At 39.3% G+C, this 65,920-nt stretch overlaps 1 protein-coding gene across 1 annotated transcript; it reads right to left on the reverse strand.

The window, feature by feature from the left end:
• Positions 1–9,155: 9,155 nt before the first annotated feature.
• Positions 9,156–45,404, reverse strand: LOC120539372 (4F2 cell-surface antigen heavy chain-like). Its single transcript, XM_039769373.1, has 9 exons — positions 45,304–45,404; positions 29,106–29,485; positions 28,251–28,394; positions 19,063–19,154; positions 15,492–15,631; positions 12,156–12,342; positions 11,788–11,931; positions 11,340–11,396; positions 9,156–11,115 (listed from the first exon to the last, which is right to left on the reverse strand). Exons 2-9 carry the CDS (start codon positions 29,479–29,481, stop codon positions 10,774–10,776), a joined length of 1,482 nt encoding a protein of 493 aa, XP_039625307.1. The 5' UTR covers positions 29,482–29,485; positions 45,304–45,404; the 3' UTR covers positions 9,156–10,773.
• Positions 45,405–65,920: the final 20,516 nt, after the last annotated feature.

The following is a 65,920-nucleotide window of genomic DNA, read 5'->3' on the forward strand; positions in this document are numbered from 1 at the left end:
ATCACTAGGACAGCATTTTTTCACTTAAGAAACATAGCTAAAGTTAGACCTCTTATATCATTGAAAGATGCTGAGAAATTAGTTCACGCTTTTGTTTTCAGTAGACTAGATTACTGTAACGCACTCCTCTCAGGACTACCCAAAAAAGACATAAATCACTTGCAACAAGTGCAGAATGCAGCTGCTAGAATCCTAACTAGGAAAAGAAAATCCGAACACATTTCTCCAGTTTTGATGTCACTACACTGGTTACCTGTGTCATTCAGGATTGACTTTAAAATACTGCTTATGGTTTATAAAGCCTTAAATAATCTCACTCCATCTTATATATCGGAATGTCTGACACCTTATATTCCAAATCGTAACCTTAGATCTTCAAATGAGTGTCTCCTTATAATTCCAAAAGCTAAACTTAAAAGAAGTGGTGAGGCGGCCTTCTGCTGTTATGCACCTAAAATCTGGAATAGCCTGCCAATAGGAATTCGCCAGGCTGATACAGTAGAGCACTTTAAAACACTGCTGAAAACACATTACTTTAACATGGCCTTTCTATAACTTCACCTTCATTTAATCCTGATACTCTGTATGTTCAATTCATTATAATAACTATTCATAGTGGCTCTAAAATCTGTACTGACCCCCTACTCTCTCTTCTGTTTCTTTTCCCAGTTTTCTGTGGTTGCAATCTGCGGCATCACCACCTAATCAAAGCACCATGATGTTCCTACATTGATGGATTAAAAGCCAGAAGTCTGCATGACCATCATCATCAAGTCCTTCCAAGAGAACCCTAAATCCAAAGAGGACTGTTTCATTTATGTTAGGTAGAATGCCCAGAGGGGACTGGGCGGTCTCTTGGTCTGGAACCCCTGCAGATTTTATTTTTTCTCCAGCCGTCTGAGTTTTTTTTTGTTTTTTCTGTCCTCCCTGGCCATTGGATCTTACTCTTATTCTATGTTAATTAGTGTTGTCTTATTCTAATTCTTACTTTTATTTCTCTTTTTCTTCATCAGGTTAAGCACTTTGAGCTACATTATTTGTATGAAAATGTGCTATATAAATAAATGTTGTTGTTGTCGTTGTTGAATCCCCTACCAGTAATAATGTACCCGATAGATGAGCAAGTATATGAAGACACAACACATAAACATAACAAAGGGTAGGTACAAAAGCGCAGTGGTCTCTTCAATAAATAATCCTTAAAAACAGGTAACAATCCATGACATTAAAAATCAGAATAAAAAATGAAAGTAAACCAACAGTCATTAGGTCCCTTTTGCTTTTTTGGAGGAGCCCAGCCCATTGCTCACTCAACTGGTGTAGACACTAGCAGCTGTGGCCCGCACTTTCTGACCCCTGTCTTAGCTGCTTTGAGCAGCGTCCTCCAATTTTTCTTTTCTCACCCTGGCATACCTCAGATCCTTGGGGTAGATCTCCACCACAATCGCTCCCACTTCTCACTAATATTCGATTGGGACGATCCAGCCCTAGAGTGCTGATCCTTCGCTACGCCACAGGGCTTACACCAATGCTTCACTTCACTGCACTGGAAGGCTGGCTCATCCTGCTCTCTCACCCCCAGTGCTTTTCTCATGGCTCTGTACGTTGTTTTTTCTTCCCCCTTCTCCAGCCCTAGTGTGCCGATTCTTTACTGCTTCGCAGGGCTTGCACTTGCGTTACCCTTCACTGCACTGGCTGGCAGGCTCACCCTGCCTCTTCCCCCAGATGCTGTTCTCACAGCTCTGTTAAAACACAGACCCACTATACCAAAAATATGCCCATAACCTTAGAGTGGTCCACAGTGGACCATAAGAACTGAATATAATGGTGATTTGTGGAATAGGAAAACTTTCCAAGACAAGTTTTCCAAAACTTTCTAGGTTCTTGACCCTGTACAGGGTTATCTAGAACAGGTACAACTGAGAGCAAGTTACGGAGATGACCCAAACCTCAACATGAAGTTTACATTTTTTTTACCTACCAAAGCCAAACTAGTGTGCAGCAGGGCGATAGACTGGCCAGTGAATTGGAGAGCACAAAAGAGGAGTGAGAAAGCCATTTGCCCAAGTCAATTAGGGCCTAAGTAGGGCAGGTATTCATTTTTATTTATTTCATAACTAGGGGGCTTTGCCCCCTGCTCGCTAGCCAATTTGCATTTCTGCTGCTCACGTATGAGGATGCGGATGTGCAATTTAAACAGATTGTTATTTTCATGGGATTTGTTACATATGCAATTCCCATGAAAATAACAAACTATTTTACATTACAGCGAGTAATTAACCATATTAAAAATAGTAAAATGTAATAATTTGAAGGTAAATTATGTTTCATATTGCGTTAGAGTTATTCATTGCGTTACATGATTCTATTTGGCTTTGAAATTAACATGCAAATATTTTTTAAACTTACATGTTTACTGTAAAACCTTAGTAAAAACAATTTTTTGAATTAAATTTTCATCAATATTGCATTGAATTTTGATTCTGCGTTTGGACTTGCATTGTGACAATGCAACGTATAACTGCCCGTGAGTGAAGACCGGATGGTGTTAACGGTTGTAGATATTCTTCGGGATATTGTAAGTTGATGTTTTTATCTTCCACATGATCACCACCAACTGTTTCAGCATAGTCTATTGATATGCATTAACCAATTTGCCATGTAACCGATCCACAATTTTCATGTTGATTCGTTTGTCTTCATCATTTCTCTTTGCTAGGATTGCCGTGTACTCATTTCTTCTGTTGATAACCCTTCGGGATGAAATTCTTCAATACGATTTGGACATAATCAGTTTTCTTTAATTGGGAACTTAAAGTGAGGAAAACGTAAAAATTTGTAAGAGCTGAGAGAGCAGGAACTGTGTCTGTCAAAAGCATTAACACGAATGAGAGGTGAGAGGACAGTGTGCATGGTTGAATATGGTTGAGAGAAGGGCTGGACTTGAAAAAATCTCATAGCAAAAGTCTCATCTCGCAGAACTGGAAAGAATCTCTTGGAAACAGTTGTCTCGTCTCGTCTCAGGATTTTATTTTATAATAAAGAGATTTGTTTCTGGGCAGCACGGTGGTGCAGTGGTAGCGCTGCTGCCTCGCAGTTAGGAGTTTGCATGTTCTCCCCGTGTCTGCATGGGTTTCCTCCGGGCGCTCCGGTTTCCTCCCACAATCCAAAGACATGCAGGTTAGGTGGATTGGCGTTTCTAAATTGGCCCTGGTGTGTGGGTGTGTTTGTGTGTGTCCTGCAGTGGGTTGGCACCCTGCCCAGGATTGGTTCCTGCCTTGTGCCCTGTGTTGGCTGGGATTGGCTCCAGCAGACCCCCGTGACCCTGTGTTCGGATTCAGCGGGTTAGAAAATGGATGGATGGATGGAGATTTGTTTCTTCCTGTTATCATTTCCATCATTTTATAAAACCTTTCTTTTTCATAATACTTTCCCACAAATACTTAATGTCTAAGTTGTTTGTTCACTAGACAGCATTCTGTTACAACATGAGAATTGAATTTGGTATTATAAAGATGTCCTCAGATGTGCATTTTATAGTTTTGGTCTAAGATTTGTATACATTTATCAGAACTGAAGAGACCTTGGAACTTGAAAACAGATACTTAAAAGGACTACGAGAACTATGCATCTTTTGGAACTCCTGTAATCTAAAATTGTAAGATTAAAATTTTGAAAAGAAGGGACTTAAGGGTGAAAAGCAAATTCACTGGGACATTAAGTGGAATAACCTACTGAAAAACAGATGAAGTGTACTCACCAGTAGTACTGGTTTAGTCTAATAATTCCTGGGTGTTGTCTTGCGAAATGGTGAAACAGAAAACTTTTAATTAGCACATAAAAGAGTTCCTATTGAACTGTAGAACTTTTAATTAGCACATGAAAGAGTTCTTATTGTGGGTACAATTATTAATTGAAACATATGCCAGTCTTATTCTGGACTTTTTAAATGTCTGTATAGCTTTAATGCTTCTTTTTCTTATATAAATTGAAAACATACACACTATATCTTATATTCCTACCAATAAGGTATAAATTCTACTGTATTTCTGTTGGTAGGGCACAGAATTAAGTCACCAAGGTATATTGATCTCCTTTTGTAATACATTGAGAGTTTAAAGTAAAGGTAAAGGCTCAACTCTCTCCCTAAAAGCAAAGAACAGCTATGTTGTCCTGGAAAGCCCGTGATGCCAAAAGACTATGACCTCAGGTAGGCCTCCCAAGAAAAATGAATGAGGACATTCAGCAAGCTGTTCTTATCAATTCTTTATCAGATCTTTTCAATATTCTAAATTTCCCCTTGTCCCGGCGTGACACCAGGATTCTTTATACTCTTTAGAAGTATACAGATTTCCAAATCTTTCCTGGCATTTATACGGCTTTTTTGTATGTAAACCACTGTATCTCATGAATCAAATTGTTTTTTTTATTGTTTTTAGAGACATTAGTGTCTTTCCTATAGCATGGTGATGTGGACAACACACAATATTTCATGTGAGACCTTAGTAGTGTGGTCTATCACCTGGACATCATCTCCTCAAATTAATAACACACATATCGTGTGATTGTATATTCTGTTACCTTTTCCAATGACCTCTCTATGTGCTCATCATGGCCGGCCTGGTCCTTCACTAATATGGCCTGTTTATTAAACAAGTAGTGGTGCTAAGGGAAATGCAGCTGCATCACATTGCATACTTCTGAGTTGTCATCACAATAACACTATTGAACACTCATTAGAAAGAGATTGTGAATGTCTTTTATGGAGAACAAGTAGAGGTATTGTCACTAGTCACTATTCCTTCCTTAGTCTGCTTATACAATGCTGCAGAAATGCCTCTCAATACAAGCAACTACTGCTAGGACTTTTATATGGGTGGAGATAAGTACAGTTAAGATACACAAGCACAGTTTCATGCAAAATACATAGGAGTTATCGAAGCAAGAGCTGTATACTTCATTGTTAAAAACAGATGGTTGGCCTCACCTGCTTGTCAGACATGCATGTCTTAGACAACCTCTCCTACAACAGCAGTGTTTTAATTATATTATTTTTAAAACATCTGAGATATCCTCTATTTTAGTACTCCCAGGTGAGCGCCATACATTTGTCTGAAACTACAATTCTCTATAGAAACTAAAGTAAAAGTAAAACAGTTGTTGCAATATGGGTTGGTATCGGCTGCTGCAGATGATGAAGAGACAAAACACAGGCCAGGATCTGCCAGGCCCTGTCTTTGCGGAGACAGCTCAACTAGCCCCTTTCAAAGCAGGAAGTGGACAAGCATAGTCTGTCAGCTGCTGAAGCATAGTCTGAAAGTGTGACTGACATCGAAGAGTCTTCACATAGGTCCATAAAACTAAACCAAGGGGTTACACTTTACCTCAGTCTGCAACTCCTATATAAACACCATCTGGCTACAAAATGCCACCAGAGCACTGCATGAAAGAATATACAGAAAATGCTCCCAATTTAAGGGAGATAATAATGAAGTTTGGAATGGATATGTGAGAAACTATAAAAAAGGAATGACAGAGTTTGAATGATACCAAGCAGGGAATAGAGGATGATGTAGAATGCTAAGTTAAATTCTACAAGCATATGTTTGAAAAAACAGTAAAACTGAGACTGAGCTGAATATGCTTAGTGTCCAACTGCACAACGTGAAACATGTTAGCATCCTGCACTGAACAACTGAAACAAATGGTGAATACAACTGTGACTTTCTTAAAAAACAAATTTATTAGAGAACAGAATAAATTCGAATGTATTTGGAATAGACAGTAAGAAGAAACCCAGATGATTTGTAATTTGGAAATTTGGAATTCATCTTGGAATTCTTCACTTAAAATTATTAGCGATGTCATAACAGAAAACACAAAGTTTAAGAGAACATAGCACTTACCTGTTAAATGTTCACCAAGGGGCTTATTTGTTAAATTTAATAAACATCAAGAAAAACAAAATGTGTTATTCAACACCAAAGAGAAGGGAGATTTTTCGTTTTAAGAACAATCAGAAGTATATCCTTCCAGACCTTTTTACAGCAACTGTGGAAATGAAGGCTGTGTATAATGCTATTAAAGCAGCAGTTGTGTGTGCCAGGTATACAGTATGGTCTTCATTTCTTGGCCATTCTGAGGTTTGTGCTTAGTGGCTACATTCACACATTCAACTTGTTTGTGAGACCTGAGAAAATTTTAAAAAGCTCCTTTTTAGAATTTTTTAAACCTGAGCACAGTTCAAGCAATCACTGAAATAATACAAATGAATATACTGAAGCAAGCCTTGGCTAATAATCTGTCACAGGGAAAATATTTAGAAACAATTATGCAAAGCCTTTTAAATACTATAGAGATTAATATGTAGCATGCTTTCATATTCTATACAAGAGCCCTTAAAACTCATCTTTACCTCACTTTTACACTGCTTTGTTACTAACCTATTTTACATTATTACATTCATCAATAATCCTTGATAATCTTTCTATTTGTGATCTCTTGTAAAAAGTAAGAGAAGATACTGTAACTTGATTGTTTATGAGTGGGGGGTATTATTTAGTTTAAATCCAGGTAATAAGCAAGTGTCATTTCTTTATTGTTATTTTCTTCTTTTCTTTTGTCCTTTGTTACATATGCCTGTCTGGGAACCATCTTTCTGGCTCTGATGAGATAAAAAATTCCACCCTGGAACGAGTGGGGGCACTGATACTAACCTTTTCTTCTTCTTCCTCCTCTGCACCCAAGCAAAAACACCCAACAGGGATGACTGACTCTGCTCATAGACTTTTCCAGTCCCCAGAATATAAACAGGCTCATTCCCAGAAGAAGGTGGCATCAGCTGCCAAACTGACTATTCCAGAGGACAGAGTTCCTATGGCTAACCACTGCCAGAAAGATTAACCTTAATGTTTTTTGTTTGAGCTGTTTTAGTTGTTATTTAATCCGATTACCAAGGTCGTACCTAGTCCTTTCTTCGCTGCTCTTTGTCTGCTCAGTCACATCTCACAACTTTATACTAGGAGTGTATTGACAATTAGTATTTATTGTTATTTTAGCCACTTAGTTGCTGCCATTTGTGGGAAACTCTTTGTTTTAGATGACAAACTGAAAAGCAAAACCCAATGACTATAAATGACTAATCACAGTGACAGAATATTCCATATATTTATAAATACACACACTCCATAGCACAGAGACTGACCAGTTCAAAAATGTACTTACCTAAGGCATAATAACAATAAAATGCCAGTACAGCATAGCTCACACGATTGTAGAAATATTATTTCCCTTACCTTAAATACTTCCTGGTTTTGTTAAACAGCAATGCTTGCTTCTTTTTTGGGAAATTTATAATCTTTCTGTCACCTTGAATTACTTTTGATGGAGCAATTCAAGCTTTATCTAAACATAACATAAAACAGCTTAAATAGTGGTTTGCTTTTGGTAACTTGAGTAAAAACAATCTGCCAAGACATACACACTAAAGGATAAATGGCAATAAGCTAACAATGCATTATCCGAGGGCCATAATGAATTTAACATTTCACTATCTTAATAAAACTTCAATGCCCTATTTAAGGTTAAAAAAAGCAGTTGAAGCCCCAGAGATACACTTAAGAGCCACAGTAATTTTTGTAATAAGATTTTGTGTCACAAACACCCACCAGACAAGTTCAACATTTTAACATAGATACCACAAGTACATGGGACTCTATTGAATGTCACACCATTGCATTCGTGAAGGTTCCATGATTGGGTGTTTTGATGATTTGATTTTGGGAAAAATACAAGCATCTTTGGCACCAAATCTAAATCGTTCTTAAGTGCTAATCTGATGATGAGACTGTCATGTTATATGGCTTGCATGCTTGCTATGATCTTTCATTTATGCCACTTGTGCTCTGTTAATAGGGACAATGCTATCCTGGAAGATTTCACTACCAGCTTGATGTACTGTACATCTTGTGACCATTGATCATTGGTTTTAAATATATTGCCGTTTAGTTTTTCCACTAATTAAAACAGCAGACCCAAATTATTCCAGGTAAATGCACAACAAACCCTAACACAGCAAAACAAAACCCTTTACATAAATATGTTTCTGGGCCTATAGTGTGCGACACACATACTTGTCCAATTTGTTATGGAAAGAAAAAGGACAACTCGGCTCACCAGATACCTTTTTACACTGCTGTGTGGACTATTGCTTTGTTAAACCTCTTGCTCCTGCCATAACTTAACATCTGCCATCAAACTAACCTGAGCTGATTGTTTGTTTTTCACTGCATCCATATCCATGTACAAACTTCAAGGAATTTGTGATTTTGTCCATAGTTGTTCTGAGGTGATGATGTCTTTCCCACCAGCTTTCAGGCCAATATCACCTTTAAGCTAAACAACACCAGCTCTTCATGACTAAAACTCCTGCCATATACATGTCCCAGAAATTAGGCACTGAGACTACTTCTTTGGGCTATGATAGCCTACATAATTAGTAGTTCAGTCTTCCAACACTTGACATTAAAGGTCGATGGGCTTCTTTTATGTTCTGAAACTGACACATTTATGTAGAAGCACCTACTTAAAATATAATTTGTATTCCTTAATTTTAGGGTTTCCTTCTAACTGTAAGTAATAAACATAGGAAATGTAAGGCACCTGCGGTGGGCTGGCACCCTGCCCGGGGTTTGTTTCCTGCCTTGCACCCTGTGTCGGCTGGGATTGGCTCCAGCAGACCTCCGTGACCCTGTAGATAGGATATAGTGGATTGGATAATGGATGGATGAATGTAAGGCACACATATTTTTAAAATGATTTGAAATACCAATAACATGCAATGCACCAGCTTGGCAAGGTCTCCTACAAAGCTTATGTATAATAGTAAAAGAGAAATGTCTTTTCATCCGAGTTGTTCATTTAGACTGGGAAAAAGCAGCAGATAAATTACTAAGGAAAACAACGTAATACCAAAACAGTGCAAACAAGGAAAAAAAAAAAAAGAAACGCTTAACCAGTCTGTTTAAAACGTACCGAACTGGATATCACCTTTTCACCTACTGTACAAACTCCTTTATAAATCAACATTAAATACACTCCAAAACACACTCTGTCCAGTTCCATTCATTCACTCTTAACATCACTGATATAAACAATCCGTTTTAATCTGCAGTTTATTGCTCCTCATTGAAAAACAAATAATGAGATTTCAATAATGAAGCCCGACTTTTGCAAAGCAAAATACAGTAGAACAGACCATAGCTCACGTTAATGCGAGGTGAGAGACTTCACTATCAAGTGTCTGGCCGCCACAGCAAACATACAAAGGAGTATACACATTTAAAGAGCCATTCCTCCCTCTCAGCCTCAGTTTGCCATTTGTATTAGGACATTCCTCAGGTGAACCCTCAGCTTGAAATAATCTTCATAAAAATGCTTTGGCTTAAGTAACAGGCATGGCATTTTTTTTGTTCACAGCATGATCCATAAACCATTTGTAGACTGGCATGCAGGGCAGATTAAAGGTAACCATTTCATATGGAACTTTTTTTTTTACTACAAAGTTTACATTTTCAGGGACTTTTTTCTTTCTTTAAATGCTAATAGTGGGGCACAAGCCATAATGTTTTATGTCTTTGCAAAGAGATCTGTTGAGGTGTTTGGTTTTATTTTACTTTTGAAAACTCTATACATAACTGTAAATACCAACACTTGAGACTACCTGGCATCACTAATTTCATTGTATCAACCTATCAGACATTTTTTGATTTCAAAGCCTTTAGATTTATGCCTCTTCTTTTTTCACTTGGTTTGTCCAAAAGGCTACTGTAGTGTTGATTTTACATTTTAAATTGATCATTTTTTTGCAGTCTTCAGCAGAAACCATGATAACATCAACCCAACAGTGCTATTCCTCAACACAAACTATACATGATTGCTTATGTTTGATATATAATGTATTTCAATTATCTTATTGTGAATTTTGCTGTCTTATTACTTGGATTTGTATTCTTGTGTGATGTAATGGGGTGTTCTGTGTATAGCACTAAAAGAAGCAAACACTGAATGACAGCATTTGCTGTAAATGATGATAAAAAAAAGATGTTGTTTCCATTGTTATAGTACCTGGTTTGAATCCAATACCCCATAATGCAAGGACAGTTATCTTATGAAGTAGCCTCATTGTTTGTTAAAAAAAAATACACTTATCGGCTGAAGGAAGCATCATGTTTCGAAGAAAAAAGGTTAAAAGCCAAGCTTTTAAAAATGTAATGTCTTCTTAGCTGCAGTTTTGACTGGGCATTTATTTTTGTGTTTCATTTTAATGCTTTTTTTTTCTAAAAGGAAACCTACAGAATGAAAAACATGATACCACAACAGCATAACAAATACAGATGTTTAACCGAATATTTTACAAACTGTTGAGGGTAATGTAGTAGCTGAAACTAAAAAAAAAATAATTCTAGAGCAGATAACACAGGAAAGTCAAAATTGTTAAAGACCCAAGACTTTTTAAGCAGCATTACAACCAAAATAACATATCCATGTAGTGTTTAGCTACAATTTTAGATAATGTTTGATCATTTCAAAGTCTAGAGCTGGTTAATCGGCATATAAGTGCCAGGTTACTGAACTACCCGACTACGCCACATTTTACACATTTGTGACTATATGATAACAGTCTGCTCTATAATGCCACAAAGTCCTGTTTAGACAGAAGGCTGCTGCCGTTGCTGCTTAAAGAGTTCAGAGTCTCATGTATGACAGTACTACTTAGTATACATATGGGAATCGCAGCAAGAGCCCTTCATTTGGCTCCAGTGTGAAATCTGCAAGGTTTACACTGGACTCATTACGCTGTGAGTAAGTGCTGATGGCCACTGAGGCCTCTGCTGGCAATTTGTTGTGTATGAGTGAGACCTTAGTTTTCAGATCACCAAAATTTAGCACTGTCAGAAAACGTTCACTCTGGTCCCATTCACGCAAGTAAGCATAGATACTGGCATTATGAACAATAGGATAAAAATCCCCATATTGTAAGGAGCGATCTTTCAGTTTTAAGTCGCTCAGCTGCTTGTACAGGTTCAGCATGGAATTTGTGTCTTGTGTTTGGGCCTAGAATTAGAAAAAGAAAAGTCATATTAATTATGGTAAAACAAAAAACTAAGTTATACTACAAACTGAATGCTTTCAATGTTTTGGTCATTTCACTTTTAGGTCTGAAAAAGGACTGACAGCTTTCTAATGGAAGTCTTTTAAGACAATGTATGATAAAAACAACTGCTAGGGGGGTAACAGGAAAGACATGTACATAGAAAATGAATGTTAAAAATACTCACCATGACAGAGGAATTCGAATTGTCCCACAACATCATAGGGAGTTTAGAGTTTTGATCCTAAAAAGAGCAGTTGGAAAGACTTTTAATATAAAAACATGCAGAATGTCCTCTTTACTTTATCAGTTTCCTACTCTCTCAGCAGCAGACAGTACTTTACTACAGAGTTTATTTAAGATATAAATGCAGATCCTAACTAAGAATGTAGCTAATACACAGATACGGATTACATTCTTTCTTGTTCAATATGGGGTGACAAACATGAGAGTGCTATGCTTACAGAAGCACCTAATTAGATTACAATGATGAGTAAATCTAAAAGCATTATTTTTATTTCAATGAAGCTGTTTTCTGTTTTATAGAAGAAGACATTCCTCCTTCATATTGCTTCCAAAATACAGTCCATTTTAATATTAGAAACATACTTGCGTTATTAAATCAATAGCCCTACCTTTTCCACTAGGTCTTGAAGACCAATCTCATCTCCATAATTGGTGAATGGAGTACCCGGAAGTGTGAACAGCATCATTTGATAAATCTTTACAAGCCTTTCTTCTACCAGAGATGCTAAATGGCCCACAGTGCGGCTTCCCACCTATGAGAGGAGAAAACCTGTCAGAAATGCACAATTCAGATACTTTTCTGAGAAACTGACTGCCTTTATTATTCACATAGTTGCTATGCATTTTATGAATAATGAGCAACAAAAAGTTATTATAAAGATAATCATACTGTCAGTAGATAAAATATTGATTACTAGATACATTGAAATGTGTGTCACACAGTTGGCGTCTCAACATTGTTCTCTAGAAAACTCACCGACCACAAAGGCCAGGCCGTGCCAAGTCCAGTAATATATCTCTCCACATTTAAAGCAACTTCTGAACCAGTTGGTGCTTTCCCTAAGATGTGTAGAACCCCAGACAACAAAAGGTCTACTCCTGACTGGTTCCCAGCTTTCACAATTTCCTCAAGATCTTTAGAGGATGTCACACCAATGAGGATTCTGATAATTGAGGGAGAAAGAAAATACAAAATTAACTGTGATATGTGCCAATTGTTTTGGTGGAATCTTTTTGTTTTAAATTTCAAAGCATACAGGTTACTAGCCATCACTCATTCTTCTAACTCTGAGTAGTTCAAACACTTCTCTTCCAAAAATCGTGGATCACATCAAAGCACTTAGCATACCACTCCAAAATCTGAGCCATTTCACAGAACAATGGAGAGTTAGCTACTTGTTAACAGTGTATCACCTCAGTATGTGTGTCTCAGGAACTGCATGTCTGACATTGTGGTTAGCAACACAGGAGTGCCGCAGGGGACTGTACTTTCTCCGGTCCTGTTCATCCTATATACATTGGACTTCCAATACAACTCGGAGTCCAGCCACGTGCAAAAGTTCGCTGACGACACTGCTATCGTGGGCTGCATCAGGAGTGGGCAGGAGGAGAAGAATAGGAACCTAATCAAGGATTTTGTTACATGGTGTGACTCAAACCACCTACAACTGAACACCAGCAAAACCAAGGAGCTGGTGGTAGATTTTAGGAGGACCAGGCCCCTCATGGACCCCGTGATCATCAGAGGTTACTGTGTGCAGAGGGTGCAGACCTATAAATACCTGGGAGTTCAGCTGGATGATAAATTGGACTGATAAATACTGATGACAGAGCCGACTATACAGTACTTCCTTAGAAGGCTGGCGTCTTTCAACATCTGCAATTAGATGCTGCAGAAGTTCTATCAGACAATTGTGGCGCCCTCTTCTACAAGGTGGTGTGCTGGGGAGGCAGCATAAAGAAGAGGGACGCCGCATGCCTGGACAAACTGGTGAGGAAGGCAGGCTCTATTGTAGGCACAAGGCTGGACAGTTTGACATCTGTGGCAGAGCTATGGGCGCTGAGCAGGTGCCTGTCAATCATGGAGAATCCACTGCATCCACTAAACAGTATCATCTCCAGACAGAGGAGCAGCTTCAGTGTCAGACTGCTGTCATTGTCCTGCTCCATTGACAGACTGAGGAGATCGTACCTCTCCCACACTATACAACTTTTCAGTTCCACCTGTGGGGGTAAACGTTAACATTATACAAAGTTATTGTCTGTTATACCTGCATTTTTGTCACTCCTTAATATTCTTCTTTATGTATGCTGCTGCAGGAGTGTGTGAATTTCCCCTTGTGATTAATAAAGTATCTATCTATCTATCTATCTATCTATCTATCTATCTATCTATCTATCTATCTATCTATCTATCTATCTATCTATCTATCATTGAAACTACAGTCAGGTCCATAAGTATTTGGACAAGGACATCATTTTCATACTTTTGGCTCTGTACGCCACCATAATAGTTTTGAAATAAAGTAATCATTATGTGATTGAAGTGTAGATTTTCAGCTTTAATTCAAATGGGTTAAGTGGTACCATGTATAAAGATGTCTGTCATTCTTAAATGGCTTATACAATATTTTTGGTAAACCCCTTAAATTGAAGCTGAAAGTCTACACTTCAGTCACATAATGATTGCTTTATTTCAAATTATGTCACTGTCCAAATGCTTATGGACCTGACTGTATATGTGGGTTAAAGTTGAGCAAGTGATACAAAAGTTAACAATTCTAATGACTGTGTCCATAACACCGGTCAAATCAGACTTCAATATTTATGCACCTATATTTTTCTGGTGAATAATGCAGTGAAACGTCATGACTGAGAGATCAATCGATTAAACCCACAAACAGGGGCACTGTCTGTTGTACCTGGTTTTCTACCTCTTATTTCAAAATGGTAAAATCTCTTGCCAGCTGTTCTCCTTTAGTAGTGCTGTACATTGGTCTAAGGCAGCAAAGTTACTTGATTATACAGATTCCATCACAATAACAGCTAGATGTGATATGTTATCAATATATACACCTTCATCCGTGGCCACAATGGACACTGGTGCATTTGTCAGCACAATTGATGGCTGAAAATTGATATTTTCAACTGTTTCGGAGATCCGCCTTTCTACAGTTGTTGTAGAAATGGGACAATCTTTATTTCTGAACATGATTGTTTCTTTGTTTGGCAGTCCATCAAACAAAACTGCTGCACTGCTTAGGAAGGCATCTGTAAATGGTTTTCTGCATTTGACAATACATTCTGAGAATTTATAGCTGCCTTCTGTAGTCTGTGTTTTAGTGTTACACAGGGTTTTGAGCACACTTCTTTCCTTTTCATATTTTACTACTGCTATCCAGCTTTGTCGGCCTCATTCTTGAATTTTTCTCATGATATGTTCTGAAATGATGTTGTATGCTTGATGTTCGACATACAACATTTTCATTTACTGAGTTTAACTGGTTTTTTTTTTGTTATTGCTATAATAACTTTTGATGATGCTACATACTTGATAATATTTAACAAACTTTACTACAATTCTGCTTTAATGAGAAACATCAAATAATTTCATAGACATATGTAAATCAATCTGTCATTGAAAATGGCATTACATGTCCACTGTGGCGAGAACGTCATGGATTGGGGGCTCATTTTCTGCCTACGAATCTGGATAATGCTTCAACAAAGAGGGAGCTAAAAATTCAGTATACCATCTGGTCTATATCCGCAAGTTGAAAATTAGCAAAAAATGGGTCCTTTAGAATGAACATTAAACTATCTAACAAATCAACTAAAAATTAATTAAGAGAAGAAAAAAAAATCATTTGATTGGCAATTCCCAAACACCATGTTTAGATCTCAATTTGATACGATTGCATTCATTTTTATATATTGAGAGTTTAGATATAATCTAAAAATATTTTATCTAAGATATGAAAAAGATGGATTTCCGCATTTTTTCTACCACAATACAGTATGTTTCTTTGTTTATGTTTTCAGAGAGATTCCTGAGCAAAAACAAAGACGCTAATCTGTGCAGGGAAATATATGCATTCACACATTGTCATGCACTCATTTTACAGTGAGTTTACTTTTTCTTTTGTAACAGTTACCAACATATCATCAGAAGCATTGGTAGGAAATTTTAGATTCCACAAAATGGAGGACTAATCTGTGAGCTGCGTTAGGACCACTAGGTGGCAGTAAAGGTTAGCGTCATACTATTTGGATGAGCACAGAGTATTAAGAAGAAGAAAGAGAGGAGGCTGACCTGGGCTTGGCTTCAGTACTGTATTGACTAGTCAAATTCTTCAGTTCTTCCCAAAGTAAAGATGCATTATTTTGTATTGTTTCCACTTCACTAACCATAATTCCATCTATTCCATCCTTCAGCCAGTTCTCAAAATTGCTCTATAAAGAGATTGAAAAAATATTCATTAGTGGGCTGTAATACTTCACACCCCTACCATGCATTTAATATAATGCAAGACACAGGCAAACCTTTTTAAAATGCTACTTTTTGTACACAAAGGCAAAAAATGCCATTTGTTTTTATTAAGAGCAAAAACGGCTTTAGGCATCATCCATCATACTCCAGCTTCTAAAATCAAGCAGGCTTTTGAGTTGACCACATTAGCAAGAAAGATGTACCTTGTCAGATTGGTTATTTGAGGTCGTGGTAATATCTTCAGATCACATCAAAGTCTATGAAAGTCCCCTTAAAGAAATATTTTAGATTTGGATTTACTGTTGTTAATCTGAAGTAGGTTCCTTGAGTTTTAAGTCTGGATTTGAAGAATCCACTGTATCAGTGTCCCCTCACAGACCCTTGCCTTCAAGTTCCAAAATTAATTAATATACCATGTTTTGATCCTAAGCATTTTATGAGTCGGATGGTGTTAAATTACTAAGTACAGAGACTCTTGAAAAACTGTAGTCCAATGGTTTGAAAGTTAGTTTTGCAAAAGTATTGTTCAGGTACAGACAGCCACATTGGCAATGACAAACAGGAATTTAGAGAATGAAGTGACACCACAGCCCTGTGGGGAGCCAGTTTGGTGGCAAGAAAGATGGAAACTTGAAATAAGGAGGGATGCAGAAAACAATGCAAGGATTACAGTTTAGAATGATGGGAATGAGACATATGGAATGGAGTGAAGTGACAGAGATGAGAAAGATGAGGAAAGTGCTATGTACAGGAAACATGACTCAGGCTACAAAATGAAAGCAGAAAGTATATATTTGACAGGGTAACAGGGATGGAGTTGGCTTACTTGTGGCTAAATAATATAAAGTGATGGAGTTAAAGAGAATGAGTGAGTGTGTTGGACTTAAGAGGTGTGCCATATGCCAGCCACTGAGATAGCTTACAGATCCTCACAAACACTTTAACAAGAGTGTTCAGATAATAGATGAATTATTTAAATGAGTGGAAACTTACAACCAGCGCCCACAAAATATCTGCAACCATCTGTGGAATATCATTAAGACTCAAGAACAGAAATGTACTGTACATTCTTACTTTGACACAATATTAAAAAGACAGGTTAACCTCAGGTTTAAAGCATTTAATATAAATCTAGGTTCATTTTCAGTTTTATTACAACAGATTAACATATTTTAATCCAATGTCTAGAAATGTTTAACTGTTATACAGACTAAGCTCCACTGAAAATCACAGTCTGAACTTCATTCACAACTTTTAATCCACATTTTAAAGGAATGCATTCCACAACACAAACACTGAAAATCGCAGATTGTTAACACATTGAATGCACAGATAACTTTGCCAAAATGGAGTTCATCTCTTTATAACAGAACAGGAACATAAAAACATTTACAAGTCAAAGTATAAGTTCTATTAAAAATGGGTGTTGAATGGAAAGAAAAAACATAGAACATCAGCAGTAAACAGCATCATGGTGGTAAAAATTTGAATCTGTATATTGTGTCAATAGGCCCATTAATATGAAGAGGTTCCATACCCAAATCCATTATAAAAAGTATTTTTGTGTTCTCTCCAAGGCAAAAACCAACCCAAGGCAGAATTTGAAGGGTATCCCAGGACAAAGTCGTATAGGCATCAGACACGTACATATTAGGTTAATTTATAGCCAGTAATCAACCTAACATGCACCTCTGTAGGATATGGGAGCAAACCACAATATGTTTAGAAAATTGACATAGTAGGGACAGATTGTGACTGGGCTGTGATCCAAATACGGAAATTACCCGTGCCACCATGCAACCTTCAAGTGGTTAATTAATTTCCTGCATCGAAGAAAAATGGAAATTATCTCTTTCAAGGACAATTATATCCTGTCTTATACTGTATCTTGTCTTGTGTATGTATATATATATTGTGGGATAAGAATGGGCATCCTAGAAAGGGGGGAGCATGGATTATTACCTGGATGGGAGGCCCAAGAGGAACAACAGATGGATTAGCCAGCTGGACAAAAAGATAGCTTTGTGCCCAGCCGGTATAAAATAGATTGGCCAGTGGAAGCTGGAACTTAGGAGTCATTCCATCCCCCATGTGCTAGGTGGCAGTGGTCCTTGGTTCACCCAGTAGGAACAGGGGTGCTAGGGAGACGGAGTCCAGTAGTGTAGACCCTGTAGGGGTCCCTTGGGATTGATAGAGGACACTGTCAGGGGAGAACAACCCTACTTTGTCTGTTGCCTAGAAGTGCTTCCTCGAGGAGACAGAATGGCACTGGAAGTATTCCCGCGGCCAGCTTAAAAAGGAGCCTGCTAGCACAGATAGACGAATCAAAGTCAGGAGTCATTGGGAAAATCTCAGCAGAGGGGAAAAGGACAAAGATTTTAATTGCTTAATTTTGTAAATTCATTGTGCATGTGCAACTGGTCTTTGAAGAGGTGATTTTGAAAAAGTGCCTTGTGTGAGTAAAATCCTTTATTTTACTCTACTAATGTGTGCTGTATTAGTGTGTCTGTGGTTTGGGGTTCTCTGGCACCCCCTTGTGGCTCATCATTTACGTAATCTTAGTGAACTGGAGGCAGTCAGAGTCAGGCATCTGTTGAAGCCTGTGGCATAAAGTGACAGGACCAATGACTCACTTCAAATAGTCCACAACTCGCTCCAAACATTTTGTCTTTCAGCAAAGGGGCAGGTTCTGTGCGCATGACAGCCGACAACCAATAACTGCTCATCTGGAAGTGTAACTTATATAATAACGAGGAATAACGAATGCAGGTGTTTTGAACCTCACAAACATTAAAGAGGCTTGTCTGTCTAAAATCTTGTGTTTTAAAGATAAGCTGAACTTGCTGTATCTATTAACCTTTCCTACAGCACTGGATCATTCAGGCAGAATGCTGTTGGCTATCAGAAAAAGGGGCCAGCATGACTGTAATGGACGACTGGCACATGGTCGGCAAATGTGACACGCCTAGTAATTTTCAGTCCTTTAAAATGACATGGTCTGGCTTAAAGATCAGCAACTGTAGTTAGCAAATTTGACATACCCCGTGAGATGAAGTCAGCCCCCAAATGCCTCTCTGGCATTGAAGAGAAACTTTGGTTGGAGTTGGTGTATGAGAGCAAGCCACAGACAATAAAGGTGGAAGACATAGCAAAAAAGATCAGGTGCTGTGGTATTTTCCTTAAGGAAATGGAAGAAGGAAGTGTGATACTGAAGAACATTTTCTGGGCATGTGCAAGAAAAAAGCACAGAGTAACTGACAGAAGAAGTGCAGACAAAAAATGTGGATGAACGTAAATATGGAAGATATGGGAAAACTGCAGCTCATGAAGTGGGGAAACTGACAAAACCTTCCATTGCATTATCAAAAAACTGGCAAAAAATGATAATCCTTACCTTAAATTTGTTTTGCTTATATATGCTAGAAATGTTAATCCAGGGATCATCAACATCATTGTTTGGAGTTATATCCAAAACAACTTTTAAGCCTGAAGCAGACAAAGTGAAAACTTCTCTTTAATGAGGAATACTTGGCATGGATAACTGGCAAGCCATTTTACATAAAACAGAACTGCAGATAACATACACATCTATATTCTACTAAACTGGCTGAATTAAAACATTAATTCTTCAGTGCCATAACATGTTTCAACTGTTGCCATCGGGCAAAAGATATGGGGGCATCAAAATAAAGACTAATGGACTGAAAACCAGTGTCTACCCTGTTGCTATTAGGGCACTGAATGCCACCTAATCACCTCCAATGCAGCAGTACAATAGATTAAATCTTGTGCAATAGTGTTCATGTGCAAATAAGGTCTTATGTTGAATGTTTGTGTTCTACCTTATTTCTTCTTACCCTTTAGTAATTATATTTATTTATATTTTGACACCGCAGGGACTGCACCTAATTTTGTTGTATTTGTTACAATGACAATATAGATATTCCGATTCTAATTCTAAAGTAGACTTTTCAAAATATAACCCAAATCTGTCTACATTGACTTTGCAGAAACCAATCTTTCAAATTTTGCAACTTTGCAGCATGCAGTTAATACATGAAGGCATCATTATTCTAAAATGAAAAATACACAAGTACATTTCAAAAAGTGATATAATAAATCTGCTTGTTTCAAAAATTTTGTGCAACTTTTCTGGATCAGAATAACTTCTGCCAGTACTTAATATACAGAAATTTAACTTGGTTGTTTTGGAGCTGCTTATAATAGAACACAATATCATATACAAATAATATGAATGACATTAAGATAAACAACATACATTATAAAGAGTTGAAGAATAGTAAAATTATAAAGGAGATGTGGAAATGAAGCATCTGTGTGTTGCAGGAGAGGGACGGGCATCCCAGTCGGGAAAAGGGATGGTTTATTACATGGACGGGAGGCAAGGATGGAACAAATGTTGAATTAGCTGGCAGGACAGAAGGAAACCTCTGTGACCAGCCTGTATAAAATAATGGCAGACCCATCAGAAGCTGTAGTTGGTTTGCAGTCCATACCTGGACAGGACGCCAATAATGTGAAAGGACAGGGGAGAGCAGTAATTCCTGCCTATTTTCTCAACCCCATATGCTAGATGGCAGCAACCCTGTATATCGGTACCCATTTGGACACCTGCAGGGAATACTGGGAATTGCAGTCCGGTAGTGCAGCCGTATTGGTGTCTGGAGGTGCCACCGGGGGGGGCTGCACAGAGTTACACTCCCTACTCTTTGGAACTTTGGTATGACACGAAAGTGCTTCCAACAGGCAAAGCCCTGGCACCAGAAGTAGTCCTGGGTCTTCTATAAAAGGAACAACAGTGCCTTGTCCAGGCGAGTCGGAGCTGGGAGCAGAGAAAGGCAACACTCAACTGGAGGAATAGCAGTGCGGTGGAGAGGGGGAGAGAGAAGGAAGAAAAAACACTGTTTAATTGTTTGCAGGAGGTACTTTGTAATAAACACCCCTTTGGTATGAACCCAGGACTTGTTTGTGTGTATTAGTTTGCAAGGGCTATAGCTCTGGGAAGTAAACTGTTTAGGTGTCTGCAACAGATGGAAGAACACAGACTGTTATTTTCTCAGCATACCTTATAACACGTTGAACCAAACCAGACAACAATGGAGAATGTGATCACACTTTCCAATTATGGCTTTGTAGCACTGTACTAAGATGGGCTGGGAAATATTTTTTTTCTTTAGTTGGCACAAAAAATACATCTGCTGTGGAGCCTTCTTTTCTGATGGAAGTGATGTTAATGTCCCAGCTGAGAGAGTCTGTGATAGTTATGCCCAAATATTTTACTTATTATAGTTGCTAATATGGCTATATTGCAGGCTATAAGGGTGTCTACTACAGTGTACATCAATTTCAAGATGGCAGGACACCTTGAAACAAAAGCAGACGTGCTATTGCCAGATGTTAGTGCATTGGTGGCAGACCATTCAAAACAAACAAGCTAGAATGCTCTGTGGAGGAGTCATCTTGCTGCATGATAATCCCAGACCACATACTGTAAACATTTCTATATTTGTTACGACTCTTTAAAAGAGGGTGCTGGACAGTTAATTTCATAGTCCAGACCTTGCACCAAGTAACTGCCAACGTTTTGGTCCTTTGAAAAGCCATTTGGATAGTAAGCAATTTGTAAGTAATGTTGATGTACAGAATACTTAAATTTAATGACTCCAGCTCCTCAAAATCAATTTCTTTTGAATGTATTTAGATGCATTATTGTCATGGTTGAACAAATGCCTAGACAATATTTGACATTATGTGGAAAAGTAACACAAAATTCATTTTTGAAATGTACAAGCCTTTGAATTAACATACAAGTGTTTACAAGGTAGGTCACTTTACATCTTAAAATACACCCTTGTAATTCCAAAGGCATAGTTATAGTTAGGCTTGAGACACAATTGTGATATAAAATACTACCAGTATGAAATGTGGTCTTATATCATGCATTGTGTGACAATACCTAGTGACTTAAATTAAATACATTGATAAACTAAAACATTTTGTTGAAAGCATGAACCAGAGCTCAACATGACAAACTGACTTCACTTTGGCAGATCCATTATAAAAGTGTGAGGCTGAAGTTTTTCACATACTTTATCCCAGTCCTCAGCAGTCCGACCCCTGTACCTTTTGCAAAATATCAGTCTGGCCCTAACATTTTTCTTCGAGAGAAGTGGCCTCTTTTGCTGCCCTCCTTGTCGCTAGACCATCCTCCAAAAATCCCTGCCTCACTGTCTGTGCAGATGTACTCACACCTGCATGCTGCCATTCCTGAGCAAGCTCTGCACTGGTGGTGCCCTGATCCCAAGCCATGAATAAAGAATAGTACCAAAACATCCTCCAAGAGCAACTTCTCCCAACCATCCAAGAACAGTTTGGTGATGAACAATGCCTTTTCCAGCATGATGGTGCATTGTGCCATAAGGCAAAAGTGATAACTAAGTGGCTTGGGGAAGAAAATATCGAAATTTTGGGTCCCTGGCCAGGAACCTCCCCAGACCTTAATCCCATTGAGAATTTATGGACAATCCTCAAGAGGCGGGTGGACAAATAAAAACCCACATATTCTGACAAACTCCAAGCATTGATTATGCAAGAATGGGCTGCCATTAGTCTGGATTTGGCCCAGCAGTTGATTGATAGCATGTCATTGTGAATTGCTGAGGTCTTGAAAAAGAAGGGTCAACACTGCAAATATTGACACTTTGCATAAACTTAACGTAATTGTCAATAAAAGTCTTTGAAACTTATGAAATTCTTGTAATTATACTTCAGTATACCATAGAAACATCTGACAAAATAGATCTCAAAACACTGAAGCAGCAAACTTTCGGAAAACTAACACTTGTGTCATTTTGAAAAGTTTTGGCCACGACTGTACTTGGTGCTCTGCTTCAAGAAGTTAAGCAAATGTTTATGACTCCTACTATAGAAGTTGAAGACTTGACATCCACCACTGACAAAAACACCACTGTGCTGGAATCCAAATGCAAAGTGCTCAGTGATAAACTAGATGCACTGGAACACAGATATGGAAGGAACAACATCAGAATCGAAGGTCTCTCTGAAAACTGTAATAGTCCAAGCCCAGTGAAACTCATAGCTAAACTATTTTCTAAAATAATTGGAGAGGACTTTGAATCGGACACTGAGATCTCAGCAGCTTACTGCATACGTGGATTGAATGCCTCAAAACTGAGAAGGCTGATTGTCCATGTCGACAAACTACGGGTTAAAAGAAAATTTGATGTTGATTCTCAGACAGAAAAAGGAGATCCTATTTGAAAATAACCATTTGCATTTTCCCAGATTTCTCCTCTTCAACAGCTGCTAAACGAGCTGCCTTCTACAGCATTAAATAGCGCTTTCGCAAATCAGATAAAGCCTGGTGTTTCCTGCCAAACTGAAAGTGATTTTTGATGAACAATTCTATATCTTCAATTCTCCTAAAGAAACAGAAAAAGAGCTAAAAAGACTGATCTCGACATCATTTAAAACATGATCACGAATCATTTTGTGTCCTGGTAAGGCAAAGAAGATTCTGCTTGCAACTTGATCTATTTCTTTTTCTTTTGCCTTTAAAATCTTAATACTGAAATGCCTTCTTTTAGACATGCATATTTTGGTAACCATTAAGGAGGAGGAGGAGGTTGGGAGCGTCCGCTGATGGCATGTGGTGGATGTGGCAATGCGCGAAACCTGGGTAACTACTTATTTATAGTATTACTATACTTTTTATTTTTTGCCTAAGGGGTCTGTTTAACATTATACCCTAGGTTTATTGTAGCTTAAAGTACTATCATGAGTTATCTCAATTTCCAAGGAGACTACTTAACAGTATACCCCAGGTTTATTGCATCATGACTGTACTACCATAAAGTATCTCTAATTTATTCTTTATTGTACTGGTGCTGGGGGTTTGTTTTGTTCTGGACGTGCTCTATCTCTTGGCATGTCAGAGAACTGGGACTTTGTGAAGTGTGGTCTAGCTTCACTTGGTTAGGCAAAATGGGTGAGGGCTGGGGGGAGAATGGCTGTTGGGGGGAGAAAAAAAAGCAATTTACTTCTTATTTATCTTTTTTACCCCAACAACTATAAATGCCAACATTATAATACACTCTGTAGCCACATAACTCAGCAACAATATGAAATCAAGGTTAAAGATATTGTATGAAACAACATACTACTTTTAATTAGATTTACAAATTGTCCTCAAAGGTTCAGAAGCAGTACCTCTCTGTCTAAACAGTGAACTTTGTGAGCTGGAATGTCAAAGTTCTCAAACATGATCTAAAAAGAAAAAAAGTATTTTCTCACCTAACAGGTCTAAATGCTAAGATTGTACTTTTAGAAGAGACTCACTTAATAAGTAAGGACCAGCTTCTGTAGCAAAGAGATTGGATTGGGCAAATCTTTCACTCAAGCTACACAAAGAAAACTAGACATGTGGGAATTTTAATCTCATTTGCATTATCAGATGTTGAATCTTATCCTGAAGGGCGATTTGTCATGGTGATGCATAATTTATTACAATCTAAAGTAATTTTGATAAATATCTACGCACCTAATGTGGGTGACAGAGATTTCATGCAAAATGCATTTGCATAAACTCCTAGTGTGAACACTCATAGAATTATAATGGCCGGAGACTTTAATTGTGTTTTAAATCCAAACATGGATAGGTCTACATCTACAGTGGCGATAACATCTAACACTACAAACACAATCATACAGTTTGTAATGGGTCATAATTTATCAGACCCTTGGAGACTTTCAAATCCAAACTCAGGAGCATATTCCTTCTTCTCACCAGTACATCACAGTTACACAAGAATTGCTTATTTCTTTATTGATAATAATTTATTGCCCTGTATCAAATCTTGCAAGTACGATGCTTTTCTTATCTCGAACCACATCCCTCTGATCTTGGAGCGTAAATCATTGTGCCCTACACACTCATCTTAACCCCCGTAATTAGCTGATGAGAATTGTACAGAATTCATCTTCGAGCAAATTGATTATTTTTTAGAGACAAGTGCATCCTCAGAGGTCTCTGCAGAAATAGTCTGGGGAACTCTGAAGGCATTTTAAGAGGACAGATTATTTTATATCTTTCTCACAAAAATAAACTGGAAACCAAGAAGGTGTCAGAGTTAATCAGCATAATTACCAGAATAGATCAAGAATAAGTCAGGTCTCCAAATGAGGCACTATATAGGAAAGAAAACACAGGTCTTGCAATCAGAGTTTAACTTCTTCACAACAAAAGAAAACAGAACAGCTCATCTTTAAATAGCATCATCAATACTATGAACATGGAGAGAAGGCTAAATAAGATCTTAGCTCAACAAATCCATTAGTGAAATTTGCAACGCAATAACAGAAATGACCAATATAGATGGAGATAAAATCATTGACCATAAATCTAACCCACACATTTACAGACTGGTATAAGTTTGTATATTCTACCTAGTTTAAAGAAGATAAGACACAATCTGATGAGTTTTTGACACATTAGAAGTACCATAGCTAGATACTCTTACTGCAGATGAATTAGACAAACCCCTGATACTCACAGAATTACTGGATACTATAAACTCACTCCATTGTGGGAAAGCAGCAGGCCCTGATGGGTACTCAGTGGAATTTTAATAAAAAAATTCAAATAAGTTACCTCCACTACTATTAACAATATTTATAGAAGCCAGAGACAACAAAGGTCTACCTCAAACTTTTCACCAAGCATTAATTACCAACTTTCCAAAGAAAAATAAGGACTTATTACAATGTGCATCATACAGACAAATTTCACTTCTGAATAATGATTTTAGGGTACTCTCCAAAGTTCTGTCTAGAAGAATTGAGAAAGTACTTCCCTCTGTAATATCACAAGACCAAACTGGGTTTATTGAAGGAAAACACTTAGCTTCTAATCTTCAACATTTGTTTAATGTAATATTTTCACCCATAAAATCTAACACAACAGAGATCTTATTATCTTTGGATGCAGAAAAGTACTTGACATGGTTGAATTGGACTACCTATTCATCACATTGCATAAATTTAGGTTTGGCCCAAATATATGTGTATGGATCTAACTACACTATACTAGTCCAGAAGCCCCTATTTGTATTAACAAGATTATTTCAGACTACATTAAACTAGAACATGGTTCTTGACAAGGATTCCCCCTATCATTATTGTTCTATGCAATCATCATTGAGCCAATGGTTAATCACTTTCAAAATGTATCAGAGATAAAGGGGATTACCAATGAAGGACTTGAGCAGAAAATATCACTGTTTGCAGATGATATGGTACTGTATATATCTGACCCACAAATATCTATACTAGCAGTCCTCAATGTATTAGTAGAACTTCAAAAAATATCTGGATTCAAAATGAATTTGAATAAAAGTGTGCTTTTCCAGTGAGCTCTCTAGCACACAATATTAGACTGGACACTTTCCCATTTATTTTAGCAGATCAGTTTAAATACCTAGGGGTATACTTAACAAGCAACAATAAAGCTCTTTTTCAACAAACTTTGCTACCTGCATGAAAAAAATTTAAAAATGAAGTGAACTGTCTACTCTTTAATTCCACATAAGCAGGGAGAATCAATACTGTCAAGATGAACATCCTTCCCAAACTTCTTTATTTCAGAGCATCCCTATATACATTAACAAATAGTTCTTTAAGAAATTAGACTCAATTATAATCTCATTTATTTGTAATTTGAAACATCCATGTATCCACAGGATGACTAAACAACCAGTGGTTAGGATATAGCGGGTTGGATAATGGATGGATGGATGATCTTAGCAGAAGGGGGTATGGCACTACCTAACTTTCAATTTTATTATTGGGTGGCTAATATACAGGCCATAAAAACCTGGACTTCGACAAAAATTGATGATTACAAGCCTGATCTGCAATAATAAAATCTTGCTGTACTTCTTTATATGTCCTAGTAAATACAAATTATCATCAATATACTAAAAATCCATTTGTCCATCACTCACTCGGAAAACGACACCAAAGCAACAAACACTTTAAAACAGAGAAGCTTTTATTTGTTGCACCTTTACATGATAATTACCTTCTTCTACCCTCTCAAACCTACACAGTATTTATAAGGTTTGGAAAATGTAGGAATTAAAACACTTAGTGATTAGTATATGATAATGTCCTTGCATCTTATGAACAATTACACTTCAAATTTAACTTCCCATCAACACAATTTTTCCACTACTTTTAAATCAGGATCCGGCCCAGTTTTCCTCACCTCTCACCCATTTCTGTTCCAGAGGCAATACTGATCAGTCTTATAGACTCAGACTGCATCTCAACAATATATAAAAACATCTTAAAGTGCCTTTCTTTCAAAGATCCCAGGGTACAATGGGGGAAGGATCTTTCACTTAACATCTCTGAAAAGGAGAGGTAGGCAGCCATGCACAGAATACACTCTATCTCCATACGTTTAAAGTATTCAGTCATCCAACTTAAAATCTTTTATCAAACACATTTATCTTGTTTAAAATTGTCCACAGTGTATCCAGGGCAAGATTCAACATGTGGACATTGCAATTTAGCTCCAGCCTTTCTGGGCATACACAGATTAACATCATTTTGGACAGAAATCTTTGAATGCCTCTCAGACCGCCTTAGTGTCACAGTCACTCCTGACCCATTGGCAGCTGTGTTTGGTGTACTTCCAGAAGGGCTTAAAGTAGAGAAGGACAGATTGCTTGTTATTGCCTATACTACACTACTAGCATGTGGACTTGTCTTGTTCAACTGGAAGAACCCCAGCTCACCTGTAATAAGTCAGTTGGTAACTGATGTTCTATACTACTTGAGATTGGAAAAAAATCAAATTCTCACTTTTTTTAAAATATGAGAGGATTTAATTAATCAGATCTTAGAATAAGCATTTATATCAGGAAAATTCTTCTTTTTATAGATTTGCTGTTGTTGTTGTCTCTCCTCTCTTTCTCTTGGGCGAGAGTTGCATTATGGTGTGTTAAGTTTGACATGATCGTATGGAATGTTGTTTTCTTCAAAAAATACCAATTTAAAAAAATAAATGGTGTTGCACAATGGTACTGTAACTCTATGTTTTATTGGTTTATAGGGTTATTATTGTCATGTTTACAGAGTACAGTGATATACTTACTTACATGTGCGAATTAACACACAGTATATGCTATGTTACTGCACTGCCAATATTTTATGTTAATATTTAAGAATTTATATTTTAATAAAAAAGAAATATATATATATGTATATACAAATATAAAAATGTGCATACAGTATCTGTGCATTGATTTGAATGTATGTTGCAATGTTTTGATTAATGCATGTCTAATAATAAGTAATACTAAACATGCAGTGAGTATCTTTTATGAAAATTCCCTGTTTTAGGAATAGTTCACAATGTGAATTGTATTGTGCACTAAGTGTATTGTCGCATGTCTACCTACAGCCAAGCTTTATCACATCTACTGTTAACATGTCCAGTATTTCGAAATTTATTTGAATAGACAAAAATCATCCCACCTTTCATCTGTGCCACTTTTTGGAAATTTGTCAAATTTTCATTAGATCCAATTGTTGAACCAGAGCTGTATACTTGAGGGATTGGCCCCACTATGAGGCTTTTCACTTTTAACTGGCTCAGGTAATCAATACTCTCAACGACTTCTGAGGAAAGAGAAAGAGAAAAGTAATATACAATACATTTCATACTATTACATGTCTTTTTGCTGGACACTAATGTTGCACTAACCCTTTTCTAACCATTTTAACTGGCTTTGTGACACAGCATTCTAGCCTTACTCTTATTGTATAAGCACCAAGAAAAAATACCTGTCCAGATAAATATTTTTTACAAATTATACTGTCAAAGCACAACTGTAGTGTCTCTTTGTAGTCACCAGATATTTGAGTCAAACATTAGCGGATCACTGAACATATAAAATCATGTATACATAAATTTTACCATGACCTTTAACCTAATCCTTTGCTTGAAGCTAGAAATTAAATCGTATTTAATGAAAAGCTTTCTATTTGGGTCCATAGAACTTTATTGTTTGGTCTCTGCACAGAAGGATAAGGAGAGTCATAAGACTGGCTTTCCAGGCAGCCTGGAGGTCATACATCATAAAAAAATGTTAAGAGGAAATTAAAGCCCTTTGTTACATATTTTTGTTGGTTCCATGCAATACATTTAAATACCAAGCTAGAATTCATCTATTTAAAAGAACAAATGAGCTGCATTGACTCACTTGCCTCCAGGGGTTTTGTAATACTTATGGTATGCTTGCTTTTCATGAGGCAGCACAAAGGTGATTAAGATGCCATGCTCATTCAATATGTAAAGTATTTGCACAGTGCCCATTTTAATATACCCACCTTTGGAATCCAGAAATTCATTACTAATCTGGTAAATTGCACCTTTCTGCCACCATTGTCTTGAAGGGAGTGACTTACAGCGTGGTGCCTGTACAACAATCACAATGGCACCCACAAGCATGCCAATCCAGGCAAGCCAGAAGAGGATAAGCAATGCCCAGCGAATTCGCACCCAACCTGGGGTACCAGCCACCTTCATCAGCTCTTCTTTGGAGAGGCCTGTGAACTTAGCTTCTACTTCTTCAGGCAGTTTGACAGCCACACAACCATTCTTCTCCACAGAGGGTTCTTCTCCAGGACTGGGCATTAGCTGTTTATCCTGCTCCAGCTCATTCAGCTCTACATCCTTCATATCTACTTCTGCACCTGAGCTCATGATCCTTTAGTAGCAAAGAAAGAAAACGGCATAAAAACTGGAGAAATATTCAGCATTCATCGTTGAAATATGTCTGATCAGTCAGAGCCAGTGATGCAGCTTTTTTAGTTGAATATAATTTTACTTTAATTTTTAAGGTTATACAGACAGACCACAACATACCATTAAAATACATCAAGAAAGAACACAGCCATCAAATGTAAACTTAATACAAATAAATATAATATTTAAGTGAGCACTAATGGTGAAACATTAGATCAAACATATTACACATAAAAATTAAACCAACATTTAGGCTTGACTAAGGATTTATGCAAGAGATATCTTTTCATCCCATAACTTAAACCTTTGGATGTTTATTAAAGCTGAACGTATTTAGAAGATTAATAACAGTTGAGATGAAAGAGTATTTGAGATGACTGTGTTTTACCCTTAGAAATTTGAACCTATGACTGGATGACAATAACTGGAACTAAGAATGTAATCAGTGAGTCTGCCTGACAGAACACACTCTGTTCTGCTTTCCATGACAGCTGATTTTTAAACAGGTCTGCTAGATGTGACTGTTAAAACCCATGTTATTTTACAGCTCCATATTACAATTCGATTTGTTCCGTTTTTGTTGTTGGCATTTACATTTCCAAACCAGGCCAACAGAACACAAGTAAAAACAAACTCAATACAAGATTTATAAAAGAGTGACATTAAAGGGAGGGCTCACATTAAAAAACTCATCTTCCTTAGACATTAGAGGTGATGCTGTCCCTTTTTGCTGCATTTCATTAAAAGTCAGTTTTGAGTCTAGAAGTGGCGCCAGATATTTATTACTGTCAACAATCTCCACAGCATGGTCTTTGATGGTTGTTTCTTGTGGGTGAATGGTGTTTTTTTAAATTGATTGTTAGTTCGTTGGTTTTTGTTATGTTTTTTGTCTAAAAGGAAGGAAAACTAAAACTGCAATACAAAACAGCAGATTTCTATTCACGAAACCATAATAGCATTAACACAAGAAACCCACTAATTGTACTGTATGTTATACTTCACTGTACGTACGAGGTGTGGCAGAAAAGTAATGAGACTGATTTTTTATTTACCAAAGTTTTTATTTTTTTCAAACATTAATGTTATCCCCTTCAAAGTAGTTCCCTTGGGCAGCTACACACCGATATAGACGTTGTTGCCACTGTTGGTAGCAGCGCTGGAAGTCTTCAACCAGTATGGTCTTCAGCATGTCCGTTACACTCTTTTGGATGTTTTCTAAAGTCCCGAAATGACGTCCTTTGAGGACATTTTGCAGTTTAGGAAAAAGGAAAAAGTCACACGGACTGAGGTCAGGTGAATAAGGGGGCTGGGGAACCACAGGAATGCGTTTTTTCGATTGTCCTTCTGTTCAATTGTGAGGTTTTTCTGCACCATTTTGGCACAGACCTTTCGCATGTGCAAATGTTCAGTCAAAATTTGATGAACGGTAAATCTGTTCAAATTTAATTGTTCACTCAACATTCTTAATGTTAAACGACGGTCTGATCTCACAAGAGTGTTCACACGTTCGATGTTTTCATTGTTTTTCGAAGTTGAAGGCCTACCTGAAAAACTTGAGCTCGGGATAAAGAATGTTCCCCATAGGCCTGTTTTAACTTTTCAAACGTCACACTTGCCGTTTAATGGCACAACGTTGCTCCAAATTCCGCTGTTACATTTTGTGTGACGCACAACCAAAAAAACACAGCTTCGCTAATAGCAGTCACAAAAATCACATAGTTAACGGAAGGAGTTGCAACTCGCACTGAGCTATGGGTGGGTACTGATACACGTGCTCTATCAAGGACAACAGCGCAGCGTTGCCAGATAGCTTGCAGTGTTGCCAGTCTCATTACTTTTCTGCCACACCTTGTATATCTGGTGCCTTAAATCTTTTAAATAACTCCACAACATGTTTACTAATACTGTTACTGTTTATTTCTATATAGAGGTGCCTTGCAGAATGGTACATCTTCTTCCAACGTACATGTCAGCTCTTCCTTGGTTCACTTTCTCTACCACTTCCCAAAGACATGCATGTTACCTTGATTAGCTGTTCTAAATTGGATCGATGTAAGTGTGTCCTGACCAGGGTTGGTCCCTAACTTGCACCTAACTACAATTCTGCACTGGAGTTTGCAGAATCAGAAAATAACTAGAACCAACTACAACGTTGTACCTTTAAACAAATACTTCTCCCATAAATGTTATTTTTTGATATATTAATTATCCCTTGTAACTTTTGACGAAGGAATGAGGGGAAGAGGTAGGAATTTAGTTAAAAACGTTTTTCACATGATGCTTTAGTTTCTTGTTTATGATTTGAGGTATTTATTCTAGAAATAACTATATAACAATATTATACTAAAAAAAAGTGTGTAGAGAGCATATGACTGAACAACAGACATGTGGATTATGTGTTATGAGTAAATGTTTTATTTTGATTTAACTGACCCACATCTGAAACTATCCATCTTTTCACTTTCTAAAGCCTCTTTTTCAGGTCATGTTCATGGGGGTTACAGTTTATCCAAGCAGCATTGAGCACAAGGCAGGAACCAGCCCAGGACAGGATGACAATTCACTACTGAGCAGCATTTAAAAATATTTCACATTAATAATCTTCCAGCCATACAAAAGCAAAAAACAAAAAATCACCCAATTATGTGAAAGCATCTAGTGGTTCCTACCATGAATCATGAATTACACTTAGTGGGTTTGAGAATGCTATGTTAGGCATTATTCTGTGATTATTGTCAAATGTCTGACCCTTACTGTATATATAAAAAAGAAACAATACTGCACAAAACATTGTGCATACATTAATAAAACAATAAAGCTAAAATCTCAGTCCTTACTAACATTCTGAAACCTGTTTAATCCAAGTCAGGGTCTCAGGGGCTGGAGCCTATCCCAACAGTAGCAGTAGGTGCCAGTCAATCTCAGGACACCCTCACAAGCCCACACACATACACACACACCTCTTGGGCACAGCCATCAGCAGTGTGTCTATTTGTGGAGAGTGTGTCGACTGCGTCTAGAGGTTTACTTACCTCAGCAGCTACATTAATGTCTTTGGTGACTCTTCCTACCAAATCAATGGACGGTTTGGGAGAGATTGATAGGTCATGAGGTTGCTGCAAAGGGGTGTGTGGTGCTCTCAATATCTTTGCAAAAGGATGAAGGTCCAAGTCTTTAGAGTCCCGGTGCTTCCTGTTTTGCTATATGGTTGCGAGACTTGGAAGCAATGCTGTGACCTGAGACGAAGACTGGACTCCTTTGGTACTGTGTCTCTTTGTAGAATACTTGTAGTTATACTTTGTCTATTGGCAGCATGAGGAATCCTGACTTCACTTTCACAGTTTGAACCCACATTTTCCTCTGGAGCCAACTTAAATAGGACATCACCACCAGATGATGTCAATCATTGAGATGTACTGGCTGTCATTTCTTTTGTGCTATTTCGCCAGTTCTAATTCACCAAATTACATGGGGTTCACCATTTGGAGCCCCAAGTTATTGGGGCTTACATAGATGACTTGGTTAGTGTGTGTCAGAGGGCAATGTTGTACAAACTGGAAACCATATCAAATGATAAAAGACCCTTATTTAGTGATTTCATCTAGTAACTTTTCCTATGACAGTGCGGCCTCCTTTTGTTCAAGAATGACAAAAACAGCTTGACTGTATTCATTTGCAATTGGAAAAAAACTCCATTCGTGTTGCATGTTGATTAACACATGCAAGTAGGAATTTAACTGGACTTTGTACACAAGACAGTAATGATTCTACAAATCTATAAAATGGACTGAGGGAGTAAAATATTCAATTTATCAAATAATTTAGGAAAATGATTCCAACAAAACCTTTTTGAGCAAGACAACCAGTAGCTACTACAGCAATTCAAGAAAGTAGTTTGACAACCCATGCAGCCAAGGCCAGTCAATCATTTAGGTGACGTAGGTGGGCACCTAGGGAACTATTTATTAAGTTTAAGGTGTGCCTGCTCTGGAGACTGAAGAACACACAATTTATATAACTCAAACAGTGTGCACTTTCAAATAGTACTTCCCCACCACTGTGCTATGGACACCAAGGGGCTCGAGTTTGGCAACTGGAAGCGTGTGCGCTCCAGAATCGCCCACAAAACTCTCCCACCCTGCCATTCTATGGAAACCAAGGGTCACTGTTTTGGTCAAGAGGCACATATTGCAGGCACTGACACGGCTGACCTACGGCTCCATATGGGCTTCAACCAGAACTGTATGCAGCTTTACTGTGGTCTTTATGCTGGAATGTGGCAAACATGGCATGCCCTAACGTACAAAGTAAAGGAAACATTCATTTAATTGATAGAATTTTGGATGAAGTGGGTTTGAGAATGTTACATCATGTGTATATCACTTTTTATTCTCCATCCGCATGCAAAGATTAACATAAGGATTTCATAAATGCATTTGCCTATGGCAAACGAAAAATTTATTTGGTAAGCATGGCATGTACTAATATGATGAACTAGTAAAGGGTTACATCAGGTTGGATCATTATATTTGAACAGCACAGTTCCATAAATATGCTGCATTTTCCTTTCTCATGTCTCGGATACACACAAGATCATTGTTGTATGCCTAACCCTTTTAGACATTTTCATGTTAAACAACTCAGTTTTGTTCAGTTTAATATTTTGTTGGGGAAATTTATCAAGGACATCTTTGAAAAAACGTAGGCTTGGTCATTCATCTTTAATTAAATTGTTTGCTGAAACAAGTAAATCAGGCTGCAGGCCTACAATACATCAACCCTGTCTCAAGCAATATCAGTGAATGTTTAAAGGAAAGGTGCTTAGCTGAAGGAGTGGCTAATGTTAGCCACATCAATGAATGTGAAAATGAATCCAGTATGGAAGGGATATGTGCAGGATCTGTGTAAAATGTAAATAATTTTAATAATAGTTTTGTAAAATGTACATAATAATAATTTCATAAAATCTCACAGAGGCACAGGTGGGTACTTCCTAACTAACAGAGACTTTTTTTTTCCTTTTAGACTGGAGCCAGTTGTTCTATTAGTGGGTCCAGATGCATTTGACTTGACTGTTCTGTATTTATTAATCACAACAGCTTACAGGAATTAAGAAGCAAAAGACAATTATGAAAAGCAGTGAATAATTTGATAATGCAATGTTTATTTCAGACACTGGTGAAAATTTCACATTCGTATTCTGTAGAACTATTACGGTTTTTATTCTAGAATTAATATATCAACATATGTATATCAAATGTTTTGCCCTCTACTTAACAGAGCACACATGATCTGCATGTGTTTAGCTTTATTTATTCAATTTTAATTTTGTTTGTTACATCAGTTGTATACTATGATTTTTATCGTTTCTTGTAAACAGATAACAAACTGATCTAGAATCAACGCTCTTGCCCTCCTTCACTCAATACTTAGTATAGCTAAATTGGCCAATCGCTCATCTGCTTTAGTAGATCTATGATAGGTCTTCGTATGTTTTAGTGTTAAAAAACTGTTTACAAGAAGCAGAACTGACTGGGATTGACACTGCTGTTTTGCAAAGCTGAAAGAGCTCCAAAAACCTTCTTTATAAGGTTCAATAAATTATGTCAGCTCTACAATACTAGAGGGTCTCTGCATGCCATTCTAAGTTTTCATTTGTAAAATTCGTCTGAACTGATGTAGTTCATGCCAGAGTTTTTGAATGTTTGATCCATATTTTCTAGCGTCTTTGAGTAATGCACCACTTTTGGGGTTTAAGCCTTGGATGGCATTCATTATATCACAGTTTATTTTTCTACTAAGCTCAGTGAGCATCTGATCTAAGACAGGGATAAAAATAGCTACATGAAGGATGTCTATGTCTAGTAGGGAATCTGACCATTTCTGACCTACAGTAGTGAGTGTAGTATAGTTTCCACTAATTTGAGAGCTTAGCCTTTTTTTGTCTTTTTGCAGCTGGTACTAATATGATATTACATTGTGAATTTCCCCCTTGGGATTAATAAAGTATCTATCTATCTATCTATCTATCTATCTATCTATCTCACTTCATTCCACAAGGTATCAAAAAATGACTCATCCCTGTAATCATTCAAAGTTTGAACTAAGGCCTCAACTAAATCAACAACCTTTGAAAGTGATGGAGTTTGCAACATTTCGGACAGAAGTCTGGTAGCTCCAAAAATTTTACAGAATATAACAAGGCAAACAATAAACTGTAAATCTAACTGTGCAAGTAGACCTTGAGCCTCAATACATCTATCCCCATGGTTTTCTTGGTATATCTCTTGCAAGACTCATTTAATGGTGGGCAGTCTATTCATAATATTATGCAGGGCCATATGCCGACATGCCCAGTGAGTGTTGTGTATTCTATGAAGCTCTTTTGGTGCATCTTCTCTCTTCACTGGGCCATTTCTGATGCACATAAGACCCAGATGTGAATATATACAGTCTTTCTGCCAAGGATAAGAACTGTTTTGCCTCAGTTTTGACTGCATCTACTAAAACTAAACTTTAGACAATGTGAACTGCAATGGATGTGAAATGCATGCTTTGCTTTCTCTTTAATGCAAACTTGGACCTCTGCACACATGCCACTCATGACAGAGGCACCATCATATACTAAGGCAATGAAGTTCTCTGAGTATTCAATACCATACCGTTCAAGTATGTACTGTATACAATTTTGTAAGTAAGTCCTGCCGCATGTAGTGGCTCTGCTGATTCAAAGCAGAGGAAACTCTCATGGGCAGCTCCACTGAAAGAGTACCTGATTACCAGAAATATGTTCTTTTTTTAACATATTTTGTTTCATCAGCCATTATGCTAAAGACACTTCTATTATCTGTGTTCTGACCACGGCTGCCAAACAACTCAACATCTCATTTGAATTACTTTGCTGGTGTACTTTGCAGTATGAATAGAAGTCAACCTCTTTTTCAAAATGGCCATGAAATTTCCTTTATTATCCAATTCTGCTGACTTGTCATGTCCCCTTTGTGCAATATTTTGTGTGGCTGTAAGTAATTGTAGTTCACTTATTGTTTTAATATAGTCACAATTTTCTTTAACATGTTTGTTGTGTTTTTTGTTTAAGGCATTTACCAATGTTGCATTAATTTTCATAGTTACCTGACAGTCCCTCTATGCAATCATTGCCTGTTCAGAATTTGCATTCATTGCAAATCTCCCCTCTTTGTAAGCCGCACTTTTCCAGTTGTTAAATCCTGATGGTGAGTCAAATACAGTCTCAGAGCTTTTGGGAAGGCTAAAGTGTCTGCAGGCATAACAATATGCAGAGTCCACAATGCTGTCTGGCTACAATGTGCAGACCCGGCCTTCCACACCATGGCTCCCCCAGGGGTGAATATTCTACCAGACTGCCTTGAAACTTCTTCTCCTGTCTCCTATCAGAGTCTTTGGGAATAGTTACAAAACTGCCTGCATCAGTGGATCATCTCAACATGTGTTGATATCTGCAGATTAGGACAAACACTAACAGCTAACCCTGAAATAATAAAGCTAGTTAGAAAACAAATCAATAAATGCATGCAGTAATGACAAAGATTCTGAATTGCAAAAGTAAAGGCTAAAAAAGCATGTTTATTTATGCTGACAGAATTTTGGAAATAAACAGCCATAAAACTGATGCCTCCTTGTTCATCATTCTGCGGGAATAAAAATCCCACAAATGGATTCAGTTTTTTTGTGCAGTCACACCCAAAGGTAAAAAACTCACACACTGATCTATTTTAATGTCTCCCGTTAAAATAGTACACCTGCTCCATAAAAGCCGGTAGATAGTGGAGATGAGACAGTCCGATTTCAGTATCTATTTGCATCCCACCCTAAAGTCTAGGTATTCCATTGGTCCAAGGGCATTTCTAGGGTTTGATGTTATTATAGGGTATAGCCCCCTTTATGGATTTTGATTGCGTATTTAGCATCAATGGGGCGACAGGGGTCCCTCTTTGAGTTTCAAGCGCAGTCGTAAACTCAAATTAATCAAAGACATATGTCTGGCGTGTAGCAGTGCTTGGAGTACCATTAGTCATTGGTAAACTGGGGATGAAAAGATCCGGGGCTATGGTATGACAGAAATGGGGCTAAAGCCTCTGAAGCTCCCCTTGCCCCCCAGTGTGAATTCCTTGGTGACCTGGTTTTGTATTTTCCACAATACGAAAATAATGGCATAGGTTTTTAACACTTGCTGTTCAGTTTGTGAATATTTACTATTTGGAACAGTCTCCAAGTTTAATCTATCAGTCAGTGTTGTACTGAAAATAGCACCCTTCACACAGAAGATCATCAGAGTGATTTACAAGCCAGGGCACATAAGTAGGCCTACACCTCGCACTAACAAAATAAAATTGAGGTTAAGTTCAGTTTTGTTATTATTATTATTCTCTCTAGTAACACTTTAGTATAGTGATGTTGCCAAAGTCGGTAGGCTTTCAGAGATCAGAAGGTTTGGAAGTTAATGCTCCTAGTAATTGTCAGTGTGCCATATTGCATTTACTGATCTGCTCTATATTGCCTTATAGCATTTTAAAGCACATGTCATTATTCAGTCTTACAAATTTGATGCTGGCCGTTGGCTTTTTGTTGAAAATAAGGGTGGCAATATTAGGATCCAGCGTCCTTGTCTTTATGGACATTAAATGTTCTCTCCAAGTCTGAATGGATTTTATCCTCACATTCTTGAAGACCGGCTGGTTATGTTAATTAGAGACTTTAAACTGGCTCTCTGTGCCCAGGCAGGTTCTGTTATTGTCAGGCTGTTTCCTGCCTCTACTTGACATCCTCTGAATAATTGTCAAAACAGAATAAACCCATGTTCTCAAAACCGATCAGAGTAAAAATATGCATCATTTTTATAAACATTTATTGCTAAATATTATTGAATGCAATAGTATATGTGAAAGTGGTTTAGTCTGAGATGAAATGATTGGGTGAATTCAAGCCCCTATTCTGCAGTGGCCAGTGGACAGCGTCATGCACACACGAGACAGTGCCACAGGACAGTGACATACATGCAAAAGACAGTGTCATGGGACAGTAGAGTACACTTATGGGCCAGTGTCTTGGTTCAATAGGCCAATGCCTTGCTTTGGAGGTGCCTTCACACACTCCATAGCACCCTGGGCTGAAGAGCAGTATGGGCCCCCTAATTGCAAAGGACGCTCATCACAATATCCAGGGGCCATTAATACGCAAGTGCAGTTGCTGTTATAACACAATTTTTTGTTCTTCTGAATTTAAACAACATTACACCACAATACATAATGTTTGCAATGTCTGAATTATAAGCAATGTCAAGTGTTGCATGTTGTCTATGGCAGTCAATCAAATTGTAATTTTTACCCTAAAAACGTTTATTTTTTGCCCCTAGGGGGCCATGTACAACAATTTTTTAACAATTTCTCCCACTTTAAAAGTGTTTTTTTCACATTTTGTACATTTTGTGCATGAGTAAAGGTGAGTATTTGATGACCACAGAAAAAGTAACTGTCTTCAAAGTCTGCAGAGTGTTGGGGTCGTGAAGCAGCAACAGAGATTCAAGCATTGAGTGTACAGCACTGTACTGTTATGTTCTACTCTCAAAGGCCAGTGTCACACACTCACTGGCGACCACTTACCCCACCTCTTGCCCCCCATGTCCAGCCCTGTCATGGGCCAGTGGCAAGTTCTCACTGACCAGTGGCTCGTCGTCACACACTTCACTTGTCCTCCTATACAGAACAATAGTCCACCCTTCAGGCTAGTGATGCAACATAGCGAATATTGAAAAGAAACTTTTACAGGTTGACTACGTGATTTTCTTAGGCTAATTACTGTATGTTCTAGCTTGTTCTGGATCAAAGCTTTCTTTTGTAAATGTACTATAAGATACATTTTTTAATTTTTTGGACTGTTTATCAAGTATATCGAAATATGAATTTAGTTTCTCAGACAGATTAAAACGCCTCCAGGGTGCGATGTTCTTACTGTCATAACCTGACCAAAGCATCACTAGAGCGCACAGAGAAAGAAACATGTTAAACACGCAATTCATTATAGCGACACTGGTATAGGTAACTCTGTTTATGCATTTCCAATGATAGAAAGAAATTTCACATTTTAATATTTGCTAATGCTGAAAATGTCATTTCTTCTTCCGTTTTCCAAAACTTGAATATGTATTTTTCAGTAAATTCTTAAAATACAATTCTAATAATACAATACTATTGTGAAATAATGCAATAACTATTGCAAAATAAGTTCTTTGTTTTATTTTGAGTCACAGGAAAAGCTTCTGCTGTTGTCTCTAACCCAAATAACATTTTGCTTTTACATTGTAACTTAAGTTAGGTTGTCTCCTTAGTGCATATTATTTATAGTATTATATCCAACTAGCCAACCCGCGGCTGACCATACGCCTCATAATCAGGCCGTTTTTTTAATGATTTTTAAGCACAGGGAGAAAATTAACATTTGACAAATCGGTAATGTAATAAATCGGCAAGAAAAGCAACATTGTAACAATGCACGGAACGAACCAACACACAATCGTCCATGACTGAATTTCGTGTTCAGTATGCACTGCCTGCTCATGTGCCCACCTCCAGCTCGTCACTTGAGTCGTTGTCGTCTTTGCACAGTCCACATGCACCTGTGACTCACGTAGACTTTCCGTGTTCCTGCAGGAGCATCTAAGAAGACGCATGTTTGTCGCGGATGCGAATTGCTGTATGTAGCGTGTAAAACAGTTTGCTATGGTGCACGCGGTCGTGCGTCGTAACCGAAAACTCGGTTTTTAAAGACTGCTTACTTCATTGTGTTTTAAGGATCCCATGGGATACCCCTCGCAAACCGTTTTACACACTGCATATGGTGATTCACCTCCGCGAGAAACATGCCTCTATGAACAGTCAACGGGGCTCAGAGGTGCCAGGAGTTGGTGGGCGTGGCTCCTTCCTGTGTGCGCCATAGGTGTCTTACTTGTCGGCGGCTCAGTGAATCCACGCCCCTTCCGGCGTGCTTTCCATGGTTGTCTTGCATTAGTGAATTATATATATATATATATATATATATATATATATATATACATATATATATATATATAGATAATATGTATTATCACCAACATCTAGCTCACAAATGCCGTTATGATATAGGGGTAATACTGTACTTCAAATAACAAAAAGCATTGTACTGCTTATTCAATGAGAAAGTAATAGTCCTCACAAAGCAAACATTATTAATGTTTATAGATAAAGAGTAAGTCTCACAATAAACACCAAAAAAGTTTTATGGGAACAGACCATTTAACCCAACAATTCTTTCCACTTTAATTCTCCAAAATAACATTTAGTTGAGTTTAGAAGGCCCCAAAATTCCTGCCCTCTGGCATCTACTTGATCTCTTATTCTGTGTATCTATTGTTCTTTGTGTGAAGTAAAACTTTACTGGTGCAAAAACTACCCTAAATGGTTTTCCATCTGTCTCCATTTCTTTTAGAATCCCCTGTACTAATTTCTTTTTCAAATTAAAAGGGAACATCAATCATATGACCTTATAGGTCATAGCTTCTACCTGGAATCAGCCTAGTCAATCTTCTCTGAAGTTCCTATTAGCATTACTATGTGTTTTTATTAGCTTGGACTCCAAGACAGTACACAGAACTCCAGAGGAGGTGCATAGCTTATGCATAACTACCTTTGATTTGTACATACCATGCCTTCTTTATGACTTTTTAACAATGTTTGGGTGTAGATACCAGTGAGTACGCAACAACTACTAGGTCCATCCCAATACGTATAATGTCAAGTTTCAGACCTCCCACCAAATATTCAAATTAAAATTTTCTAAGTCTTATTTATACTTGAACATTTTGCTTTTACCTTATAAAAAATTTCTAAAAATTAACATAAATTATGTTGTATGCTCCTCCCTGTTCATTTGCTTTTGTTGCTTCCCAATGGAATTCAAGAATATTAGTGAAACTCATCCTTCCCCATCTAATCCCATATTAACTGTTCACTAAAACTGCCATGTGATGTTCCATCTGTTCCTTAGTAATTCCTTCCATTAATTCACCCTTGCTGCATATTAGGTTTTAATTTTAGTGTTTGAATTTGTGCCCTGCCAAAGCACTGTGGAATATATTATATTACTCTCACTTGACCACAATGGTTCCATAATCTCTACAACCTGAATTCTATTCTTGTCAAAATATGAAATATCGACAGACTTAGAGTTACTGATCATGTCTGAAAACTCCTGCAGTTGCACTTGTGAGGTTAACACAGTTAATATTTGAGTAATTTACAGTAAATCCTCCAAGATTATAACATCCCCCTCTAAACTTGCCATTTTAATGTTATTAAAAAGACTGATATTGAAATTAATGTATCCATTTGGAGGATGTCTATAACACAGTCTCAATATTAGTCCCCTATCCTTATGAATATTATCAATACATTATTACATTTGTTACTTGACTCCTGCTTGTCCTTTTACTCTGTCTAATTGCCTGAGGTGATAAATATAGAAGGGAAAGGGGGGAGAAATACTAAAGTACAATACCTGATAAAGAGTGGTATGCACATTGGATTTGAGGCATTCTGGTCAAGTCCACGCAATAAATAGCACAAAAGGGGAAAGCAGAAGCAAATAGCACTCTACCCAAACAAAACCAGGACCTTTCAATTAACACCTCTGAAAAGAAGTGGAACTCAGCCATACATATATTTTTACCTTTTTAAGCAGCAACCACTCCGTAATTCAAAATCTTTCAGGATAAGATCCGACCTGTGAGCACTGCAATCTAGCACCAGAATCACTAGAGCATATATTTTGGGAATGCATCAATTAACATCAATTTGGGCAAAAATCTTTCAATATTTATAAGACAACATTGGGGTCACAATCATTCCTAACATATTTTCAGAAATATTTGGAGGACCCCCAGATAGGCTTATAGTGGATGGGGACAAATGGATTGTACCAGCCTGTACCACACTACTAGCATGTAGAATTATCTTGCTTAACTGGAAGACTCCCAACCCACCTTGTGTACCTGACAAGCTTCTTTTGTATATCATTTGATATTGGAAAAAAAATTAAATTCTTGATTGGTGGATCTGTCCATTTAAAAACAAATGGAAGGATTTAATTAAAAAAAAATCTTAGAATAAGCATAAATTACTGTATAGGGGAAAATGATTTTTTTCTCCTCTGCTCTAGGCTATCCACTTTCTCTTGGGGGTGGGTTGAATTTTTGCTTTTTTTTGTTAGTTTTTGTTGCATCTCTCTCTTTTTGTATATTTAAAAATTTACTTTTTCTAAATTGATTTTTAAAATTTTTGGTGTATAAATTCTATCCTTTTGATTGTAGACAATGCTACTTTTTTGAAATAAATAAAACCAATTATATATATATATATATATATATATATATATATATATATATATATATATATATATATATATATATATATTATTCGTACACCCTTGGCTCCTCCTCAATAAGGAATTGTGCCTTTTGTCATTAGTCCTAAGGATGATGGGTATTTTCTTGCTGTCCTAATGCCTCTTAACCGCTTGCGCTTTTCCGTGCCCCCGACACGATGCAAAAATTTGAATCAATTCCCTTCTCAGGATACAGGTGCAATGAGAAGTGAAACAAAATAACACTTTTATTGCCTACAGTATGCAAGCTTTTGATGTTGCTCGGGGCCCATCTTTAAGAAAAATGTAATCTTGCATCTTGTATCTTGCCTGAAGAAGGGGACTGAGCTGCTTCGAATGCTCGCATACTGTAGCCAATAAAAGGTGTCATTTTGCTTGACTTCTCTTTCCATCCATAATGGCTAACACGGTACAACACCCGACTACTACAAGATACAGGTGTAAAAAAAAAACCCTAAAATAACTGCAAAAACATTTCAGCTGAGCATTGGTCTGGACAAAGCAGTACCAAAGACTGCGGTAACCCTCCTACTTTTCTTTGGTTTTGCATTGCAGGCGGTTTAATTATGTTTTGTGGTGTGATTCTGATTACATTCAAAAGAAGGAGAACAAGAAAAGGGGTTACGTGTTACAACGGCAACTGCTCTTCCGTAGTGCCTCCTAACTATTGTAATGAGCGCCCTGACCCATTAGGGGATCCATTCTGTTCCTAAGCCCGGCGTGCTATGGAGCGTGTGAAGACACCTCAGTAACCCAAATCAGTGTAATGCATGGCAAGGCATTGGCCCGTTGAACCGAGACACTTGCTCGTGAGAGCGCGCCGATCTCGGACTGCTGCTGATTTGGATAAAACCCAGTTTCATGCTTCACGTTGCGCATATCAAATTAAATGTTGCTTTCGATTAATTTTAAGCGTGCAGCACGTTAACTTAAGGCGAGGTAGTTTTCTCCTAAGCACATTTATCACAAGGAACGAAGAGTCGTATACATCAGGAGGCCTGCATCTCACATTTCAATCTGTGATACGTTTCTGTTTCCCCTGTTTTTCGGGTATCACATCATATTGACATTTTTGCATTAGTATCTAGTGTTCACATTAAGCATGTGTATTCCTGAACTGTTACAGCTAATATAACCCAATAGGAAGGCACCATAGATAACACTAAAATCTGCGAAGGTCAATTTAATGTCGAAGAGCACAAATCAGATTAAAAACGCAATGCTTCCGCAGTTTGTGTATTTTCTTTTTCATGAAAATTCTATCGCGCGTAAAATAAACCGTGCTGCCAGAACAAATGGCGTGTTGCAAGTGCAAACAATTACAACAACAAGTAATTTAGAAAAACAACATTGAGTTGGACTAGAAAAACTGCAAACGCTATCACGGCGGTTTATTAAACCAACAACAGCAATAATGACAGAAAATATTACTATTAAAAGCTAAAGGCTGGCGTCCTGTCCCATTCTCGGTGCTACCTTCCGGCCGGTGTTGCTTAGGTCTCCCCGACTACACCGAAGCCCAGCTGACTGATTTTTAAGCCGTTTCCGATAATTGATGGACGGATTCGGTAAAAGGGGTGGTGAATATCATCCGACGTGCTTGTTAAAATGCTCAGCTAGCTTCTGAAAAAATGCAGAGATTTTTTTAAAGTCGGATCAATGCTCGACCCCGAAGAGCCTGGGTGAATCTGGATACGTGCATGGAGGCGTACGGGGATCGGCGGCTTGGTGCCGGATTAAGATATGACTTCCCGTGATACACTACTGGATAAAGTAGGTTCAGAAAATGGCTGAAGCGGTGCATACACAGAACATCGATCGAGCGACAGCTATAATCTCAGGATTTATTTGGTGAACTACACAAAGAAACAGTAAATGGTTTTTACGAGCTGTCACCGTGAACGTGTCAGGTGCAGATGCTCTTCGCGTGACCTCAAGTGTCGCCATGGAAACCAACACCTGTTACAGGTAATCGATAGATGGCTTTTACTATTTTTGGCTCAGATGTGTCCTCACACATCAAAATGGCTGTGACCTTCATATCTGTAGATTAATACAGTGTAGAATTACATCTCGGAAGCGATTAGTGACCATGCATTTAATCTTTTTCATGTAAGAGTTCATGATGCGATATTACCACACGTATGTGAATTATCACAGTATGTGAAGCCTTTAAAGACCTCATCGGTGCTGCACGGATCTACAGTACTGTCTTGATGCAGTATTAGTATGTGATTAAATCAATAAAATTGTAAATATTGGTAAAGCTAATGCTTTCTCCTGCCATTCTAAAACACACAAAATATTTAAGTTATTTTCGCTTACCTTTCTTTTGAAATGATCTTCCCAAGTTAATTCTCCTGCAGCGCTTCTCTTCGGGTAGAGGCTTAGTAGGTCTTTGAACAGCGTTAGCAATTTCTAAGCGAATATGATCACGAGGCCCCGCCCCGTCGGACTCTTGCTGAGAACCAGAAAGAGAATTCAAGGAATATACAGCGTCTGAAAGGAATATTCATCCCTTGGAGGTTTTCACATTTTGTTGTTATGCTGCATTAAATCACAGCGGATTGAATTTGATTTTTTGACAATAATTAGAATAAGATTCTTTAATGTCAAAGTGAATACATATCTCTATAAAGCAGTCTAAATTAACTAGAAATATAAAACACAAAATAACTGATCACAAAAGTATTCATCCCCTTCCACTCAGTATTTAGTAGATGCCACTTTGGCAGCAATGAGTCTTTGTGCCTAGGACTTGTGCTTTTGGACACTGCTATTTATTCCTCATTCTTCTTTGCAAAACTGCACAAGGTCTGTTGCAGGTGATCGCGAGTGAACAGGGTTTGTCAGTCCAGGCACAGATCCTCAGTTGGATTGAGATCTAGACTGACTCAGCCACCCCAGAACATTAACATTATAGATTTAAAGCCATTTCTGTGTTGCTTTGGCTCTATGCTTGGCATCGTTTTCATGCTGGACAATAAATCTTTTCCCAAGGTTCAGGTTTCTTACAGACCGCATCAGGTTTTCCTCCAGGATTTCCCTGCACTTTGCTGTAGCCATTTTATCCTGAACAATCACCAACAGAGCGTAATTGCAGACAGCAGTACCTATGAGGTCAGTCATGTAATGCCTCAACATCACAAAGCATCCTCAACATCAGTCATAAAACACCCATTGCTTTAAACTATGGTTAACATTAGGGCCCGGTTACATTATGGTTAAGATTAGGGTTGTGGGAGGGTTATCAGACACATGTCATAGGTACTGCAGTTAGACCCTTCTCCCACCAGGGCAACAGTTGTTGTGTGCGGTGTCTCTCCAGTCTGTGGCACTGTAGCTTGAAACATCTTCAGAGTTCTTGTAGTTGTCTTGGTGGCTTTTCTCGCTCATTTTCTTGTATAATCACAAAGTTTATGTGGACAGCCTGCTCTAGGCAGAATTACAGTTGTGTCATACTCTTTCCTTTTCTTAATGATTGACTTAACTGGACTCCAAGTGATAATCAGTGACTTGGATATTTTCTTTTCTTCTTCCCTTGACTTGTGCTTTTCAATGACCTTTTCTTGGAGTTGCTTGGAGTATTCTTTTGTCATCATTGTGTATTTTACACCAAGATACTGACTCACCATACATTAGACCTTTCAGATAAGGTGTATTTAGACTAGAATCAATTGAAACTGCAGACAGTTGATCAAGATTCAATTAATAATGTGACGTCTGACACCAAGTGGCTGCACCGGTAATGATTTAGGGGTGCCATATTAAAGTGTTTTAGTTCCAGTAAGACAGTGCAATTATACTATTGTAGAGCACCCTAGGTTCAGTGATCTGACAAAAATGGTGAAAAACTGCTGAGCTATAGTATCTAGGAAGCATCTGGACTCTTATCTCTTGGTAAAGACAAACATACAAGCAATAACAACATTTTTTTTTTAAAACAAAAGATTAAAGTGTAGCATCTGTGAAGAAAGAAAAAGTCTGGGTGATGTACATGTGTTACAGTTTTTCTCGATTGGTTTGGCTCATTTCTTGAAACCGAGATGACATTCTCAAAACCATAAGGTCATTTGGCCAAACAGTCTTACAGTGCTGCCCAACATTATAGCTCACTAGCAAAACAAATATCTTACCCCAAACTCTTCGTCCATGCTTCAAAAGCAGATTCCTTTCCCATATAAAAGGTCAGTACAGTCAGAATAGCACAGATCCTTCTCAATTGCCTTGGCACATGTGCATTCATTTAGTGCTTTTGTCAGAATACCCCGGATGGTTTAGCACAACACCATGGATCCCCTGCAAAAGCTCATATCTCTCCCAAAAGAGTTTATCCATGTGTCAAAACTAAATATCCTTCCCATATAAATAGTCAATGCCCCCAAAATGCATTATACCTTTGGCATTGTTTAAGCACTGCAAGTCAAAATGCTTAGACGTTTTGTCACTGAGGCACAGGTCTAGCAACAGAATACCACTATGAATAAAACCAAAAGATTTTACAGTAAAATCAGCCTCCAATAAACCACTCATACTCAAGGAAACTGTAAACATTTTTATTCGTACAAAGAAATGTTAACATTAGAGAACATACTGTGAAAAGGAAACATATACAGGATTCTGTAAATGTGAACAGTTATAAACACAAACAAAAAAAAACAAAAAAACTCTAGCCCACCATACTGTAAATAAAGTCTCAGAACTATAGTACAGTAATATTTTCAGTGGTCGCCATTGTCACCCTCTCTTTCCTGGCCACCATCCTCATCCTCCTGGCCATCGACGCTGCTCTCTGTCAGGCCATAAATTCTCATCCACATCGCAACGGATATTTTCTCGTGCGATGCAGCGAGGGAAGAAACGGCGTGAATGTCTCAACCATCCCCTACATTGATCCCCTGTGATGTCCTCACATGCAGCATCCATTGCATGCAGCAGGGCCCTCTGGTCTTGAGCCTGATGCTCATACACCCTCCACCTCCAAGCTGAAAAAACTCCTCAATTGGATTCAGGAAAGGAGAATAAGGTGGAAGAAACTCCATTAGCATCCGGGGATGGGTGGTGAACCAGGTTCTGATGCGTGGGCCGCGGTGGAAGTTCACATTATCCCACACAATGACATAATGTGGTAGCTGAGGTCCTTCTACACCTCTCTCATTTTCTGGGATCAGATCAGTATAAAGGTGGTCCAAAAAATTGAGGAGCTTTTGTGTGTTGTAGGGCCCTAAACTGGGAATGTGTGTGGCCACACCTCTTTCTGATATAGCGGCACACATTGTTATATTTGCTCCTCGCTGGCCTGGGACATCCACAGTGGCTCGGTGGCCAATGATGTTACGGCCACGCCTTCGACCTTTGGCCAGGTTGAAGCCAGCTTCATCAACGAACACTAGGATGTGAGGGGTTTCGTTGCCTTCTAATGCCATAATTCTCTACAATAGAATAGAAATAAATCTAATCAGTCAAGTAGAGACAGATACTGCAGGGAGGATCTAAAGTACTGTACAAACAGGGAGTGGGAAACTGAAGACAATTTCTAGGAAAAATGCTCTAGTCACACAAAGCTGGATTCTGAAGGTGAAAAGGATAACGCAAAACAAAAACAGTGGTAACCATGTCTTACTGTAATAGTGTTACAATGATAGACAACCAGTAGTTGACTTACATGCACATACTGGTACCGCAGCCCTTTCACTCTGTCAGAGTTTCTCTCAAATGGTACCCTGTAAATCTGTTTCATGGTCATCTGATGTTTCTTCAATACCTGGTCTATTGTGGAGATGCTGATAGAGTTTATATTTTGGAACATTACATTGTCTAGCAGGATTGCATTACGAATCTGTCTCAGTGTGATGGCATTATTTGCAATGACCATGTTGCATATTTCTTGTTCTTGTTGTTCATTTAGAAGTTTTCTTCTGCCACCCACTTGAGGCTGTCATCCAATCCTAGACATACAAGTCAAAGGTCAACACTGTAAATTTGTTACAAAATGAGTTACCAATGTAATTGTACTGCTGTCTTATGGTACTAGAAGTGTGATGCACTGCACAGTGACTGGAATACTATTCACAGTATTTTCTCCATTTTTTTGTCTTTGTCATTTTTATAGTATCATATAACATCACATGACGATATTACAGTACTCTAGGCCTACACACACACCAACACTGAATAGTTCAATAGCATAGTTCTGTACCTGTTTTCCCTCGAAAGGTTTGGATGATGGAGGAGACTGTAGACCGAGGCACATTAGGCTGCACTCGGCGACCTGCCTCTGCCATTGTGAGGCGATGGTTTATGACGTGGTCAATAAGGGTGGCCCGGATTTCATCTGGGACATCATGGTGCCTCCGTGCTCCTCGGCCTCTTCCCCCTATTCCTCCACGCATTCTCACTCCTCCTCTTCCTCTTCTTATTCCTCCTCTTCCTCGAGCAGGAAGTTGCTGTTGTACTTGGCGAGGTGCTTCCATGTTCACACTGCAAATGAAACTGGCCCCGCCAAGCTCTGTCTATATACTTTTGGCAGCAGTCATAATCATAGACAACACCTGTCAGGTATCTGAACAACCTGTTTGATTGGTCATCTGAGATGTGGGAAACTGTTCCTTCGTTAGTTCTAATTTCACCTGATTGATTGTCAAGTACTGTCATAACTTTATCAAATGTTCCAAGATATTCTTTCATGGTATTATATCTTTGACTAATTTTGACAGTTGAACAGACAATTGTGCATATGATGACTTACACAATGAAACCATGCTGATATGTTTTGGAGTGAGTGACCATTTCACTGAAAAATCGACTAATCAGTTTAGATCGGCAAGATCTATTTATTTGGAAAATGTGCTAAATGTGGGCTCATTGTGCTAACTGTAGCTACTTGTACATAATCATTTGAAAAGAAGCACAGAGTCACTTGAGACATGTACTAAAGCATTTGCAATTTGATTAAACCAATGAAAAATGACATTCTGTTGTGAACAATTGCAAGGTGGTTTGGAGATTTGTCCATGTTATTTTGAGAATGTCATCTCGGTTTCAGGAAATGAGCCAAACCAATCGAGAAAAACTGTAATGCAAGGGTGTTCCGAAAAGAAATATCTTATTGTGATAAGATATCTGGTAAATATTTTACACAGTTAACAGTTGTATTTGTAAGAATTCTGTAAACATAGTAGTAGTAGTAATAATAGTACTATCATGTGTACAGAGTGCAGTGAAATAATTTCTTACATGTACAACCATTATCACGTGACCAGTCTCTGGTGCCATGATAACAGATATGTATTAAAATTTCTTTCCTAACCCTAATTTTAGTTAATAGAAAACACAAATAATAATAATTCTTTACATTTATATAGCACTTTTCTGACAACTCTAAGCATTTTACATAGTGAGTAGGGACCCTCTTCAACCACCACTAATGTGTAGCATCCACCTGGATTATGTGACGGCAGCCATTTACGCCAGTATGCTCGCCACACATCAGCTGTTAGGTGGAAATGGGGTGAGAGATAGTTAGCCAGTTATAGATGGGAGATGATTAGGGGCCAGAATGACTAGGCTGACGTGAGCAATTTAGCCAGGACATTGGGATACACCCTACTCTTTATGAAGGATGCCCAGGGATTTTTTATGACCACAAAGAGTCAGAATCTTGGTTTTACATCCCATCTGAAGGACGATATGATTTTTACAACACAATGTCCCTGTCATTGCACTGTGGCTTTGGGATTGCATTCAGACCACAGCATAAGTACCACTTGTTGGTCTCACCAATACCTCTTCCAGCAGCAACCTAAGATTCTCCTGGTTGGTCTCCCGTCCGAGTGCTGGCCTGGCTTAAATAAATTAACTTATTTGATCTATTCTTTACCATTGTTTTCATGCCATTTGTTCAGCTAAGCTCTCAGCTCCTGCCACTTTTTGGGGAAAAAAGCCCTAAGAAAAAGTTTAGTATAGTTAAAAAATCTGAGGGATCTAGTCCCGCTTTATATGTGAATAAGCAAGTAGAGGTGAAAACAGTTAGCCACTCATATCTCCTATACTGAGTTGCTCTGGAGTGAGATGCATTTTTAACCCTTCAGCTGCTTCCTATTCACACGTGTGTGACAATGGAAATAATGGCAGTTATTTGGCACAAAGTGCAGTTTATTTTCCCCATTTTGTGTCTCTTCTTGCATACAAGAATAATGCTTTTCCTGCCTTCTGAAGTGCAAGCAATAGATAAGTTTCAATTTTGTAAAAGAAATATGATTATTATTGTTGTTTTTAATAAGGGTATAAAAAATGGGCCACTGTACCTTATATGTGCCTTGCCATCTAACCTTTCCCAAATAATATTGAATAGAGATTTACTAGTGACCATGGAGGACACTTCTGTGTAATTTGTTCCATGTATCCATAGCTGCCTCTGTGAAGAAATACTATCTGTGCGAAATTTACTGTTAACCAGATTCCACTTGTGTCCCAGGGTTTTTGCTGAAACACTGACTGTAAGTAAAGCCTGGGACCCCACTACCACCACATATCGCCTCCATAATTATACACACTTCTGAAATGTTGCAGCTTAATTCCAAATACATTAAGATGTAAATTTCAGCCCGACAATTTGTTCCTCATAATTCATTCCCTATATTTATGGTGTTCTGTATGTCTATACCTCTTGTCTGGATTTTCTTAAATTCTGTTATGCCTTTTTTAATAAAATAGCATATGGTATTTGTAAGAGAAATTCTAAATCCCTGGTTCAGCGCTGCTTTCATTCACAGACTCCATCAATTTGCATATAAAAGATTTCATTTATCTAGGACACCTTAGGAGCATAAAACAAGATAATCATCTACTCTCTTGTTGTAACTCGCCATTATGTTAACGTTTCTTTGTTAAACAGTAGTTTTAGAAGAATTGTTTAGTCTGATTACACAGATTTACATATTACTGATAGCATACAAATCTTATGCTAATATAAGGACGCACTAGGATAGTCTTAACTTAGCGATTTGAAATCTTTATGGTGCTAAAGCTTCAAGTCTGAGACTTTATTTCAGAGAAGCACCAGCATACTTTAAAGTACTTTGTTATTTGGCATTCTTTTAAGGATAAGGGCAATGCAGCTGAACCACTAGAACAATAAAATAAAAGATCTTGTTCAATATGTTAAAGGGTCTTTATGTTTCTTCTGGTGTCCCATTGACTGCAATTGTAAACCGCTCTGAGAGACACACTTTTTTTTTTAAAATAACTAGCTTCCCTTAACTAAACAAGTTTCCAGGGCATATGCATGTATCCTTATCCTTTAATGACAATGCAAGTGTCTGACAGAGAGAGAGAGAGAGACAGGTCAAACCCAAACAAATAAGAAATATTCAAAATTCTAATTATCTACCTTTTCTTTTCTACATACCATCTGTTACTCAAGCAAATAACAATAGAATTGAAAGATGTCTGAGTGGCGCATTCTGCTTCTGACTTTCTTAGAATTACTCATTTTCTCTGTTGGGAACAACTTCATTTGTGAAAGTTGAAAACTCAGACATCTTTGAAGCAATGAGAGTATCTACATGTTAGGTAGTGGTTTATTGTTTTTGTAATGTTTTGAATGTTTATTTTAACTTCACATAAAACATGTTATGCCTGAGATGAAACACAGAATAACAGGACCTGGAGATGAAAGACAATAACAGAGTCGGACATAGGCAAGGGTCAAAAGTGGAGGGATCAAAAGAAAAATTCAACAAGTAATCCCAAAACAAATTCCAAAACTCAAAATCAAAAAACACTTGAAGTTCCTAATAATAAGTTACAATTTACAGCCTCTCTACACTAAACACAACAAAGATTGCTTTATTTTTTCCCAGAAACTTTGATGCCTGTGATTGCATGCTTCTATCTTATATATGCATAAATGACCCATGAATTGGTTATCCGGGCTACCATGAGCACAGAATTGGGCTTTGAGTCCTTCTCACGACAAGCAGCGACACAGCCACTTAGTGTGGCTGACAGGAATACAACAGTTGTGCATACAGTATATTTGGCATTGCAGTAAAGTACACAAGTCACCAAGCGTTGACCACAACATCTGATGGCAGGTGTGTGTTCCCTGTGTCATGTTATTGGGCTTTGGATTCTTGTTACGGCAAACAGAGATGTGGCCATTTGCCATGACTGGGAGGAAACAACAGCTATGCTTGCACACGGCATTGCTGACAGGAAAACAACTCTGGTGACCTCTGCAGACAGTGAAGCGCATTGCACAGGCTAGGAGGAGTGGCCTCAATGGTGAATTGCAAGAGATACAGGCTTCCTCAACCACGTTAGGCTTCAGGTCCTTTCCACAGTGACCAGTGGTGCAGCCAAAAGAACAGCTGTGCAGACAAGCAACATGTCTGTCAGGAAAAGAGCCATGGCAGAATCAGGTGGAAGTGATGGACATTGCAGAAACCTTGGTGGAATGTCCTGGAGTGTTATGTTTTGTAAGAGGCATTTCTTCAAGAGGCATTTCTTCAAGGACCGGGAGTCTGAGTGTTACTTGTTGAAAAAAATAATGGCAACACTATGACATCGCTGATATGACTCATATGATGATATGAAGTTTGAAACTAATATCAAAATGCCAAAAAAAAAATCAAAGACAAATGAATTATGCATGAAATAATACCAAGTCATAACAGCACAAAGGTGCTGAAATTGTGCATCTGGTCACTTTGATGTTGGGTAGGTGTTAAGTACATAACTAAATACAGTGTGAGCTTTGTATCATAGCGGTTATGAAGTAAATTTTTATTCAAAATATTTCTGCCTGTTATGTTTTTCTGATCTTTCCATAACCATTTTGTATTTTGAAGCATGTAGATTTCAGGTTTAATAATAATTTCCAGTTCTGAAATTTGTTTAAATTAATTAACTGACATTTTGTTCATTATGGATGCTGCCATTTTATGGAGTGGTTGCTACTCCATTGCTAGAAACTCCTGCTCATAGTATGCAGCCTGTAATGTCAACAGTGCAAAAGGCTAAACACCAACCTTATACACTTCCTGGTTTTAAATCTCTCAGGGAAAGCTAGCTAAAGAGATGACTAGGGGAAGTACTGGAGGATAAGCAAAGAATCAAAACCAAAAAGCAGTCTTATCTTTCAACTATGCCAAGTTGCTAATCAAGAAATTCGAAATACAGAAAGTCAAAACAAATGTCAAGAACCAGAAGATGTGAATTGCAAAATGAATGTATGAATCAAGGTTTTTTTATTAGCTTATTCAGAAACTTGTATATAACATATCATAGGCTTGCTTATAAAATATATTATGTAACTACAGGGGCCACGTTCTATAGTAACTGTTATCTCGCCACAACAATAGCAATACATAATGGCGGTGGCCTGTAAAAACACAGTGGCCAAGAAAACGGTACAAAATATTACCCGATTACTGAATAAAGTTTCCGTTATGCAAATACTGACACATTTTATAATTGGTACCTAATAAAACCTATATTGGGTTTTATATATACAGCATATAGATAGATAGATAGATAGATAGATAGATAGATAGATAGATAGATAGATAGATAGATAGATAGATAGATAGATAGATACTCAATGTAGTCTCCACCCTTCTCAATGCATTTGGGCCACCTGGATTCCAGCAGAATAAAAGGTTTTGTCTTGTCTTCTCAACCACTTACGCACTTGAGTTATTGTCGAACTCTATCTGCTGAAGGGTACTACAGTCACTAGTGAAAGTTGCTGGAGACCAATGTGAAGCCTACTATTCAACCCAAGTGGCGGGGACTGCTGTATCAATGAATCCTTTTGCTGCAAGACAATGCCCGTCCACACACTGATAAGAACACCAAGGCTTGTCTGAAGAAACTGAAGTTTGATGTATTGCCACATCCTCCTTATTTACCAGATTTGGTACCATGTGATTTCCACCTTTTTGGACCGCCAAAAAACCATGTGGGTGGTCATCAATTCAAGACAGATGATGATGTGATGACGTGAAAAAAGCAGTGCATGAGTGGTTGTGAAGACAAGACAAAACCTTTTATTCTGCTGGAATCCAGGCACCTCCAGGCAGGTGGCACAAGTGCATTGAGAAGGCTGGAGACTGCTTTGAGAAATTACATTATCAGTCCTTATCAGGTTCACTCCATTCTCTAATAAATCCTATTTTCTAACTTTATCTCGACTATAAATCTATACTAATAAAAGGCAAAGCCCTCACTCACTCACTCACTCATTCACTCACTCACTCACTCACTCACTCACTCACTCACTCACTCACTCATCACTAATTCTCCAACTTCCCGTGTAGGTAGAAGGCTGAAATTTGGCAGGCTCATTCCTTACAGCTTACTTACAAAAGTTGGGCAGGTTTCATTTCGAAATTCTACACATAATGGTCATAACTGGAAGGTATTTTTCTCCATTAACTGTAATAGAGTTGAGCTGGAAAGACGTGGGGGGGCGGAGTTTCGTGTGACATCATCACGCCTCCCACGTAATCACGTGAACTGACTGTCAACACAGTGCGTAGAAAACCAGGAAGACCTCCAAAAAGCGCTTAAGAAAACATGCATTATATAATTCAGAAGGCAGCGAAACATTAAGAAGCGAGCGAGTGACATATACTACCATATTCATGAGTGCTGCTACCTCGGAAAGAAAGCAAGGTGTAAACCTAAACTTTAAATTAAGTTCATAGACAGGCTACCGCTGGCGTTTCACATGCCCACAGGTAATGCGGGATACAAGTTTAATGAGAGGACGCAGGATATAAACGAGAGTTTTGATCACTTTGTAACTAAGTTAAAATTGTAGGTGAAGGGGTGTGCTTATGCAAATTCCGAGAGACTGTGTTTGTGGGGGATTGACAGTTAAGGCGGGTGGGGGAGTCACATCATCATCTCCCCTCCTATTCATCTTATTTCGCTCTGAGCTGAGCTCTGCGGCTAACGCCGTCTTCCGAAGCAACTTCGTCAGACTGCCACCAAATACTCACAGAAAAATCCACAAGTTAATACACACGCTGTCTCTAGAGTTTCTACACACTGAATCCTCCAGGCACTACTTACAAAAGGTCACATTGACAATCGTGTTACGTTATTTTTAAAATCTTTCCTTTTCTTAGCACAAGCACAGCTGAGAAGCTTGATGCATGTGCTCCATAGCGTTAAAAATAATGCATTTAATCACACTTTGCATTACAAGCAAAGGGAGCTTTTGTCAATGCATGATTTCCTGGTACACGATTACATTGATCAAGCGCATCCCGATTCATTTTACCCTCGCACCACCTTAGTTTGAGAAGAAGTATGAAAAATATGAGGTTAACACAGAAAAACAGATCACCAATTCAAGCTTTATGAATAATCGATTAAGCCATCAATAATTGTTTTGGTAAAGCCATCCTCCTTCCATTTTATAATTTTTCCGCCATTAGCCATGATTAAATGAGCGGTAAAAAGTAAGAGCAAAGCGAGGGTGACTTATTTAGGCAGGCATATATATGACAGCAACACTCATGACAATGTCAATCATGTTACGTTATTATTAAAATGTTTCCTTTTCTTTTCATTACTTCTTTAACACACTACTTCTCCGCTGGTAGCGGGTATTTTGCTATATATATATATGAATGACCTCCAAAGAGCGCTGAGACTTTTGATATCATGAGCGTGTCTGCAAAACTGGGGTCTCCTGCCCAGCAAAAGTCAAGCAGCCAGCGCGTGCATAGCTGTGCCGGCCTTTGAGGCGCTGACTGCGCTTCTGCCTTAAGTCAAAGTGAGCACTTTTAATTTTTTCATCCTCCCCTGCGCTATAGCCCAGACAAGTGCAAACACGGGACCCCTTTTCTACACCACGGCAAAATAATATTAAGGCGATTCACACTTTCTTTTGCGTATCGATTATGAGGTCCTCAGCTCGGATTATGAAGACACGCACAGGAGTGGAGGACTGACAGTGCCATCACAGCCGATTAATGGCGGGGCGTCTCACCAGTCTACACAAGACCCACGCGACTGTCCCCAAAAGGCGATCATAGCGTCAGCGAACACATCTCTCTATACTATATAAAAGAAAAGGCAACTTTCCTTTCTTTACACCTTTTTCCTTTTATCCCAAACCAAAGCCTTTCTCTTAACACTGCAGAGGACACAAAACTAATTTTCTTTAAATGCCGGTAAGGCACATTACCAGAGGCACAAATTTGAACGTTCACATAGAAAATGTAATTTCAATGTACCTGTACTTCTTAAAACGTTAATGTTTTACTGTTTAATAACTTATAGACTATAATTTATTATTTTTCCCTTGCACTCAGTGACCAAACCTATACACACACATATAGACACATACAAACATACACACAAGTATATGTATGTGTATATATATACACACACACACATACATACATACATACATACATACATACATACACACATATATATAATTTGTGTGTGTGTATGTATGTATGTAAGAGATATATGATGTAGATAGGTATGTGTGTATATGTAGATATGTATATAGATATGAAGATATGTATGTGTATATATATGTGTATATATATATATATATATGTGTGTGTGTGTGTGTGTGTGTGTGTGTGTGTGTGTGTATATATATATGACAGCAGCAATCCAAGCTCTGAGAAAACAGTAAAAAGGAGGCGTGTCAGACGTCGTGGTACATTTTCTGATGCAGCTACGAAAACAACTTGTGACACTGCGCCAAATACACAAAACAATTACTTTGACAATCATGTTACATTATTTTTAAAATGTTTCCTTTTCTTTTTCATAACTTCTTTAACACATGACATTGCTGCGAAGCGCGGGTATTTTGCTATATATATATATCACAGCGACACTCATAACAGTGACAAAACAATTACATTGACAATCATGTTACGTTATTTTCAAAATGTTTCCTTTTCTTTCTCTTTCCTTCTTTAACACACTACTTCTCCGCTGCCAAGCGCGGGTATATATATATATATATATATATAGAGAGAGAGAGAGAGATAGATAGATAGATAGATAGATAGATAGATATTTGCGGTGGGTTGGCACCCTGCCCAGGATTGGTTCCTGCCTTGTGCCCTGTGTTGGCTGGGATTGGCTCCAGCAGACCCCCGTGACCCTGTATTCAGATTCAGCGGGTTAGAAAATGGTTGGGTTGGTTGGTTAGATAGATATGAGAACAACACTCATATCATTGACAAAACAATTACATTAACAACCATGTTACGTTATTTTTAAAATTTTTCCTTTTCTTTTTCGTACCTTCTTTAACACACTACTTCTCCGCTGTGAAGCGCAGGTATTCTGCTAGTCTATACTAATAAAAGGCAAAGCCCTCACTCACTCACTCACTGACTCATCACTAATTCTCCAACTTCCCGTGTAGGTAAAGGCTGAAATTTGGCAGGCTCATTCCTTACAGCTTACTTACAAAAGTTGGGCAGGTTTCATTTCGAAATTCTACGCCTAATGGTCATAACTGGAAGGTATTTTTCTCCATTAACTGTAATAGAGTTTAGCTGGAAAGACGTGGGGCGGAGTTTCGTGTGACATCATCACGCCTCCCACGTAATCACGTGAACTGACTGTCAACGCAGTGCGTAGAAAATCAGGAAGACCTCCAAAAGCGCTTAAGAAAACTTGCATTATATAATTGAGAAGGCAGCGAAAAACAATAAGAAGCGGCGAGTGACATATACTACCATATTCATGAGTCCTGCTACCTCGGAAAGAAAGCAAGGTGCAAACCTAAACTTTAAATTAAGTTCATAGACAGGCTACCGCTGGCGTTTCACATGCCCACGGGAATGCGGGATACAAGTTTAATGAGAGGGCGCAGGATATAAACGAGAGTTTTGATCACTTTGTAACTAAGTTAAAATTGTAGGTGAAGGGGTGTGCTTATGCAAATTCCGAGAGACTGTGTTTGTGGGGGATTGACAGTTAAGGCGGGGGGAGTCACGTCATCATCACCCCTCCCATTCATCTCATTTCGTTCTTAGCACAAGCACAGCTGAGAAGCTTCGATGCATGTGCTCCTTAACGCGTTAAAAAATAATGCATTTAATCACACTTTGCATTACAAGCAAAGGGAGCTTTGTCAATGCATGATTTCCTGGTACACCGATTACATTGATCACCGTATCCCGATTCATTTTACCCTCGCACCACCTTAGTTTGAGAAGAAGTATGAAAAAATATGAGGTTAACACAGAAAAACAGATCACCAATTCAAGCTTTATGAATAATCGATTCGCCATCAATATTTGTTTTGGTAAAGCCATCCTCCTTCCATTTTATAAGTTTTCCGCCACTAGCCATGATTAAATGAACGGTAAAAAAGTAAGAGCAAAGCGAGGGTGACTTATTTAGGCAGGCATTTATATGACAGCAACACTCATGACAATGTCAATCATGTTACGTTATTATTAAAAGGTTTCCTTTTCTTTTTCATTACTTCTTTAACACACTACTTCTCCGCTGCGAGGCGGGTATTTTGACTATATATATAATATATGAATTACCTCCAAAGAACGCTGAGACTTTTGATATCATGAACGTGTGTACAAAAGGGGTCTCCTGCCCAGCAAAAGTCGAGCAGCCAGCGCGCGTGCATAGCTGTGCCGGCCTTTGAGACGCTGACTGCGCTTCTGCCTTAAGTCAAAGTGAGCACTTTTAATTTTTCTTCCTCCCCTGCGCTATAGCCCAGACAAGTGCAAACACGGGACCCCTTTTCTACACCACGGCAAAATAATATTAAGGCGATTCACACTTTCTTTTGCACGTATACGATTATGAGGTCCTCAGCTCGGATTATGAAGATACGCACAGGAGTGGAAGACTGACAGTGCCATCACAGCCGATTAATGGCGGGGACGTCTCACCAGTCTACACAAGACACACCGCGACTGTCCCAGAAGATACTCATATCGTCAGCGAACACATCTCTCTATACTATATAAAAGGAAAGGCAACTTTCCTTACTTTACACCTTTTTCCTTTTATCCCAAACCAAAGCCTTTCTCTCTTAACATTGCAAAGGACACAAAAATAATTTTCTTTAATTGCCGGTAAGGCACATTACCAGAGGCACAAATTTGAAAGTTCACATAGAAAATGTAATTTCTATACCACAGCCGTCGTGTAGCGCCTTTCAAAAGGGATCTACTACCGAGAGATGATCCATATACATTTTAGCTGCTGTTAGTTACTTACCTGTTGTGTTACACAGTCTTTAAAATGTAGTTTACCTGCAACCACTCCAGTAGTGCTCAATGTACCTGTACTTCTTAAAACGTTAATGTTTTACTGTTTAATAACTTATAGACTACATTTTATTATTTTTCCCTTGCAATCAGTGACCAAAGCTATACACACACATATAGACACATACAAACATACACACAAGTATATATATGTGTATATATATGTATGTATATATATATATACACACACACCCCTATCTAGATTATATATATATATATATATATATATATATATACACACACATACATACATACACACATATATATAATTTGTGTGTGTGTATGTATGTATGTGTGTTTATATATATATATATGTGTGTATGTATGTATGTGTGTATGTATGTGTGTGTGTGTATATATATATATATATATATATATATATATGACAGCAACAATCCAAGCTGTGATAAAACAGTAAAAAGGAGGCATGTCAGACGTCGTGGTACATTTTCTGATGCAGCTAGACGAAAATAACTTTGTGACGCTGCCACCAAATACACAAAACAATTACATTGACAATCATGTTACGTTATTTTCAAAATGTTTCCTTTTCTTTCTCTTTCCTTCTTTAACACACTACTTCTCCGCTGCGAAGCGCGGGTATTCTGCTAGTATATAATATATGGTAGATTACTAGAAAAATCACTAGACAGGAAGATAGTCAAAACTATGAAGCAAAATGTCATAAAAATTCAGGACATGAAACGAAAACAGTATGGTGAGACTAGGACTTTGAAAGACACGGACAACTAATCCCTAGTGGCCTGAGTGGATATACTCTCCCACAGTTCATGCAATCTCCCATTAACTTCCATTGTTCTGTAGGTCCCCCGAGAGGCAGGATTAAGGACACCTTGCATGTAAAAAGTGTTGGCAAATCAGTTCAACTGTTGGAAGGCATGGGACTGGCTTAACTAAGGGTGTGACTTGACCTGGTGAGCAGTATGGGTTGCATGCTAAATTGCTGAAGTAGGGTGAGAGGGTAGCAAGGAAGCTCTGGCACCTCCATGAGTGATGCAGAAAGAGCTTAGGACCTGGTAGATGACATTAGCAGGGAATCATGTAAAATTAACCATGTTGTGCATCTACTTAATTGACTAGGTGTCTTTTCTAGTGTTTTCATTGCTGCAGAAGGACATCTGTGAACATTTGGACTCCTTTTTTAAAACTGAATGGAGAAAAATTCAACTGTAGAGTAAAGGGAAGTGCTTTCCCATAAGCATACACTACTTTTTTCCTGCAGACCCTGTTATGTTTGGAACCAGATGAAGCCTTGTTTTCTTTCTAATGTTGTCCTCAATTCTACATCTCTAGCATTGTTACTTCATTTCAGTGGTCATGTGGTGAATTAGCATTTACAGACAACCAAAACAACATCTGAGGGTAACAGAATAGAACTGGAAATAAACACCTTTTTTGTAGTTGAGATCTATTTATTTATAGAAGAGGAGTAGGGTTTCCTTAAAGGAGAGATGCAACAATGGTCCAGATGTATCCTGTCGCAAATGTCTGAAGCCTGCTGAACCAAGGTCACTGGTTTCATTGGAGCCAAGCTTCAAAGAACTTCCGGAGTCTCTGTGGTATGGCCTTGAAAGCCAATAAAAACAGTACAGGAGCTGAACCAATACTGTAACAGAGTGAGTCTTGTGCCACTGCCAGCTCTGTAGGATCAGCCATAACTTGGTTTAATACTGAACTTCTCAAATGTACTTCTGTGTCATGCCCACAAATGGTCATGCTCACTGTGTCATTATATGGTATCAACTTCAGTTTTTGTAATTGGGTTTGATATTTAATTGAGATTGTGACAATCATCATTTTAGGCTTGAGCCTATTTTGTCAATCACTGTAAGCTTCCTTAGAAGGCTCCATAATTTTTCAGATTGTGAACTTTATCTCTGAATTAGAATTTTGTTTTGTTTTGTCTTAAAAACTTTTACTTAATAGATAGGCATCCACTTTGCCTATTGGAGTTCATATTTATCCTTACATAAAATGTTTACAGGTCAGGTTCAAATAGTTCCAAAGTCTTGCGGTCTTACGGTGTGGGTATAGTAAAATTCTAAGGCCTGAACAATCTGATTGGTCAGTTGGCTTTGGTGATGCATTCAAAAGTGGATGTGTGAGTGTGAAACACACTAGGAGCTTTAAAGGCACAGAGGCAGAGAGAGTTACCTCTCCACAGAGAGTTATCTAAAAAGAGAAGAAATATAAAACAGGACAGGAGGTTAAAAAAGCACCTTAAAAATAATGACAGAGACTGAGAAGAAGGCTTTACAGGAAGGCATTCAGCAGAGGAGCATCTGGTTAAGAGAGGTTCAGACACACAAGCATACTGAGAAAACGTGCTGAAGTTACACATAAGGCAAGAGATTTCAGATATTCAGTATTTTCTGTTACCTGTCTTTGAGGGGCATCGTGGCTAGAAAAAAAAAACTATATATATATATATATTGTGGACTGGGACCCGGACACAGGCAGACGGACAACATAGTTCCACCACACACTATTTATTTACAATATTTACACAGTTCAGTGCACTTGCAAACCCCAGTGCCTCTTGCACCGATTCCCCAAAGTCCAGGCCTCACAGTTCCAATGCCTTTCTCTTGACCGCCTCCCGTCCTCTCGCCAGCTCTGTCCTCTTCCACCCGACATCCACTATCGACTGAAGGGAGACGGCCCCTTATATGGGAACCCGGATGGGCTCCAGCTGCTTCCCGGCAATCAGTTGTAGCCACACCCCAGTGTCGCGGAAGTGCCGGCTGCGCACACGAAAGCCGTCCGGCTGTCCCCTGTTCTCTCCCCCCAGTACTTCCTGGTGTGGCGGAAGTGCTGGGCTCCAGGGTTCCTCAGGCACCTGGGCGCCGCCTGGCAGTGGGCACGGGCCCCTACAGGGTTGGGCTTCCAAGCCCTCTACCCGTGGCCCCCAATACAACCAGGCCGATTGCCCCCTTGCGGTCTGGAGGAGGCACAAGCTCTGCTCTGGTCCTCCTGGGCGACTGTACCCGAGGCCCCCAACATAACCAGGACGGACGCCCCCTCGCGGTCTGGAGGAGGCACAAGCCACAGTGGGATCACAGTGCCCCACCGCTAGCGAAGACACGTGTGTCCGAGCGACACTCCCCGAAAGGGCAGCACGTCCCCAGAGAGGGTCCTACTATGTCCCCAGGGTCCAACACGGCACCCTGGAACATCTCGGTTCGGCACTCCCTCCGACGGCAGCGCCCCTCTGGTCTGCGCCGCTCTCGCCCCCGCCGTCCCCACCAGCTGGGTCACCATCGGCCTCCTGGCGGGGAGCCCTCCCGCGGAGCGGCCCGTTCCAGGAGGGCAGGTCCCAAATAACGTCAGCTGCAGCGCTTGTCGGGGCTTCAGACCTGTGAAAAGAGAAAAAGGAGGGCCAGAAGCACTGCCAGGACACTCACCCCAAGCATCCTGTCAGTCTCTGTACCGGCAGTGCTCTCGCCCCCCTCCGACTTGCCTGCTTGAGTCCTCCGCCGCAGGTTCCATGCCCGTCCTCTCGCTGTCAGCGGGACCGCTCTCGCAGGCGGCTCGCCCAGCCGCCCAGGGGATTCCCTCTGCCTCCGCAGAGGACGGCCTTCCTCCGGACGTTCGGTCCCAGCGAGATGCCCCTTCCTTTTGGAGGAACCGGCATTCATCCCTCCGTTCCTCCTTCTCCTCTTGGACGCCTTGACGGTCTGGGTCTGAGCATGGCAACAGCTCAAATCCATCCCCGTCTGCGTCCCTGCAGAGCGACAGGAGACTGCCGCGGGCTTGGAGCGCAGGGCGCTAGGACCCAGGGCACTCATCAGCCCCTGTCATACCAGCCCATCCGTGTTCGCTCTCCTCACTCCGCTGGCAGTCTGCACCGCCGCGTCCGCTGTTGGGGAATTGCCTACTTGTGGCCGGTCTTCCTTTAAACAGTCGCGGCCATGTTCGGCGAATCCCCCCTCCTGCTGTACGGGGACGGCGTCACCTACCTTCCCCGCAGTACCCTGCTGGCCACAGGCTCCAGCGTCGCGCCGATCCTCCGTCCCATACGGCATCTCTTCCGACGCGACCACCTTCCCCTGCAGCTTCTCCAACTGGACAGCGAGAGCACTTAGCATCTGCAATAAAGGCGACTCGGCGGGCCTAAGGAACTCCTCCGGCTCGCACCGAGCCGCTGGTGGTAACAGAGAGACAGACGCCAGTGGGCTTAACTGTCCATCAGCACCACTCGTCGCCTGCCTCCTGTGGGCCACTCCCTCTGGCCCAATTGGGTCTCTCCTAGGCCCGAGACTGGTGTCCCTTGGTCCCGCCTCCATCCAATCATTGGCGGGCACACAAGACACACCAGCCAATCTCGTGCCTGTCAGCGGGCGGGACATCCGGCCCGCGGCCATCTTGTCTCCCCCTCTCTGGGTGCGGTGGCATGCGTCCTCGCAGCCTCGCAACTGCTGCGATTTTCCGAGCTGCAACAGCTCCGATTCTGCAGCCTCCACTGCTGCTGCCGTCGCTCTGCCGACAGCCCACAGACCGGCGTGCTCCTGCCACCGACGCGGATCCGGGCCGTCCCTCCCTGGAACAAACAAGGTACACCCGACCCCGAAGGGCCGATTAGTGCAGGGCAGGGCACTCACCTCCCGGCTCCTGTCAGCCCGAGGCCCCTGCCTCGGTGCAGCCTCCTGTGTTGCTACGCCGGCCGGGCCGTCCACCGCAACAGCTCGACTTTCGGAGCCCGCTGCATGCAGGCGACGCCCGTTCTTCATCCCCCGCACCCGGGGATGGCCATTCTGCGGTTCAGCGGCGGTCCTTGGGGCAAACCGCTCCCGCGGGGTTGTGCACGGGCCGCTCCTGCGGCCAGTGTGTGGGGACCGCTGCTGCGCCGGGCTGTCCACAGACATTTGTTTTAACGCAGGTCCCCGCCTTGTACCAGGTGGAGCATCCGCAGGACTACGCCACTGTGGACTGGGACCCAGACACAGGCAGACGGACAACATAGTTTCACCACACACTATTTATTTACAATATTTACACAGTTCAGTGCCCTTGCAAACCCCAGTGCCTCTTGCACCGATTCCCCAAAGTCCAGGCCACACTCTCAGTCACCGTGCCTCTCTCTTGACCGCCTCCCGTCCTCTCGCCAGCTCTGTCCTCTTCCACCCGACATCCACTATCGACTGAAGGGAGGCGACCGCTTATATGGGAACCCAGATGGGCTCCAGCTGCTTCCCGGCAATCAGTTGTAGCCACACCCCAGTGTCGCGGAAGTGCTGGCTGCGCACCCGGTAGCCGTCCGGGTGTCCCCTGTTCTCTCCCCCCCAGTACTTCCTGGTGTGGCGGAAGTGCTGGGCTCCAGGGTTCCTCAGGCACCTGGGTGCCGTCTGGCGGTGGGGGTAGGCTTCCAAGCCCTCTACCCGTGGCCCCCAATACAACCAGGGCAAACGCCCCCTTGCGGTCTGGAGGAGGCACAAGCCCTCCTCTGGTCCTCCAGGGCGTGCCCGGCCGGGGACCACACGGGATATACCGGCATCGGGGCGCCGCCTGGCGGTGACCACGGGTCCCTACAGGGCTGGTCTTCCAAACCCTGTACCCGAGGCCCCCAACATAACCAGGATGGACGCCCCCTCGCGGTCTGGAGGAGGCACAAGCCCTCCTCTGGT

This window comes from Polypterus senegalus, chromosome 11 (genome assembly GCF_016835505.1).
Source record: "Polypterus senegalus isolate Bchr_013 chromosome 11, ASM1683550v1, whole genome shotgun sequence".
NCBI lineage: Eukaryota > Metazoa > Chordata > Cladistia > Polypteriformes > Polypteridae > Polypterus > Polypterus senegalus.

What these genes read in the sequence shown, in the direction of transcription:
- LOC120539372 (XM_039769373.1), bottom strand. Translation starts at nt 29,481, where the DNA reads ATGAGCTCAGGTGCAGAAGTAGATATGAAGGATGTAGAGCTGAATGAG. An exon ending in TGAATTTCTGGATTCCAAAG is followed by an intron (nt 28,395 to 29,105) that starts GTGGGTATATTA and finishes CTCTTTCCTCAG; the next exon opens with AAGTCGTTGAGAGTATTGAT. An exon ending in ATAAGCAAAACAAATTTAAG is followed by an intron (nt 15,632 to 19,062) that starts GTAAGGATTATC and finishes ATCTCTTTATAG; the next exon opens with AGCAATTTTGAGAACTGGCT.